This window comes from Coregonus lavaretus (genome assembly GCF_964263955.1).
Source record: "Coregonus lavaretus genome assembly, chromosome: 11".
NCBI classification, from domain to species: Eukaryota; Metazoa; Chordata; class Actinopteri; order Salmoniformes; family Salmonidae; genus Coregonus; species Coregonus lavaretus.
Window position 1 is genome coordinate 20,798,836 of NC_139998.1, and position 72,089 is coordinate 20,870,924.

Genomic DNA, 72,089 nt, shown 5'->3' on the forward strand with positions numbered 1-72,089 from the left:
CCATGTAAAGTAGAAAAGATTGACTATAAATTCCATGAACATAACAGAACAGTATACAGAGTGGTGAGGAGGAGAGGAGTGGTTTCTGTACAGCATGAGTCGGTGTAGGATCGGACCATCAGTTGGTGTAGGGGGGAGATGACATCAGGCTCTAGTGTCAGTTCTGACTCTGTTCCATAGAGAAATCTGATTCTGTACTGTGAATTACAAAACATTAAGTTAAGATTACAACCTTTATGTGTGAAACTGGTACAGCCCAGGACTACACATAGGCTACACAGCTTCTCCAATGTGGTTTCATCATATCAAGGTCTCAGACAGTTTATTCATACTTTCTGACCAGTACACTTAAATGGAATTAAGAGAAAGTTGGTTCCTGTTCTTTTTCTAGATTGTTTTACATCAAATAGACAGATTCCTCCTAATTAGACATAATCCTCCTCTCACACACATTAAATTATTTTTATCCCCAGACACTGCCCTGAAAATCCCCTATTCTAAAAGCAGTATCATTGTCATTTTCAGGCCAAGCATAACAGGTACTGTGTAACTTCAAGGTCACTTTCAGAAAGAACCCGTCCAGAGCTATGGAACACCCCTATCAACACACCAGAAACACATCAAAAACTCTGAAAGAACAAGGTAAGAGGTGACGGTGCCATGCTGTCTCTACTAATTTGAGGCAATTTTCACGGTATTGTGTGGGGCCAAACAAGGATTGTATTCACTAGCGGTGGGCATACACTGCATATAGCACAGTGGTCTGCTGCCATCTTGAGGATATTTGACATAACACATTTTATGAGGACAAAGGCTTTTTAGGGCCCTGTGTTTTGGTTAATCAAGTCACATGACCTGGATTTTAACCTTTATTTTAAACATTTTCCAGAAATGAGAATTAGACCAAAAATGTAAGCAATTGTCTGAAGATGGTTCTGGACCATCTGACATAAAAAGAAAATATGAAAAAGGTTCAAATCCAGGTCATGTGACATGACTAACCAAAAAACAGGGCCTATTGTCATGCCATCTCACAATGCATAATGAACAAAAGCCTTACAATCCAACCTCCATAATCTTATTGTTGCACAAATCTGCTACTTACGCATCCCTGTTCTGCATGTGGTTGTTGTACTCCAGGATAGGTGGAATGCTCTCTTCATCCTCAGGTAACTGAGGGCAGAAATCATCATTATCAAAAGATTTGATTAGAACTTCCAATAGCATGTAAAAGAAGAGGTAAACATATTTTCCACTGCCATATCCTTCCTTAGCCTCTACAAACCAAATACCATTTAGTCATAACAATACGCAAACCTCCTCGGACTTGGGACAAGCTAATAACTAAATATTGGTATTGACCATTCCATGAAGGACAGTATTAGGGTAACACAGTGTTTTAGGTGACAAAAACATACTGCCCTTTAACAATGACACATTCATAAAAACAAAAGGGGTACAATTATTTTTATTCAAATTCTCAACAAAAAAAAGCAAAGAAATCACCTTCAGAAAGATCGCTCAAAAATGGCTTCACAGTCTTTATGCTTTGAGTGCATTTGGACTGTAATGGTTTAGTACAGTATCTCACCTCCCAGTAGAGATCATCATCAAAGCAGTTGTCATCAGGAGCATCCCCCCAGATAGGTAACCTCAGGATACAGCCTAGGGACAAACACACCATCCTCATCTCACCACTGCTGAGTACACCATTAAGTACATGCAGCAATTATTCAAATACACCACCCCAGCCACACAATAATACAATACCACATTAACTTGTCAGCTACCTTATAACCTGTCCTCACGATAACGTGTCACATGTTGCCTCCCTTATATTTTCCCCAAAATGGAGACCAGCCTTTTTCGTCTGAATGTAATATTTATTTTGAGTTTGCAGTGATCTTGCTTTATTTAATATACTTTGTGCGTTTTTTTCAAATTTTGCATGATTTCTATGGTTTGCTGTGTTCTCCCTCCTTTTGTGTTTTCTAATTTATTGATTGTAGACTCCCCCTTGGCTGGTCTCCATGGAGACAGGAGTTGGCCCAGGTATGCCACACCTGGGCCTGATTGACTTAACGAGCTACCACACAACTGAAAAAGGAGCTTTCAGCACCAGTCTGGGCCTGCTGCTGGAGGGAGAAGACCATCACCGCACTGCTGCTGCCTCCACCACTGAAACCCGGAGGGGGACCAGCGTCGACAACGCTCACTACCATGCAGATAAGGAACGGTAGACCCCTAAATGTGTGGGTGAGGTCAAATACTTCTGTTCAGAATGGATGTTTCCTCTCCCTCTGTGCTGCCAGCACTGTTCTGTGGGCTGGGTGCCGCCAGCGGATGATGACCGAAGGGTGGTGGTGGCAGCAGCCAATCTTGAGGACATCCAGCAGCATGGACTGTATTTCTGGGACTGAGCATGTGGATTGTGTGAACCAGATTTTTGTAAATTAAAAACCCTTGACCTTACGGTATATTAGCCTTTTCTGTATGGTGGCCTGGGATCTCAGAACCTGTTTTGAAGAGCGCACACACAACCTAATCGAGAGCCCATTAAGTTGTGTCCAACTCACCAACAATGATTCCTCCTCCAACTCCAAAGCAGAGGGCAACACAGAGCCCTGCTGCCTGGTGTCCTCCCTGCCGGGTCGGCACCATGTCTTTCCAATCCCCCTTGAAGTCAAACGTGTTTATCAACCTATTTAAAAATAAATAAAAACCATTTACTATATCTAAGGAAAATATCACAATTGGAACCAGAAAACTGGGTGGACTTTTCTTTGCCGCAGCATTCTTGTCCAGCTTCTGTGCCACTATTGGATGTGCATAATGATATCACGTGAGTTCATCGCATCAAAGCTGCTACAACTTGAGCAGACTGAAATATCAGGCCATTGGTTGGGCATTTCTGCCGTGACCTGTGAACTCACCCTTCCTTGCCATAGACCCCTTCACTGGCAGCTGCAGCAGTGATGGCGCCCACGATGCCCCCTATGACCCCAGGCATGGCATGGAGGTTGTGGATGCCACACGTGTCCTGGATCTTCAGATACTTCTCCATGAATGGCTGATGGGACAGACGCATACATGCCAACTAATCAAATAGGAGTAGCCTAGTCATTAGTCACTACTATACACTCCTTCAATGCATTCGGTAGGCACATTCTGTGGAATGTTGCAGATAGAAATCTCATGAATAAAGCTAATGTGACTCCATATTCTACATTACCGTGATATAGATGTAGCCCAGGGTGGAGATGATGCCACAGCAGAACCCTATGATCAGAGACCCATAAGGCATTAGCATGAACTCTGCTGCGGTTCCCACAGCAACACCCCCTGCCAGCGTGGAGTTCTGGATGTGAACCTGGAGCACAGTAACAGAAGAGTTGGCCAATAGCTTGAGTGGAGATACATGATAAAAAGGAAATGGGTATGACCATTACTCCAATGACCATAGGAGTTGGCAAGACAGCACAAACAGATCTGGGACCAGGCCAATGTATGTAATGCACACCATATGGGTTCATTACATTACCATGTCCAGCTTGCCAGCCTTCTGGGAGAGACTGGATATGGCGACGGTGGTGAGGACGGTGGAGGCCAGGGCCAGGTAGGTGTTGATGGCCGCTCGATGCTGCCCATCCCCGTGGTTCGTGATGGCCGAGTTAAAACTAGGCCAGAACATCCACAGGAACAGGGTTCCTACAGTGCAGGGGTGGATCCATGGTAGTACTGTTTCATCTATACCAGTATGGAAAATGTGCAAAGTGTCAACCATTGTGACTCAGACTCACCGATCATGGCAAAGACGTCAGAGTGGTAGACAGAGCCATTCAGACGCTTGCTCCGGTCCAGGTTGGGCCGGTACAGCATCCACGAGATGGACAGACCATAATAAGCGCCGAATGTGTGGATCACCATGGAGCCACCAGCATCCCTGGCCTGTAAGGGAGAATGATGTACAGTAAACCAGCCACCTTATTCGTATGTGGATATCAACATCTATTCCATAAAATCCTATTGTAACGGTAAATGAATTCAGAAATCAATCAATGAAGAACAGACCTTGATACAGCATCACTGTGGGACGTTCGTGAGAACCATGTATGCAGGTTTAATGCAGGACTTAATATTAAAGCCTTTATTATTTACTAAAGACTTACATGTATGAGGTTGAGGATAATGAACTCTTCCACAGCATACAGAGTGATTCCAAACAGTGTCATCACCATCAGCTGGACTGGGCTCACCTTGCCTAGCACAGCCCCATACGCTATCAGGCAGCTGGCTACACAGAAGTCTGCATTGATCAGACTGAGAAGGCAAGAACCAGGGCAGGATTACAATGTATAGTGGGTCGGTGTCAGCCTGGTACCATATCTGTTTTTGCTGTCTTGCCAACTCATTTGGTCATTGTCACACAGCAAAAACAGATCTGGGACCAGGCTAGATTGGTACAGTGCATTCGGAAAGTATTCAGACCCCTTGACGTTTTCCACATTTTGTTACGTTAAAGCCTTATTCTAAAATTGATTAAAATGTAGTTTTTCCCCCTCATCAAGCTACACACAATACTCCATAGTGACAGAGCAAAAACAGGTTTAGACATTTTTGCAAATTTATTAAAAATAAAAAACAGAAATACCTTATTTACATAAGTATTCAGACCCTTTGCGATGAGACTCGAAATTGAGGCTGTAACGTAACAATGTGGAAAAAGTCAAGGGGTCTGAATACTTTCCGAATGCCCTGTATATGTTTGAAGTGGGTTTGTCTTTGTTCTAAAAGTGGATACTGTCCATACTGTTGAAAATGGTCACAGAAAAATAATGACAATGACTTCATCTTCAAAGGTCAATAGTTTGTGGTATTGTGAACTGAATAATCATTTAAGAACCTTGTTATTCATTTGTAACAAATATTACTGAAGGATACAAACTGACCAAGTCAATATATCATCATCTTGGACATAATGTTGGACTGGCCATTTAAACCACACACAATATACAGAGCTGGTTCCCTTCTATGCACTTTATTTCGATGATCACAAATAACCATTTAAATGTTGAATGATGGGGCAAAATGTAGATTTTTCCAAAACAGACATACCCAAATGTAATTATTTTTAATGAGATGGGCATAAACAGTGACTGGTAATGTTGTATAGTTTTGGAAAGGTCTGGAAGGTACCTTTCTGGTAGAAATTGTTATACATTGCTGAGGTGTACTCACATTTGACGACACAAGCTCAAGTACGTAGGACAAATATGATGAAAATAGGAAAAATCATATTTTTTTCCTATTCAACAAAAGTGGGGCAAAAGGGCTTGAAATGACTGAAATGCTTTCTAAACATAGTAACAATCAAATTATAAACAACTTACTATCCGATTTCACATTTCTTATAACTGTAAAATAAATATGATCATACTTAGTGACAGTACAATATTGGCACTATTTCATATAACTGCCGACAGAGAATTTTCTCCTAAACGTCCATTGAGCGGCGCAGAAACACCATTCAAATGTGTGCAGACTCGTTGCAACTTCAGCTTTAAGCACAAAGTGATTTCGTCCGTCTGGACTTAATTCGAATTTATGAAATTATTTAGTATTTATTTTCATGTTGAGAGCTTTAAATCCGGCTGAGAATATCACAGCGAAAGGAAACTAGTATCGTTGCATCTGCTAGATTCTCCTGTTTCATAGCGCAGCTGTGAGTTTCACAGAAACAGGAAATTGTTCCTTTGTCTGGATAGGCCAGAAAATGTGACACGTCACTCCCTATGCAAATGTGGGGTCTGAAACCAGACCCTTCAAGTCAGCCATGCCGGGAGAGTGGGAGTGGAGAGCAGAGCTATCGGGCTTTCTTGCACTAAAAGACATGGGACAAAACTACGACGTTCACAGAGTGCTTTGTGCTCCAAAAGTATTGGGACAGTGACAATTTTGGGGTTGTTTTGGCTCTGTACTCCAGCACTTTGGATTTGAAATGATACAATTACTTGGCTCATCGCACTCTAGTGACTCCTTGTGGTGGGCCGGGTGCCTGCAGGCTGACTTCGGTCATCAGTTGAACGGTGTTTCCTCTGACACATTGGTGCGGCTGGCTTCCGGGTTAAGCGGGCTGGTGTTAAGAAACGCGGTTTGGCGGGGCATTTTTCGGAGAACGCATGACTCGACCTTCGCCTCTCCTGAGCCCATTTGGGAGTTGCAGCGATGAAAAAGATCGCAATTGTATATCACGAAAAAATAAAAAATAATAATAATAATACTTTTTAAAGAAAAGTTAAGTATTTGGCCCCATATTCATAGCACGCAATGACTACATCAAGCTTGTGACTCTACAAATTGGTTGGATGCATTTGCTGTTTGTTTTGGTTGTGTTTCAGATTATTTTGTGCCCAATAAAAATGAATGGTAAATAATGTATTGTGTCATTTTGGAGTCACTTTTATTGTAAATAAGAATAGAATATGTTTCCAAACACTTCTACATTGTTGTGGATTCTACCATGATTACAGATAATCATTAATGAATCGTGAGTAATGATGAGTGAGAATGTTACAGACACACATAAGCTCAGAAAAAAAAGAAACTTCCTCTCACTGTCAACTGCGTTTATTTTCAGCAAACCTAACATATGTAAATATTTGTATGAACATAACAAGATTCAACAACAGAGACATAAACTGAACAAGTTCCACAGACATATGACTAACAGAAATTGAATAATGTGTCCCTGAACAAAGGGGTGGTCAAAATAGTAACAGTCAGTATCTGGTGTGGCCACCAGCTGCATTAAGTACTGCAGTGCATCTCCTCCTCATGGACTGCACCAGATTTGCCAGTTCTTGCTGTGAGATGTTACCCCACTCTTCCAACAAGGCACCTGCAAGTTCCCAGACATTTCTGGGGGCAATGGCCCTAGCCCTCACCCTCCGATCCAACCAGTCCCAGATATGCTCAATGGGATTGAGATCCGGGCTCTTCGCTGGCCATGGCAGAACACTGACATTCCTGTCTTGCAGGAATTCACGCACAGAACGAGCAGTATGGCTGGCGGCATTGTCATGCTGGAGGGTCATATCAGGATGAGCCTGCAGGAAGGGTACCACATGAGGGAGAAGGATGTCTTCCCTGTAACGCACAGCGTTGAGATTGCCTGCAATGACAACAAGCTCAGTCCGATGATGCTGTGACACACCGACCCAGACCATGACGGACCCTCCACCTTCAAATCGATCCCGCTCCAGAGTACAGGCCTCGGTGTAACGCTCATTCCTTCAACGATAAACTTGAATCCGACCATCACCCCTGGTGAGACAAAACCGCGACTCGTCAGTGAAGAGCACTTTTTGCCAGTCCTGTCTGGTCCAGCGACGGTAGGTTTGTGCCCATAGGCAACGTTGTTGCCGGTGATGTCTGGTGAGCCCTCAGGCCAGCCCTCAGTCCAGCCTCTCTCAGCCTATTCAGACAGTCTGAGCACTGATGGAGGGATTGTGCATTTCCTGGTGTAACTCGGGCATTTGTTGTTGCCATCCTTTACCTGTCCCACAGGTGTGATGTTCGGATGTACCGATCCTGTGCAGGTGTTGTTACACGTGGTCTGCCACTGCGAGGACGATCAGCTGTCCGTCCTGTCTCCCTGTAGCGCTGTCATAGGCGTCTCACAGTACGGACATTGCAATTTATTGCCCTGGCCAAATCTGCAGTCCTCATGCCTCCTTGCAGCATGCCTAAGGCACGTTCACGCAGATGAGCAGGGACCCTGGGCATCTTTCTTTTGGTGTTTTTCAGAGTCAGTAGAAAGGCATCTTTAGTGTCCTAAGTTTTCATAACTGTGACTTTAATTGCCTTAATTGTAAGCTGTTAGTGTCTTAACGACCGTTCCACAGGTGCATGTTCATTAATTGTTTATGGTTCATTGAACAAGCATGGGAAACAGTGTTTAAACCCCCAAGACATGCTAACCTCTCACCATTACAATAACAGGGGAGGTTAGCATTTTTTGGGGGGTATGATATTTGTGTGTCTGTAACTATGTTCAAAACGTGCTGTAATTTCTAAACGGTTCACCTGATATGGATTTTTTTTAAATACCCTAAAACAGTCTGCACTTTAACATAGTCATCATTGTATCATTTCAAATCCAAAGTGCTTGAGTACAGAGCCAAAACAACAAAAAATGTGTCACTGTCCCAATACTTTTGGAGCTCACTGTAACTCTGTACACCTCACAACACAGAGTACCCCTTTCCTGCAGTGAAATTACCTAGTGGTCTCATGGGTGGAATGTTATATTTCTCATACATTTTTTTTTTTTTGCCGAACATCCAGTGTTTCTATGTCAAACAGTTTTGTTATATTTCAGTCTTCTGTGATGTATATACAGTTGAAGTCGGAAGTTTACATACACTTAGGTTGGAGTCATTAAAACTAGTTTTTCAACCACTCCAAAAATGTCTTGTTAACAAACTATAGTTTTGGCAAGTCAGTTAGGACATCTACTTTGTGCATGACACAAGTAATTTTTCAAACAATTGTTTACAGACAGATTATTTCACTTATAATTCACTGTATCACAATTCCAGTGGGTCAGAAGTTTACATACACTAAGTCGACTGTGCCTTTAAACAGCTTGGAAAATTCCAGAAAATGATGTCATGGCTTTAGAAGCTTCTGATAGGCTAATTGACATCATTTGAGTCAATTGGAGGTGTACCTGTGGATGTATTTCAAGGCCTACCTTCAAACTCAGTGCCTCTTTGCTTGACATTTGGGGAAATGAAAAGAAATCAGCCAAGACCTCAGAAAAAAATGTGTACACCTCCACAAGTCTGGTTCATCCTTGGGAGCAATTTCCAAACGCCTGAAGGTACCACGTTCATCTGTACAAACAATAGTACGCAAGTATAAACACCATGGGACCACGCAGCTATCATACCGCTCAGGAAGGAGACGCGTTCTGTCTCCTAGAGATGAACATACTTTGGTGCGAAAAGTGCAAATCAATCCCAGAACAACAGCAAAGGACCTTGTGAAGATGCTAGAGGAAACAGGTACAAAAGTATCTATATCCACAGTAAAATGAGTCCTATATCGACATAACCTGAAAGGCCGCTCAGCAAGGAAGAAGCCACTGCTCCAAAAACGCCATAAAAAAGCCAGACTACGGTTTGCAACTGCACATGGGGACAAAGATCGTACTTTTTGGAGAAATGTCCTCTGGTCTGATGAAACAAAAATAGAACTTTTTGGCCTTAATGACCATTGTTATGTTTGGAGGAAAAAGGGGGTGGCTTGCAAGCCGGAGAACACCATCCCAACCGTGTAGCACGGGGGTGGCAGCATCATGCTGTGGGGGTGCTTTGCTGCAGGAGGGACTGGTGCACTTTACAAAATAGATTGCATCATGAGGAAGGAAAATTATGTGGATATATTGAAGCAACATCTCAAGACATCAGTCAGGAAGTTAAAGCTTGTGGGAGCAAGGATGCCTACAAACCTGACTCAATTACACCAGCTCTGTCAGGAGGAATGGGCCAAAATTCACCCAAATTATTGTGGGTAGCTTGTGGAAGGCTACCCGAAACGTTTGACCCAAGTTAAACAATTTAAAGGCAATGGTACCAAATACTAATTGCATGTATGTAAACTTCTGACCCACTGGGAATGTGATGAAAGAAATAAAAGCTGAAATAAAAATTCTCTCTACTATTATTCAGACATTTCACATTCTTAAAATAAAGTGGTGATCCTAACTGACCTAAGACAGGGAATTTTTACTAGGATTAAATGCCAGGAATTGTGAAAAACAGAGTTTAAATGTATTTGGCTAAGGTGTATGTAAACTTCCGACTTCAACTGTAAAGTGTAATATTGGGATGCAAACTCAAAATGGAATATATTTAAACTCAATATCTGACATGGTACAGGTGTCTTCTATTTTTAAGCCCATAACCATGTGTGTGAGGTGTATCCTTTTGTTTCAAAGTAGATTTGTTTAAGACTACCAATAAACACTCTTTGTGACCCTGATTTAGCCCACTGCAGTAAAAGGTTTTAAGGGCACGATTCAATCCGTAGCGCTGAAGTTCGGCGTTACAGCATGATAAAAATGTAAAGGCAATGTTCCTGCGTTCGCGGAAACTGCATTCGCGGTAACCACTGCACATGTAGGCTCAATCGTAACTTACCTTTACATTTCAACTCTTCAGTACTGCGGATTGAATAGAGCCCTTAATTTACATCCTACTTTATAACTGTCCGTTCTGCTTGGATACGAACTGCTATTATGGTATTAGTGTGTGAATTATTATGATATTAGCGTGCTCAGTGAAAAGGGCACCCTCACCTCCTGAAACAACAGTTGACTTAAAATTGTTACATTCATAGTTAATTATCTAATGCTCCTGTAGTCAAATTTCAACATATATTTTTTAGCATAGGCCTTTAATTTCTGCAAAATCAAACTCCTCCCAGCAAGTTAACAGCCTACAGCTCAAAGAGAGGGCAAAGAGGGGTGGGCTATCAGCTGATCATAGCAAATGTAGATTATGTAAATCAGCTAGTTAGCTAGTTAGCTATGCCGTTGAAACAATCTAACTAGTCTTTAACTGTGATTAGTGTTTGTTCTGCTTCCCTATTCCTAACCGTGAGATGACACATGCAATTTATAAGGTAGCCCCTACTACACTACCTTTCGGCGCCTGTAGCTTCTGCCTGCAGGACGAGTGCAGTCAGTGTGGGCTCGAGTGGGGGCAGAGGAGCAGGAATTTTCCAAGATTCAATAATGAGAAATTAGCTAGTTTGATGGGCAATTCATTTAAATAACAAGAGAGAAAACAGACTAAAAGTGAAATAAAAATGTAATAATAAAAAAACGCCACCTCTCTGAAAGGGCACTTTTCTCATAGGAGGGCAAAAGGGCAGGTGTTCAGGCACCCTTAGACCTCTATCTGTTCACGTGCCTGCACAGACACACAGAGGCACACACGGGCACATACAGGTACACGTTTGCTTACACACACACACACGTCACACAGACATGCACCCACACATATCATATCTGTATCCACAAGGTCGGAGAAACTTCAGCAGTATCATAAATGCGTGATTAGCACTAATGTGTTTTTGTTTGCCCTCCCATTACTGTGTACAGACTGTACATCTCACAAGCCAGGAGGATCAACAGTAACAGGTGATACATACAGTGCCTGTAGAAAGTATTCACACACCTTGACTTTTTCCACATTTAGTTGTGTTACAGCCTGAATTAAAAATGTATTCAATTGAGTTTTTTTTTATCACTGGCCTACACACAATACCCCATAAGGTCAAACTGGAATTCTGTGTTTAGAATGTATAAAAAATAAAAACCTGAAATGTCTTGAGTCAATAAGTATTAATTCCCTTTGTTATGGCAAGTCTAAATACATTCAGGAGAAACATTTTGCTTAACAAGTCACATAATAGGTTGCATGGACTGCAATAATAGTGTTTAACATGATTTTTGAATGACTACCTCATCTCTGTACCCCATAAATACAATTATCTGTAAGGTCCCTCAGTCGAGCAGTGAATTTCAAACACATATTCAACCACAAAGACCAGAAAGGTTTTCCAATGCCTGGCAAAGAAGGGCACCTATTGGTAGATGGGTAAAAATAAAAAAGGCAGACATTGAATGTCCCTTTGAGCATGTTGAAGTTATTAATTACACTTTGGATGGTGTATCAATACACCCAGTCACTACAAATATACAGGCGTCCTTCCTAACTCAGTTGACGGAGAGGAAGGAAACTGCTCAGGGATTTCACCATGAGGCCAATGGTGACTTTAAAACAGTTGAATGGCTGTGATAGGAGAAAACTGAGGATGGGTCAACAACATTGTAATTACTCCACAATACTAACGTAATTGACAAAGTGAAAAGAAGGAAGCCTGTACAGAATAACAAATATTCCAAAACATGCATCCTGTTTGCAACAAGGCATTAAGTAATACTGCAAAAACATGTTATGTTTGGGGCAAATCCAATACAACACATTACTGAGTACCACTCTCCATATTTTAAAGCATATTGGTGGCTGCATCATGTTATGGGTATGCTTGTAATCATTAAGGACTGGGGAGATTTTCAGGATAAAAAATAAACGGAATGGAGCTAAACACAGGCAAAATCCTAGAGAAAAACCTAGTTCAGTCTGCTACTGGGAGATTCATTCACCTTTCAGCAGGACAATAACCTAAAACACAATAACCTAAATCTACACTGGAGTTGCTTACCAAGACAGTCAATGTTCTCCAGAGTGGCCAAGTTACAGTTTTGACTTAAATCTACTTGAAAAACTATGGCAAGACCTGAAAATGGTTGACTAGCAATGATCAGCAACCAATTTGACAGTTTGAAGAATTTTTAAAAGAATAATTGGCAAATGTTGCACAATCCAGGTGTGGAAAGCTCTTAGAGACGTACGCAGAAAGACTCACAGTTGTAATAATCACTGGCGAAGGTGCTTCTACAAAGTATTTGCTCAGGGGTGTGAATGCTTATGTCAATAAGATATTTCTGTATTTCATTTTCAATACATTTGCAAAAATGTCAAAAAACATGTTTTCACTTTGTCATAATGTGTTATTGTGTGTAGATTGGTGTGGCAAATAAATCAATTTAATACATTTTGAATTCAGGCTGTAACACCACAAAATGTGGAATAAGTCAAGGGGTATGAATACTTTCTGAAGGCACTGAATGATGGATTTTTTCACATGCAGACCGGTTCCTCCACTTCTCCTCCATCACAATAGGTTCTCTCTGGCACTCACACTCACATGATCCTTTTCCATAAACATATGTTATTCTATGGATTGATTTCAATGACGTAGGCCTAGGTTCTGCATGACTGACTCTTTCACATATGACTCATTCATGCAAAAGTTATACATACTATAGTCAGTGAATGGTCAGCCAGAAGGGCTCTATACATTGATGTTGAATGGGGTGAGTTTGTTAAATAATTATATAAATCCATACAATATTCACTGTTGTCTTTCCAAGAGACCACTGCGCTGAAAAAAGTGGATGCTTTAACTAGGTCTATATCACTTTTTTAAAAACCCACATCACTTTCACTTATCAAATCCGATACCAGCATTCACTGATCTCAATAGTTCAAGAAAACTAGTTTAACACTGTTAGACCAAAGCCGCCAAACTTTAACCTCTCCATGCCGATCTTGATCTTGCCGTCCATGGGGTCCAGAGATTGGAACCAGCCCTGCATCAGCAGAGCCCACTGAAGGCCGAAGGCGGCGATGAGGAAGTTGAAGCCCACGGCACTAAAGCTGTAGCGCTTCAGGAAGGTCATGAGGAAACCGAAGCCCACAAAGATCATCACATGGACGTCCTGGAAACCTGAGGGAGACAGACGGACGGACGGACGGGGGGTGGGGGATGAGGGAGAGAGGTAGAAAGGGGTAAGAAGTGCAGATCAACACTGTCATGTAAATGAGAGGGTCAGTTGGGGTCAGTTCCATATCAATCAAAGTTCAACCAAGGCGATTAATGGAATTAGAGATGGAAATTAATTTGATGTGTCTTTGATCAAACATATCCATCCTCTGATAAAATCTAACTATATTGACAAAATGTCTGATGAATAAATTTACCCTGTCAGTGACTCATCTCAAATTCTGGAACTATTTCAGAAGAATATGTACATCCTGCCCATTATCTGACTCACAGCCATAATCTGGTGGTGATGGATGTAGGTACATGGTTATCCTCTTCTATCACAACACAGAGCAGAAGATACACATGCAAACAGGTCCTATCTCCATTGCAAACACCCAAATTGAAGTAGCTAAAGTAGTGCAGGTGATTGTGATTGCGATCAAATGCTTTCATCAGTGTTAATCTGCTCTGCCCCTATAGGATTGAAACTCCCGCTAGTCTGGGCCAACACAACAGTCTGTCTGGGCCCCTAAGTGTTTTTTATATGGCAACAAATAGTCCTGCCAGTACATTCATGGCTCATGTCCGCAAACAAGTTTAATTGATCAGGGTATTGGATGTAAAAAGTAAAAAGACACATCCTTAAAGTCATAATGTCTGTCAGGTACATACAGGTAAATAACACTTAAGTACAGTAAAGGCCAACGATCGGACGATCACGTGCAGAGAGGAGCGGTGTAAAGTACTCAAGAAAAAATACTTTAAAGTACTACTTAAGTCGTTTTTGGGGGGTATCTGTACTTTACTTTACTATTTATATTTTTGACAACTTGTACTTTCACTCTACTACATTCCTAAAGAAAATCTGTACTTTTTACCCTCATACATTTCCCTGACACCAAAAAGTACTCATTACATTTCGAATGCTCAGGCAGGACAGAATTATGGTCCAATTTATGCACCTATCAATATAATGTGTTGTCATCCCAACTGCCTCCAATCTGGCGGACTCACTAAACACAAATACTGCATTTGTAAATGATGTTGGAGTGTGCCCCTGGTTGTCCGTAAAAACATTTTTTTATATAACAAAAAAGGAAATTGTGCCATCTGGTTTGCTTAATATAAGGAATTTGATGTATAGCATTTACTTTTACTTTTTACTTTTACTCAAGTATGACAATTTAGTACTTTTTCCACCCCTGTACTTAAGTACATTTAAAACCAGATACTTTTAGCCTTTTACTCAAGTAGCATTTTACTGGGGGGGGAATAACTTAATATACTTTAAAATGACTAAAACCAAATCGAAATTGTGTAGATTTGATAATGGACCTACATTCATACAGTTTCTTGATTTTTTTGTCACTGGCCTACACACAATAGCCCATAATGTCAAAATTGAATTATGTTTTTAGATTTTAAATTTTCACAAATGAATAAGAAATGAAAAAGTGAAATTTCTTGAGTCAATAAGCTGTAATCGCTGCTAAAGGTGCTTCTACAAAGTATTGACTCACAGGTGTGAATTAGATGTTTCTGTATTTTATTTTCAATACATTTGCAAACATTTCTAAAAACATGTTTTCATTTCGTCATTATGGGGTATTGTAGATGTGTAGATGGGTGAGAAAAAAATATATTTAATCAGTTTTGAATTCAGGCAGTAACACAACAAAATATGGAATAAGTCAAGGGGTATGAATACTTTCTGAAGGCACTGTAAATAAATACAAGCATCAACCCGCCAGTATCATTTTCAAGATGAGCAGCCATGACTGTCTGGTGCATTCCAGAGGACAATAGGTAGCCTTCGCACTGTGAAACATTACTGTTACTAAGAAAAGGACACAAAGCAACAGCCTAAAGTACTACTAGAGATGGGCAGTATTTCTGTTACATGTATTTGAAATAGGAATTTTAATTACTTCTGAGTATTTTGTGATTTTAATTACACTGGGCTGAACTACACTCCAACGTATTTTGTATTTTCCAAATACAGTAATTTGTATTTTCAAAATACAAAAAACTTTTCTATACCATTTTTTTTATAGCGGTTCACATTTTATGGCTCCCCTTTCACCCTGTATTGGGATCAGAAGCCTGATAGCACTATGGTGTGATAAAATTATCTGCTAAATGAACTAAATAAACACTAAATATACAAAACATTAACAACACTTGCTCTTTCCATGACATAGACTGACCAGGTGAATCCAGGTGAAAGCTATGATCTCTTATTGATGTCACTTGTTAAATCCACTTCAATCAGTGTAGATGAAGGGGAGGAGACAGGTTAAAGAATGATTTTTAAGCCTTGAGACAATTGAGAAATGGATTGTGTATGTGTGCCATTCAGAGGGTGAATGGGCAAGACAAAAGATTGAAGTGCCTTTGAACGGGGTATGGTAGTAGGTGCCAGGCGCACCGGTTTGTGTCAAGAACTACAATGCTGCTGGGTATTTCACGCTCAACAGTTTCCCGTTTGTATCAAGAATGGTCCACCACCCAAAGGACATCCAGCCAACTTGACACAACTGTGGGAAGCATTGGAGTCAACATGGGCCAGCAACCCTGTGGAACGCTTTCGACACCTTGCAGAGTCTATGCCCCGACGAATTGAGGCTGTTCTGAGGGCAAAAGGTTCCTCATGTTTGGTATACTGAGTGTAAATGTAAAAATTAACAATTGCAAAGCATGGTGAGTATTATTCTAATGAGCTCTGCCCCGAAACAATACACAGTGTGCTTTGCAGTTCATTTTGGTATGTTCATTTTCACATACACATTTACATTTTGGCCATTTAGCAGACACGATTATCCAGAGTGACTTGTTCAACTAAAGGTAAATAAACAACAACATATCACAGCCATACCTAGTAAAACTTTTTTTGTAACCGTTACTGAGAATGTTGTTGCTGTTCGTGCGGCTACTTGCGAATGTATTTTTGTTTAAAAAAATACAAAATATATGTATTTTAATGAAATACATGACAAAATACAAGTATTTTGTAGTTTATTTTGATACATTGATCTTTATGGTATTTTGTATCTTTATTTTGTTATTGTATTTTGTAATTTTTGCCCATAACTGTGTACTACTACATGTTACCCACTCTTATATCACATCAGGTGAACAAATACTGCATCTATTTGTACCAGACTGGGGCGTGATACATTAAAAACAATATGGCCCTTGAAGAAAACTCACCTCCTAGTTCAGATTGCCCCCATGCTGACTTCAGAGATAAATGACCTACGTAGTCCTCAATCTCATGCTTGACTGGTCTCTAGACAACTGTGACAGCAAAATCATTATCACCTGACATCCAACACCCCATAAGAGATGGTCCTGTTTTTAGGACTGACACCCACACCACAGGTTGCTGCTGTATTAAGCTCAATTCATCCACACCCTAAGAATTCTATAATAGGTGAAATGAGCTACTATACAACTCATTCAACTGAAGCTGAACAACACACACACACACACACACCTACACCTACACACACAGGCAACACACACACACACAAACCGCCTTGATGTCTATTGTTAATCTTGTAATTCTAGTTAGCCATTTCAGATTATATACGCATCAGTGAGTCTGCAGATGTACCTGTTGGGACAGGGTGGGGGTATGAATAATTTGAGGAGGGACAAAGCCCACTGATAGTAGCACACCGACGTTATGGGCGGGGCCTTGCTCTCCCTACCATATCTCCTTACCCATCCAAATAAAATATTGAAATATTGATAATTTATTTGATCGACATAGGTGGTGGGCCGTAGCCATATATCTGCTTTCATTTTCAAAATACATACTTTTATGTTCACTAGCAGGACAGGCAAATGCTGCCGAGCACTAAACTGTAAACCAATCAAAACTCTGCTGATCACATTTGCCAATCGCGTTACCCGTATCTAAGGTGTTAGACAGCTGGTGACATCAGGTAAAGTATATATATATATATTTTTTGTAATCTAACTATTTAGTTATAGAAATGTGATACCATCAATGCAAGCAGTAAAATTACTCCCAACTTAGAACACAGCAACCTTTGTAATGTAGCTAACGTTAGCTTGCTAGATAGCTAGCTAGTTACAACAAGTAGATATGTTGCTAGCTAGCAGGAGCAGATGCTTTACCACTAGCTAGCATGTAATTCCAGGACAAGGAGCATTTTAGCTATCTATTTATTCCAAGTAATAATTTAAGACTACAAAAATCTATAGGACAAGTAGTGTAAATCTAATACAATCATCAAGGCAGGACCCACTACTTTCATTCATAATGACAAAAAATAAATGCTGCATTATCCTTGTCAATGGTTCGATTCCCACGGGGGGCCAGTATAAAAAAATATGTATTCACTAACTGTAAGTCGCTCTGGATAAGAGCGTCTGCTAAATGACTAAAATGTAAAATGTAAATGTAAATGTCAATAGTTGGAGTAGGATGATTGCAGAGCCCCCTGCCTCAGACTGTCGGGATATTCATTTTCTAGCTCACAAACTAAATTCCTTTGCTGTGATGATATATTTGATTCATTCTTGTCTCTCACTTTTGTCTCACATTATCTATTCAACTCTCCAGTTTCCTGCTCACAGAGATCAACCTAGTGCTATTCACCAAGCATGGGCTGATTCACTCACCTGTGAGGAGAACCATCCTATTGCAGTTTGAACTAGCCCTGCCATCACTATTTACACATTGGGACCACATACAGTGCATTCGGAAGATAGAGATACACGTGCTTGTTTGAACATCTTTATTCATTATTGTCTCTCACTTTGTCTCCCATGATCTATTCACCAAGTCCTGCAGCTTGAACAAGCCCTGCCGTCACTATTTAGACATTGAGACCACATACAGTGCATTCGGAAGGTATTCAGACCCCTTCACTTTTTCCACATTTTGTTCCGTTAGTCTTATTCTAAAATGGATTGGGAAAAAATTTCCCTCATCAATCTACACACAAAACCCCATAATGACAAAGCAAAACAGGTTTTTAGAAATGTTTGCAAATGTATGAAAAATAAAAAACTGAAATACCTTATTTACATAAGTATTCAGACCCTTTGCTATGAGACTCAGGTGCATCCTGTTTTCATTGATCATCCTTGAGATATTTCTACAACTTGATTGGAGTCCACCTGTGGTAAATTCAATTGATTGGACATGATTTGGAAAGGCACACACCTGTCTATATAAGGTCCCACAGTTGACAGTGCATGTCAGAGCAAAAACCAAGCCATGAGGTCGAAGGAATTGTCAGTAGAGCTCCGAGACAGGATTGTGTCGAGGCACAGATCTGGGGAAGGGTACCAAAGAATTTCTGCAGCATTGAAGGTCCCCAAGAACACAGCGGCCTCCATCATTCTTAAATGAAAGAAGTTTGGAACCACCAAGACTCTTACTAGAGCTGGCCGCCCAGCCAAACTGAGCAATCAGGGGAGGGACTTGGTGAGGGAGGTGACCAAGAACCCGATGGTCACACTGACAAAGCTTCAGAGTTCCTCTGTGGAGATGGGAGAACCTTCCAGAAGGACAACCATCTCTGCAGCACTTCACCAATCAGGCCTTTATGGTAGAGTTGCCAGACAGAAGCCACTCCTCAGTAAAAGGCACATGACAGCATGCTTGGAGTTTGCCAAAAGGCACCTACAGTGGGGGAAAAAAGTATTTAGTCAGCCACCAATTGAGCAAGTTCTCCCACTTAAAAAGATGAGAGAGGCCTGTAATTTTCACCATAGGTACACGTCAACTATGACAGACAAATTGAGAAAAAAAAATCCAGAAAATCACATTGTAGGATTTTTAATGAATTTATTTGCAAATTATGGTGGAAAATAAGTATTTGGTCACCTACAAACAAGCAAGATTTCTGGCTCTCACAGACCTGTAACTTCTTCTTTAAGAGGCTCCTCTGTCCTCCACTCGTTACCTGTATTAATGGCACCTGTTTGAACTTGTTATCAGTATAAAAGACACCTGTCCACAACCTCAAACAGTCACACTCCAAACTCCACTATGGCCAAGACCAAAGAGCTGTCAAAGGACACCAGAAACAAAATTGTAGACCTGCACCAGGCTGGGAAGACTGAATCTGCAATAGGTAAGCAGCTTGGTTTGAAGAAATCAACTGTGGGAGCAATTATTAGGAAATGGAAGACATACAAGACCACTGATAATCTCCCTCGATCTGGGGCTCCACGCAAGATCTCACCCCGTGGGGTCAAAATGATCACAAGAACGGTGAGCAAAAATCCCAGAACCACACGGGGGGACCTAGTGAATGACCTGCAGAGAGCTGGGACCAAAGTAACAAAGCCTACCATCAGTAACACACTACGCCGCCAGGGACTCAAATCCTGCAGTGCCAGACGTGTCCCCCTGCTTAAGCCAGTACATGTCCAGGCCCGTCTGAAGTTTGCTAGAGTGCATTTGGATGATCCAGAAGAGGATTGGGAGAATGTCATATGGTCAGATGAAACCAAAATATAACTTTTTGGTAAAAACTCAACTCGTCGTGTTTGGAGGACAAAGAATGCTGAGTTGCATCCAAAGAACACCATACCTACTGTGAAGCATGGGGGTGGAAACATCATGCTTTGGGGCTGTTTTTCTGCTAAGGGACCAGGACGACTGATCCGTGTAAAGGAAAGAATGAATGGGGCCATGTATCGTGAGATTTTGAGTGAAAACCAGCAAGGGCATTGAAGATGAAACGTGGCTGGGTCTTGATCCCAAACACACCGCCCGGGCAACGAAGGAGTGGCTTCGTAAGAAGCATTTCAAGGTCCTGGAGTGGCCTAGCCAGTCTCCAGATCTCAACCCCATTGAAAGTCTTTGGAGGGAGTTGAAAGTCCGTGTTGCCCAGCGACAGCCCCAAAACATCACTGCTCTAGAGGAGATCTGCATGGAGGAATGGGCCAAAATACCAGCAACAGTGTGTGAAAACCTTGTGAAGACTTACAGAAAACATTTGACCTGTGTCATTGCCAACAAAGGGTATATAACAAAGTATTGAGAAACTTTTGTTATTGACCAAATACTTATTTTCCACCATAATTTGCAAATAAATTCATTAAAAATCCTACAATGTGATTTTCTGGATTTTTTTTTCTCATTTTGTCTGTCATAGTTGACGTGTACCTATGATGAAAATTACAGGCCTCTCTCATCTTTTTAAGTGGGAGAACTTGCACAATTGGTGGCTGACTAAATACTTTTTTTCCCCACTGTAAATGACTCAGACCATGAGAAACATGATGAAACCAAGATTGAACGCTTTGGCCTGAATGCCACATCTGGAGGAAACCAGGCACCACTCATCACCTGGCCAATACCATCCCTTCGGTGAAGCATGGTGGTGGCAGCATCATACTGGGAGACTAGTCAGGATTGAGGGAAAGATGAATGGAGCAAAGTACAGTGATATCCTTGATGAAAACCTGCTCCAGAGTGCTCAGGACCTCAGACTGGGGTGAAGGTTCACCTTCCAACAGGACAACGACCCTAAGCACACAGCCAAGACAACGCAGGAGTGGCTTCGAGACCAGTCTCTGAATGTCCTTGAATGGCCCAGCCAGAGCCCGGCCTTGAACCCGATCGAACATCTCTGGAGAGACCTGAAAACAGCTGTGCAGCGACGCTCCCCATCCAACCTGACAGAGCTTAAGAGGATCTGCAGAGATCCTTTACTGAGTAAAGGGTCTGAATAATTATGTAAATGTTATATTTCAGTTTATATATATATATATATATATATATATATATATATATATTTGCAAAAATGTCTAAAAACCTGTTTTTGCTTTGTCATTATGGGATATTGTGTGTAGATTGATGAGGGGGGAAAACAATGTAATCCATTTTAGAATAAGGCTGTACGTAACAAAATGTTGAAAAAGTGTAGGGGTCTGAATACTTTCCAAATGCACTGTATGCATTTGCCTGTTGTATTTTCTTTGTGGGTTTTGGCCTACACAGTCTAGTGCATTGTTCTATAATCCTACAGTCTCTTTATCATTCTCCATCTCTTATATTCCAATGCATCCAACATTATTCATGCCCACCATGGCATTGGGCAGCTGCTGTTTGAGAACTCATCTGGTTTAGAAATCAAACTCTGGGTTATCTTATCGCAGAGAACATTGTACAACTGTTTTTAGTGCAGATAGTATTGCAAGGTATGCTATATGTATTGGCTAATATGCATATGCAGCTGTCATTTGTAAAAATAAAAAATAAAAAAAAATAATGTAATGTGGGTTTCTATGCAAAGTATATGATTGAATGTTTCTTTAAGCTTGTAGCTAGCTACTTGAAAGAGACATACAATAATGCGAAAACATTATAAAAATGTCAATTCACTGACAGAGAGATAGATAATGAAGCACATATTGACATTTACAGTAGCTGGCTAGGCTAGTCAAACTGTAACATTGGCTAGCTTTAAATACATTTAATAAATGGTCAACGGAGTTACCTCTTCATACGAGCAAGACAATTCGTATTGCATGCTGTATATTCCAAGTGCACTCGAAAACAGATATTTATCTTATTTCCGTTTTGGGAGCTAGCTATCTGTTCCTCTTCATTAGACATCATCTTGCGTTATCACAAGAGTCTGTGTTTACATCGTAGATAGAAGCAGGCCATTGGCTGCCTTCATCATATGAGGGATATGTACGGGAGTTCTGATTGGTTCCAAATTTAGCAGTTTGGCAAATTTGCCTGAGAAGACAGATTGTTGAAATATAATTTTTATGAGAACATTTGCAAGAATTGAAGGTGACAACTAATGTTATAGTCATCATAAGAATGTTTTACTGTCATATACAAAAAATCAGCTCCTCCCTCAACGGGAACAATTCAACTTCACGTTTTCCGGCTTCGGCACACCACACTAAGATGCACGCCAACAGAAAGACGCATCAAGCTCAGATAAAGCATCCGACCGAGTGAAACAGTGCCCTTCTGTCTCAGCATGTGTAGACCATGTATCTGATGCTGTCTGAACAAAAAGAGTATGGCTTGTCATACGCTTTTTGGCCAGACAGCATCGGATACATTGGCGCTGTTTTGCTCACTCTGATGCTTTCTCCGGTGAGATAGTTTCCGCAGAGGGGAAGAAGCGAAGCTAAAATCTGTCTTGAATAATCCCAATGCGTTTCTATGGGTTTAATATGCAGACCTAAACTCGTTGCCTCCCTTTCCGCCTTTGGGACAATGACTCCCATTGTTAGGGCGGAGACATGAGCATCTCGTCATTACATATACAGATCTCTGGTTTCAGCCACTTGCGAATTGGAAAGGAAAGTTAGTGGGTGCAGTGCACTGTTCGTATGCTGGCTTCCCCTAAAGTAAATTTATGTTTTGCCAAAATTATATAATTACTCCTGTCTAAATGAAATCAGGACTAGCTGAATATTGAGTTGACACTGTCAGTGAAAAGTATCTAAAATATCTGTGAAGATAATATGTTTCCAGTGTAATTTTAAATTTTGAGACAAGAAGAAGGGGAGGGTCGAAGATATGGGGCATCTCTCTCCAGAATGCATGCATTCAGCTCTCCTGAATGTGCTCAGCTGTCTCCCGCCAGTTCTTGCGCATCCATTGTTTCATTGTGTGAATTGTTACATACATTGCATATGTCACCAGTAGTAAATGTACCGTTAATACCCATCATTTGGTTATATTAATATCTGAGATTTTCTCAATCATTTTTTCTAAACCTCACACAGTAAGTCAACTAAGTCTGTTTTTTAAACTTCCGTTGCGAATGATAATAGTTCCTCACAGTATTTGAAACATCTTTCCAACACTCTCCTGACCTTGACAATCACCAAGCCTTGGCATAAAAGAGCAAAATATAATATCTGATGACCCCATATATCCAGAGGAAACGTCATAAAATGTCTGAAGACTTTTCCCTTGCGCAAAAACAGCTGTCTGTCCCGAGCTCACTGGCACTGGAAAGAGGGTCGAATAGGCTAGTTGATACATTGTTGCAAGTTCGCTAGTGACAGCTTCAGGGCAAACCCAGTTAATTGATTTAATATAATGTTGCACTTCACTAGCAATAGCTCAAGTCATGACACATAGGCCCCGTGTAGCTCAGTTGGTAGCGCATGGCGCTTGCAACGCAAGGGTTGTGGGTTCGATTCCCACGGGGGGCCAGTACGATTAAAAAAAATATATATATATATATATATGTATATGCACTCACTAACTGTAAGTCGCTCTGGATAAGAGCGTCTGCTAAATGACAGATCGTAAGGCAGGCGGGGTAGGGATATTTTCTACTGTTTTTATTTTGTCGGCTTCAAGCGTATGTATTTTATTTAGTTAACGATGGAAGTTATGGGCTTACTGCTGCATTGGCTATCTCCCATGTACTCATTTATTTAAATGCCAATGTATCATGGCGTATCAATGTGTCCATATGGCAGAGACTGGTGCTCTTGCATTAGTTTAATTTCAACCTTTCGATTTTTATCGGTTTAATTCCGATATGTATGATTAACCACATGACAATGATTATTGAAATGTAACTGTTCCACAAAAATGCACATATGAAAATCATAACTGGCATGCAGATGTTAGAAATGGTAGGATAAATTGTGAACTTCCCCAAACTTCAAACTCACCTGCCGCCTATGGTCTTTACTATAACATCCAGGGCGGCAGGTAGCTTAGTGGGTAAGAGCGTTGTGCCAGTAACCGAAAGGTCGCTGGTTCTAATCCCCGAGCCGACTAGGTGAAAAATCTGTCGATGTGCCCTTAAGCAAGGCACTTAACCCTAATTGCTCCTGTAAGTCGCTCTGGATAAGAGCATCTGCTAAATGACTAAAATGTAAATGTAAATATGGAAATCAAATGCCCATCGAACTGATTCGTTCTGGCCCCAGCCCTGGACAGTAGGTGTGTCATCACCTAAACATGACATGTTATTTCTGAACAAATTAAATGTAAAATTTAATAATTATATGCAATGTTCAACTATTCAACTATAAGTTCAAGTTCAGGTCATTGTAGTAGACATCTGGAATTGCGCAGCATGATAGCTCAATAACTAGGCTATGCGTTGAAAAAAATACATTAACATGACAATAAAAAGTGAATAATACGACCAAATTGGCAAAGATTTGTTAGGAATATATATATTACTATCTTGTTTCACAACTAGTTGGTTGTTGAAATAAAATTTAAATAAAAAAAACAATTTAAAAAGAAAACATAGATTATGATAATGTCAAAGCAACAGAGCAGATCATTTTGGGTCACTTACTTGGGTATCTGAAATAGAAGTCGTTCTCAATGTCACTGGATATGTTTTGAGATTTTCTATACTCAATCCAATGTGCGTCGGATTGCTGGTCATAACGGATAAAAATGCCGAATAAGATGATCATGGCAATTTGCCATACGAAACACACTGCTGGAAGACTAATTCGGACATTTGTATTTTTCGGCCGGTCACAGCATTGCCTAAAGCTTTGTATACAACCCATTGTGGTATCGCCACAATGGTCCAGTTGCCTTTGGTGCCTTATGGAGAAAGACGGGTAAATATGTTGTACAGTATCCTAGTGTGTAAGCGATAATGACAGCAGTTCTAGGGGGCCCTCAGCATCTCAGGCGTGGGAGCAGGGAGGAGGGCTGAGTGTGTGTGTGTGTGGGGGGGGGGGGGGGGGGGGGGGTTGGCTTGGAATCTTCTGAGTCCACATCTCCGCGCTTATTTTCAGGACTACCCGAGATACTGCATCAAATGTATACATACTAAGATTCGTGTCCGAGTCTCCTTTCCTACATAATCACTAAGGAAAATATTGGACAGTTATGTAGAATATAATAAAATAGAATAGAATAGGGTCCACTGCACACTTTATGTTTCCCCCTTTGCATTGGATGACCAGGTAATATTTGTTTGCTGTCATTAAACTTATGGGGAAGATGGGGGCAATGACAGCGGGGCAGTCAGACAGTCTATTTTTTATTTACATTTGGTTAAGTTGTCAACTAATGTGAATTCAAACATTTCACAATTTCATTGGATTTAGGTTAAAACCTAAGTGAAAAAAAGAAGAAATTCCCAGTTTTAAACGTTGATTCAAAGTCATCACATTGAATGTTTTGGTTGAAATGAAGTGGAAACAATGTTGATTTAACCAGTTTTGGGCAGATCATTGCTGTAAATGAGAATGTGTTCTCAGTTAACTTACCTGGCAAAATAAGGTAAAAAAATGGAATCTATGTGTAAAATACATTGGATTTGCAAAGAGTCATCAACTGTTGTTTTGAGGGTGAAATCTCAACCACAGGATTATGTCATCATGGTAACCAAATTTCAACATAGGAAAACCAATTCAGATTTTCAATGTTATATCCACTATCAAAAAACAAACAATAGGCTGTGCAGCACCTCCTACTGGAGTTCTGTGGAGATCTTCACAATTGCTGTAATAATCTGCACAGAATCTCCAGAAGGCATTGATCACTTGCATCATGTACTTTTAATGTAATCTGCAATCCAGGTCATTTGGTTTAGCTATTCGATGACGCCCAGTGATATCACATTAATATGTTGTATAAATAAACAAAATATCTGACATTGTATTCCCATTTGAACTTTTCTGTGCTTTTAAATGGTTGAAAGCACAGTGATAGACATTACATTTTGGGTGACAATTTAACCAAAAATCTGACATTGTTTTTTCATTGGAATTTGGTTTTGCTTTTAGATGATTGAAAGCATAGTGATAACAAATAGGAAATTCAACTAACTTTTGGCTGTCTTTTTGAGTGGATGAATATAGGTTGTAATCTTATTGATCTCAAAGCCTATTCCCCCTCAGGATACTGAAAATATTTGAAATGGGTCCTCAGATCCTCAAAAAGTTATACAGCTGCACCATTGAGAGCATCCTGACTGGTTGCATCACTGCCTGGTATGGCAACTGCTCGGCGTCTGACCGCAAGGCACTACAGAGGGTAGTGCATACAGCCCAGTACATCACTGGGGCCAAGCTTCCTGCCATCCAGGACCTCTATACCAGGCGGTGTCAGAGGAAGGCCCTAAAAATTGTCAAAGACTCCAGCCACCCTAGTCATAGACTGTTCTCTCTGCTACCACACAGCAAGCGGTACCGGAGCGCCAAGTCTAGGTCCAAAAGGCTTCTTAACAGCTTCTACCCCAAAGCCATAAGACTCCTGAATAGCTAATCAAATGGCTACCCGGACTATTTGCATTGTCCCCCCTCTCTTTTACGCTGCTGCTACTCTCCATTTATTATCTATGCATAGTCACTTTAGCTATACCCACATGTACATATTACCTCAATTACCTCGACAAACCTGTGCCCCCGCACATTGACTCTGTACCGGTTTTACTGCTATTTTACCTATTTTTTACTTATCTATTTTTTACTTAACACTTATTTTTCTTAAAACTGCATTGTTGGTTAAGGGCTTGTAAGTAAGCATTTCACTGTAAGGTCTACACCTGTTGTATTCGGCACATGTGACAAATAAGATTTGATTTGATTTGATCACCATCTCAACCAAATATTACCCTATTTTCCACATTGAAATGAGTAGTCGGACAGTCCTGAACTCCCTGAGTATAATCTTTGAATTTAAGTCTTAATAATTACATTACACAGCTTTAATACTGTTCAACTAATTTTTAGAAACATTTCCTTGAAACACAGAAGCATGTATAAACTGAGAGCAAACCTCACCTCACACACTGATGAAGTGTTAGAGGAAACTGAAATGGGAGAAATGTGATGTTCACATGGACATACATTAAACTCTGTAATCATACAGTAACACAGTGCTCATAGTTTAAATAAATAAATCCTTTGTTTCAAGCATGATTGAGCAAGCTGTAAGATTCCTCTATATGTCAAAGCCTGTCAACTATTATTATGTCTCATATTGTATACATAGGCCTTTAGGTGTTCGATTTTTAGGTTACATCAAGTAAAAAGAGATTGTAATGTCAGCACCAAAAAACAATCAACTGCACCCTTGACATGCAATCTACATGTACTGTATGTAAGAAGAACACCTATACAGTGCATTCGGAAAGTTCACCTTCCAACAGGACAACGACCCTAAGCACACAGGCAAGACAACGCAGGAGTGTCTTCGGGACAGGTCTCTGAATGTCCTTGAGAGCCCAGACTTGAACCCGATCGAACATCTCTGGAGAGACCTGAAAATAGCTGTGCTGCGACGCTCCCTATCCAACCTGACAGAGCTTGAGAGGATCTGCAGAGAAGAAACTCCCCAAATACAGGTGTGCCAAGCCTGTAGCCTCATACCAAAGAAGACTCAAGGCTGTAATCGCTGCCAAAGGTGCTTCAATAAAGTACTGAGTAAAGGGTCTGAATACTTATGTAAATGTGATATTTCATTATTATTTTTATTTTAATTAGCAAACATTTCTATTAAGCTGTTTTTGCTTTCTCATTATGGGGAATTGTGTGTAGCTTGATGAAGGGAAAAAACAATTTAATCAATTTTAAAATAAGGCTGTAAAATAACAAAATGTAGAAAAAGTCAAGGGGTCTGAATACTTTCCGAATGCACTGTAGTATAAAGGAACAAAGATAAACCTATATTTCAGCATATGTACCTAAGCACGGTACATCAAAATACATTGTCTTCTATTTGCGATGATAGATGACGCATCTCGCTCTCCCACGTCTACAGTGCCTTCAGAAAGTATTCACACCCCTTGACTTTTTCCACATTTTGTTGTCTTACAGCCTGAATTTAAAATCAGTTAAATTGAGATTTTGTGTCACTGATCTAACACAATACCCCATAATGTTGCAGTGGAATTTTGTTTATAGAACATGTCAAAGCTGAAATGTCTTGAGTCAATAACTATTCACCCCCTTTGTTATGGCAAGCCTAAATAAGTTCAGGAGTAGAAATGTGCTTAACAAATCACATAATAAGTTGCATGGACTCAATCTGTGTTCAATAATAGTGGTTAACATGATTTTGAATGACTACCCCATCTCTGTACCCCACACATATAATTATATGTAAGGTCCCTCAATCCAGTAGTGAATTTCAAGCACAGATTCAACCATAAAGACCAGGAATGTTTTTCAATGCCCCGCAAAGAAGGGCACCGATTGGTAGATGTGTAAAAAAAAAAGCAGACGCTAAATATCCCTTTGAGCATGGTGAAGTTATTAATTAGGCTTTGGATGGTGTATCAATACACCAAGCCACTACAAAAGATACAGGCTTCCTTCCTAACTCAGTTGCCGGAAAGGAAGGAAACTGCTCAGGGATTTTACCATGAGGCCTATAGTGATTGTAAAACAGTTACAGAGTTTAATTTAGGTTTGTATTGTGGAGTAACATTGTAGTTACTCCACAATACTAACCTAAATTACAGAGTGAAAAGAAGGAAGCTTGTACAGGATACAAATATTCTAAAACATGCATTCTGTTTGCAACAAGGCACTTAAGTAATACTGCAAGAAATTTGGCAAAGAAATTCACTTTTTGTCCTGAATACAAAGCGTTATGTTTGGGGCAAATCCAACACAACACATCACTTCATATTTTCAAGCATGGTGGTGGCTGCATCATGTTATGGGTATGCTTGTCATCGGCAAGGACTGTTAAAAAAAAAACTAAAATACAAGGCCAAATCTACACTGGAGTTGCTTACCAACATGACATTGAATGTTCCTGAGTGGCCTAGTTAAAGTTTTGACTTAAATCGACTTGAAAATCTATGACAAGACTTGAAAATGGCTTTCTAGCAATGATCAACAACCAACTTGACAGAGCTTGAATAATTTAAAAAATAATAAATGGGCAAATCCAGGTGTGGAAAGCTCTTAGAGACTAATCCAACAATATTCAAAGCTGTAATCGCTGCCAAAGGTGTTTATAACATGTAATGTCTCAGGGGTGTGAATACTAATCTAATCAAGATAGTGTATTCGTTTTTTATTTTTCATAGATTTTTCATGAATGTTAGAATTTTTCTTCCACTTTGACATTACAGAGTATTTGAATGACAATTCAATCCATTTTAATCCTACTTTGTAACACAACAAAATGTGGAAAAGGTCAAGGCGTGTGAATACTTTCTGAATGTGCTGTATGTTCTGTTTATCCTGTCATGCATTGTGTAAATCTGCTTACAGGACCCCTGAGGTATTAGAAAGATGCAAGACAGGTTTTACTTAGTCAACCATCCTGGAGGCAGAGTATATTACATGGCCGCGGTCATAACCACATACACAGAAGAACTGTGGGAGGAATACTATAACTTACATCTGTAAACATCAACCCATGTGACTTGAACTTCAGTGACACAGATTACTTTGTTGTGAGGATTGTGTGGATGTTTATTAGGCACAGGGGAGGGTAGTGTGTTTTTTCCCTGGTTTACATTCGCCATTTTGCAGGTTTTTCTATATAATTATTCCATCATAGCCAACTTTCCCCATCTGCTTTCATGTTCCTCGACTATCAAGCGGTTTTGGTTCTTTCTTTATACACTAGCCTACGTCGTCGGCTAAGGGTTCATGTTAAATATTTTCTGCGGTCGAGCCTCTGTCTGGGGTGAAAAGTAATTTTTTGAAAGTAGACTCCGATGCTTAGAATCATATGACGTCTCAGATTTAATTATTTCTAAACAGCGACGGCTTTGTTGCAAACAAGACACACTTTTTTTGCATCGGAGAAAGGTGGTGAGGTGAACGCATATCTCTTCCCTGAAACTTATATTTTCTTAATCTGGCTTTCTTTTGGGACTTTTTGAGAGTGACATTTTCTCTTGCAAGCGAACTGATTGTTTTGAGCTAATAAAAAGAAGTGTGGGCTACCTGTTTTCCCCAATCAACGCATAGAGAAAGAAGACATAGGCTACAAAACTAATTTACTAGAGACATTGGTGATTTTATCTAAATTATTATGTTATTGTCATTGAAATGATTATGTACTAAACAGATGTGTTAAAAATTGTGTTTAAAATAGTGTAGGTCTATGAATTTGGCTGCTATTATATTATGTTCTGGCCCGCCGACTATTAGCTCAAAAAAATGGTGGTATTAAAAAAGACATTCTGCTAATGTCTTCAGTCATGTAAAACGACTAGAATTGCATTAAATAGATTTATAAAAGGCCTTTTTTCCGGAACCCGCAAATACGATGATAGATGCATGCAATGCTCTATTATAAAGGTGATTTATTTTCACCCCATGATTGTAGTACTGAGGTAAGCATACTTTGTCACTGTTACTGTGGTCGTAATCATTCTTTTGAGTTAATTCAATGTACAAAGGGAGGGTCATGTGAAAATATTTTTCACATTGGGTAGGGGGGTGCATTTTCTTTTATAAATAGTCCCGTCCGAATAGGGCTTAAGGGGTGTGTGTTTGTAGGGTGAGGCTGTTGTTCTTGCTTAACAAAGCCCCATAAGCTACTTCCAAACTATGTATTCATGAAAAATGTCCAGCCCAACCAGGCTTAGATAGTCTTTTATATATGGACAACAAAACTGAACACAACCTGTCAGCCTGTCATCTAGTTAGTGCACAAAGAGCTCAGTGAGTCTACAGAGAACAGTGCCCCTGCAGCTCCACACTGGAATCCCTGTGAATCATCCCTCACAGCCCCAGGCAGGGCAGTAAGCACAACCAGCTTGTGGAGTGTACAGTATCAATACTGTACATGGGTCGTTCCGTGAAATAAGTGCCTTTTGCATTCCTTTGATATTTTGAGGGGGAAGAGGCATGGTTGTGCCCTCTTCACAACTGTGTTGGTGTATGTGGACCATGGTAGATCTTTAGTGATGTGGACACTGAGGAACTTGAAGCTCTCGACCCGCACCGCTACAGTCCCGTCGATGTGAATGGGGGCGTGCTCGGCCCTCCGTTTCCTGTAGTCCATGATCAGCTCCTTTGTCATGCTGACGTTGAGGGAGAGGTTGTTGTCCTGGCACCACACTGCCAGGTCTCTGACCTCCCTATAGACTGTCTCATCGTCGTCGGTGATCAGGCCTACCACCGTCGTGTCGTCGGGAAACTTAATGATGGTGTTGGAGTCATGCGCGGCCACGCAGTCGTGGTTGAACAGGGAGTACAGGAGGGGACTAAACACGCACCCCTGAAGGGCCCCCGTGTTGAGGGTCAGTGTGGCGGATGTGTTGTTGCCTACCCTCACCACCTGGGGGCGGACCGTCAGGAAGTCCAGGATCCAGTTTCAGAGGGAAGTGTTCAGTCCCAGGCTCCTTAGCTTAGTGATGAGCTTGGAGGGCACTGTGGTGTTGAACACTGAGCTTTAGTTTATAAACAGCAATCTCACATAAGTGTTCCTCTTGTCCAGGTGGGAAAGGCCAGTATGGAGTGCAATAGAGATAGCATTTCATGGCTACAGATGTGAGTGCTATGGGGCGATAGTCATTTAGACATGTTACCTTGGCATTCATGGGCACAGGTGGTCTGCTTGAAACATGTACAGTAAGTATACAGACTGGGTCAGGGAGAGGTTTAAAATGTCAGTGAAGACACTTGCCAGCTGGTCGGCACAAGCTCTGAGGACGCGTCCTGGTAATCCGTCTGTGAATATCCAGACGAATGTTAACTCACACCGGCTATGGAGAGCGTGATCACACAGTCATTCAGAACAGCTGCATGGTTCAGCGCTGCTTGCCTCAAAGTGAGCATAGAAGGCATTTAGTCACTGGGCAGCTCGCCGCTGGGTTTCCCTTTGTAATCTGTGATAGCTTGCAAACCCTGCCACATCCGACAAGTGTCAGAGCTGAGGTGTAGTAGGATTCGATCTTAGTCCTGTATTGACGCTTTGCCTGTTTGATGGATCATCGGAGGGCATAGCGGGATTTCTTATAAGCGTCCGGATTAGTGTCCCGCTCCTTGAAAGTGGCAGCTCTAGCCTTTAGCTCAGTGCGGATGTTACTTGTAATTCATTGCTTCTGGTTAGGATATGTACGTACGGTCACTGTGAGGAATGACGTCGTCAATGCACTTATTAATGAAGCTGTGGTAAACTCCTCAATGCCATCGGATGAAGCCCGGAACATATTCTAGTCTGTGCTAGCGAAACAGTCTTGTAGCTTAGCATTGGCTTTATCGGACCACTTCCATATTGAGCGCTTCACTGGTACTTCCTGTTTAAGTTTTTGATTGTAAGCAGGAATCAGGAGGATAGAGTTATGGTCAGGTTTGCCAAATGGAGGGCGAGGGAGAGCTTTGTATGCACTTCTGGTGTGGAGTAAAGGTGATCTAGAGTTTATTTGCCTCTAGTTGCACAGGTGAAATGTTGGTAGAAATTAGGTACAGATGTAGGATCTTAATTTGATCAACATGTTGCAGGATAACTTTACAACATGTAGTGTATTTGAAAAAAGGAAAAAAGGTTTCTGAAGTTTGTAATTTCCACTTTGAAATTCAGACTTGATTTTCCCTTATGAACAATGTAACAATCCCTACAAAAATGTCCATTAATTATAATCCACATAATAACTTATGTTCCTGCTGTAGCAAACTGGCTCAAATTAAGATCCTACATCTGTAAAACAGATTTCAGTTTCCCTGCATTACAATCACTGGCCACTAGGTGCACCGCCTCTGGATGAGCATTTTCTTGCTCATTGAGTGTGGTCTTATCTTAATGCCAGCATTGGTTTGTGGTGGTAAATATACAGCTATGAAAAATATAGATGAAAACTCTCTTGGTAAACAGTATGGTCTACAGCTTATCGTGAGGTATTCTAACTCAGGAGAGCATGCTGCTCCCCCTATGGTCATTCCCCCCCACCGCCTCAACAGTCTTTACTCTGCCTCCACCCCAATGGACATGTATTTATTCATCACTGCCACAGTTGTTATTATGTATATAGTGCTATTTCTATTTCTATTGTTGTTTTTTATTACCATTTTCATTATTTTATGTCACTTAGTCCTGCATGTTGGAGCTCGAAGCCTAAGATTTTCACTGTACCCTTGAATCACACCTGCAACCCTGTACATGTGACTATTAAACACTCTTAATCTGAATCAGAACCTCGAGACTTCCTTAATATTAGAGATCACTCTGATGTCCAGAAGTTATTTTCTGTCTTTTGGAGCTTCGTTCCATGTGTGCAGGCAGGTCTAGTTTGATCGCCCATACAGACAGTAATATGGCCTTGGGGCCTTTGGTCCAGCGTGGGGGCCTGTGGTAGGGTTTAGTGTAGCCACACAGCACTGCCTCCTGCCTGGCTGAGTGGGTGAGGGAGAGCCCTCCGAACAGGGGCTGGAGGTGGCCTTATTTACCAGCTAGGCCCAGAGAAGGGGAGGCCAGCACTGGCTTCTAATGTGATGGGACAGCTTTCTGACCAGAGATTCCTTGAGGAAAAGCACAATACGGTCATTTTGTTGATATCTTTATCCAAAGCGACTCACAGTTCATACATATACAGTTGAAGTCGGAAGTTTACATACACTTAGGTTGGAGTCATTAAAACTTGTTTTTCAAACACTCCACACATTTCTTGTTAACAAACTATAATTTTGGCAAGTCGGTTAGGACATCTACTTTGTGCATGACACAAGTAATTTTTCCAACAATTGTTTACAGACAGATTATTTCACTTATAATTCACTGTATCACAATTCCAGTTGGTCAGAAGTTTACATACACTAAGTTGACTGTGCCTTTAAACAGCATGGAAAATTCCAGAAAATTATGTCATGGCTTTAGAAGCTTCTGATAGGCTAATTTACATCATTTGAGGCAATTGGAAGTGTACCTGTGGATGTATTTTAAGGCCTACCTTCAAACTCAGTGCCTCTTTGCTTGACATCATGGGAAAATCAAAATAAATCAGCCAAGACCTCAGCAAAAAAATTGTAGACCTCCACAAGTCTGGTTCATCCTTGGGAGCAATTTTCAAACGCAAATAGTACGCAAGTATAAACACCATGGGACCACGCAGCCGTCATACCGCTCAGGAAGGAGACGCGTTCTGTGTCCTAGAGAGGAACGTACTTTGGTGCGAAAAGTGCAAATCAATCCCAGAACAACAGCAAAGGACCTTGTGAAGATGCTGGAGGAAACAGGTACAAAGTATCTATATCCACAGTAAAAGAGTCCTATATCGACAAAACCTGAAAGGTCGCTCAGCAAGGAAGAAGCCACTGCTCCAAAACGGCCATAAAAAAGCCAGACTACGGTTTGCAACTGCACATGGGGACAAAGATCGTACTTTTTGGAGAAATGTCCTCTGGTCTGATGAAACAAAAATAGAACTGTTTGGCCTTAATGACCATTGTTATGTTTGGAGGAAAAAGGGGGTGGCTTGCAAGCCGGAGAACACCATCCCAACCGTGTAGCACGGGGGTGGCAGCATCATGCTGTGGGGGTGCTTTGCTGCAGGAGGGACTGGTGCACTTTACAAAATAGATTGCATCATGAGGAAGGAAAATTATGTGGATATATTGAAGCAACATCTCAAGACATCAGTCAGGAAGTTAAAGCTTGGACGCAAATGGGTCTTCCAAATTGACAATGACCCCAAGCATACTTCCAACGTTGTGGCAAAATGGCTTAAGGACAACAAAGTCAAGGTATTTGAGTGGCCGTCACAAGGCCCTGACCTCAATCCTATAGAAAATGTGTGGGTAGAGCTGAAAAAGCGTGTGCGAGCAAGGATGCCTACAAACCTGACTCAGTTACACCAGCTCTGTCAGGAGGAATGGGCCAAAATTCACCCAACTTATTGTGGGAAGTTTGTGGAAGGCTACCCAAAACGTTTGACCCAAGTTAAACAATTTAAAGGCAATTCTACCAAATACTAATTGAGTGTATGTAAACTTCTAACCCACTGAGAATGTGATGAAAGAAATGTCACATTCTTAAAATAAAGTGGTGATCCTAACTGACCTAAAACAGGGAATTTTTACTAGGATTAAATGTCAGGAATTGTGAAAAACTGAGTTTAAATGTATTTGGCTAAGGTGTATGTAAACTTCCGACTGTATATTCAATAGTATCTGAATTTGATAACTAATTCTACTTGCATTCCATGTATTGACTTCCTAAGTAGCACAAAGATGACAGAAGGTCATATCTGATCAGGACTCAAATCAATACACTCAGGTTTGAATCACATTCTGCACTGACTCCAGTATCTTTGGTACATGGACTTGTCCATACATACCCCTCCATGGGCGTGAGGGAAGGGGACCCTTTTGAGCCAGCTGTGGCTGTGGGTGACCAGGGGCTGCAGGAGGCTGTAGACGATGTCCACCACCCCTAGGGCTATGAGCAGGCTCTCCCTCTGCCCCATTCCCCGCTGACACTCCAGCTCCTCATCCTCCATGATTAGCCCTTTTCGGCTCGAGTCCCACTCCTGTGGAACAAAGGAAAAGACTATTACAAATAATTAATGAACAGCTAATGCTAAGCTCCTCCTTCGTGTGCATCTCCTTCAGCATCTTCCTGAGAGAGAGAGAGAGAGAGAGAGAGAGAGAGCAAGAGAGAGAGAGAGAGAGAGAGAGAGAGAGATAGAGCGCGAGAGAGAGAGAGAGAGAGAGACAGACAGACAGACATACATACATACATACATACATACATACATACATACAGTACATTAGAGTACAAATAGTCTAGGTGTCGTTCTACTTCTCTGTTGAAGTACCAGTACAATGCCTACATTTCTGTGTCCTTCCTCTCTCTACGTTGGTGTGTCACTTTACTCAGAGGCATACCTAGCCAGGGCCACTGGAAGAGATGTGGCGAAGCGGCATTGCAACAGCACTTTTCAATCAGGTGTGGCAGCGCCACAACACTTTTAATGAACATGTAGTTTAATAAAATACATTGACACAGTGTTAAAAAGAGGGTCAAATTGCTGTTTTTTAAAACAGGTTAACCTCATGCTTTGTCAACTCGAGCATAATTTCTCTGTCCTTCACATCAGAGGGATGTTGCGTCTTAACCAATCAGATTCATGGAAATTGCAGGATGCGCGGGCCAGGGACAATGCACAAAAAGCCCAAGGTGCGCTCCCTATTTTCCTCCAGTATTTTTTTTAGCAAGCGTAATAACACATCACTCCTGACAGACACAAACAAAAACTCTCATAAATGTAGCAGCCTATACATTAGCAATCTGACATGCTGTATTGCATGGAAACGAGACAATTTTTTCGTCTGATCAACTGTAGGCTACTAACAACAGCAGCTGCATAGTCTAGCCTACTATGCGCCTTGTCCCTCTGGCAAGGGTAAACAAAGCTGTAATGGGTTGTATTTATAGCCCATTTGTTTACATTTACATTTTAGCCATTTAGCAGACGCTCTTATCCAGAGCGACTTACAGGAGAAATTAGGGTTAAGTGCCTTGCTCAAGGGCACATCGTCAGATTTTCACCTAGTCGGCTCGGGGATTAGAACCAGTGACCTTTCGGTTACTGGCACAACACTCTTAACCACTAAGCTACCTGCCGCTTTATTCATGAGATAATGTGAATGGGATCAAACTTGGTTTGTATTCAAACATGGGCTGACTAGGCTAATTAGACTTTTTCAATTCAAAACTATTAACTGGAATTAATCAATAAACACATTAGCTGACATAGACTGTGAGTACATTTATAATTAGGCCTACAGTTGCATAGGGCAGGACTACAAGATGCAAACCTGCATAAAGCAAGCTCAGCCCTCTGAGTTTTATTGTCCAATCATGTTGCTTTCTCTGTGTCTGTGTATAGGAAACCCCCCTAATCCACCTTTAAAATATAATTCATATGAACAAGTACTGCAGTTTGACAGGGTTTTCATCCTCCCCAAGGCCAGGTGTTTTTCCAGGAGTAAAAAACAAAAACATGATTAGAATAACTCTGGTCCCATCATAGCCCATATTAAACCTTTTTACAACAGATTAATCACATCATACCATACAAGGTCCTGGTTAGGTTACCAGTTTAGGAAAAACTATGGGCCCCAGAATCTTTTTGCCACCACACCACTCTGGGAACTGTGATGCCACCTCTGTACCTGGCACACTCCCTGGCTTTGGAGGCAAGGTTCTCCTGGCAGAGTGGCTCAGACTGCTGGGGGAACTTGTCATGCTTGTTGGAGTCGTCTCTGGGGTAGATTCTGAGGAAGTAGCCACTGTGCTCCTGCTCATACCTCTCCAGCTCAGCCATCCATTAACCCTGGTTGCTGAGCAACTGCTCCCTCCTGTGGGATTAATGATGCTTACAACAGTTCAACCTAGGGGAGAACGACTGCCCCCTCTGATTGAAGACATGGAAGTTCAAGGCCGACCGCCGTACTGCAGGCATTGTTTGCAGAAAACATATCCCCCATTATAGTGAATGGGGAAATGGCAATCTTCGTGGGCAATCTTTGTGTAAATAAAAACAGGTTTCGAAGACAATCATGGTAATAATTGCTTCTAATGCACCAGAGGTGCATTCAATAAGGGAAATAGTTTGCGAACGTTGGCTAACGTTAGCTGACAGTCTGAGAAGGTAGTGTGCGGCGAAGGTAAGTGTCTGTTTCAGGTCTAAAACTGTCTTTAACTGACGCTAAAAATAAAAAGGTGGCCATGTAGACTTTCTACTATATTTAGTAGGAATAGCTAAGCCATTTTCATTTTGAATATTGATGATAAAAAGCCACAGTAATCCTTACAAAAAGTAGCTGTTTGATGTTTCACCGTAACATTTTGGAATGTTCATTGGTATTGGTATTTTGTATTTTATTAGGATCCCCATTAGCTGTTTCTTTTTTTTTTCTTTTTTTTTAAGGGGGTAGATCAGCTTAATATTGCAGATAGATTGTAACTTCCATCAATGTAATTGTCTGCATCACTTCCAATCCCTCATGTTTAAAAAAATAATAATAATAATATATATATATATATATATATATATATATATATATATATATATATATACATACATACATACATACATACATACATACATACATACATACACATACATATCCTTAAAAAATATATATATTCCCCTTTATTACTTTCCAACCCCACCACCCTTTCCCTACTTGGAGTAAACTAGTGAACAACAATGCTTAGGCCTCTACTTCCAGCTTATACTTACTATCTACATTTTATGGACACAGTCAATTTTACAATAATTATATTTTGTTTGTTTTTTCTCCTGAACTTCTTCTACTCTCAACCTCTCCGATCATTTTCATGATGTCCATCCGGTTTGCTTCTATATGCATATCTTTCTAACTGCTCTTTCACAAAAGCTCCCAAAAGTATTTAGTCAGCCACCAATTGTGCAAGTTCTCCCACTTAAAAAGATGAGAGAGGCCTGTAATTTTTATCATAGGTACACGTCAACTATGACAGACAAATTGAGAAAAAAAATTCCAGAAATTCACATTGTAGGATTTTTTATGAATTTATTTGCAAATTATGTTGGAAAATAAGTATTTGGTCACCTACAAACAAGCAAGATTTCTGGCTCTCACAGACCTATAACTTCTTCTTTAAGAGGCTCCTCTGTCCTCCACTCGTTACCTGTATTAATGGCACCTGTTTGAACTTGTTATCAGTATAAAAGACACCTGTCCACAACCTCAAACAGTCACACTCCAAACTCCACTATGGCCAAGACCAAAGAGCTGTCAAAGGACACCAGAAACAAAATTGTAGACCTGCACCAGGCTGGGAAGACTGAATCTGCAATAGGTAAGCAGCTTGGTTTGAAGAAATCAACTGTGGGAGCAATTATTAGGAAATGGAAGACATACAAGACCACTGATAATCTCCCTCGATCTGGGGCTCCACGCAAGATCTCACCCTGTGGGGTCAAAATGATCACAAGAACGGTGAGCAAAAATCCCAGAACCACACGGGGGCCCTAGTGAATGACCTGCAGAGAGCTGGGACCAAAGTAACAAAGCCTACCATCAGTAACACACTACGCCGCCAGGGACTCAAATCCTGCAGTGCCAGACGTGTCCCCCTGCTTAAGCCAGTACATGTCCAGGCCCGTCTGAAGTTTGCTAGAGTGCATTTGGATGATCCAGAAGAGGATTGGGAGAATGTCATATGGTCAGATGAAACCAAAATATAACTTTTTGGTCAAAACTAAACTCGACGTGTTTGGAGGACAAAGAATGCTGAGTTGCATCCAAAGAACACCATACCTACTGTGAAGCATGGGGGTGGAAACATAATGCTTTGGGGCTGTTTTTCTGCAAAGGGACCAGGACGACTGATCCGTGTAAAGGAAAGAATGAATGGGGCCATGTATCGTGAGATTTTGAGTGAAAACCTCCTTCCATCAGCAAGGGCATTGAAGATGAAACGTGGCTGGGTCTTTCAGCATGACAATGATCCCAAACACACCGCCCGGGGAACAAAGGAGTGGCTTCGTAAGAAGCATTTCAAGGTCCCCCATATAAATAACATTCTATTGGTAGCAAGAATTTTATATAATAATTTAAATTGAAAGAGTTTTGAATCCCCAATAGCTGTTGCAAAAGCAGCAGCTACTCTTCCTGGGGTCCACACAAGGCATGAAACATGACATAATTGTCACGACATCCGTCGAGGCTGCCTCCCCTCTTTGTTCGGGCAGGTTTCGACGTTCGGCGTCACCGGCTTACTAGCTACTGCCGATCCATTTATCATCACTCCATTTGTCTTGTCTTCAATCACACACACCTGGTCCTTATTCCCTCATTAGTCATGTATAAGTGTTCCCTCTGCTTCCTTGTCTGTGTGGGTGATTGTTTATTGTGGAGGTTAGTGGAGCTCGTGTATTGTGTATTGACGGGAGTATTTCCCCGTGTACCTTGTATTTTCCAGCGCGCCTGTTTTGTGCCCTGGAGTATGAAAATGTATGCACTCACTAACTGTAAGTCGCTCTGGATAAGAGCGTCTGCTAAATGACTAAAATGTAAAATGTAAAATGAGTGTGTTTGACGCATTTCTGCGTAATCCTGTATTTTGCGGATTAAAGCCTATTATTCTGTGATTTACCCTCCTGTGCCTGACTCCTTCAACACCACCTCATCACAATGATACAGAACATTAATAGACAAGAACAGTTCAAGGACAAAATTACATCAATTTTAAAAAAAGGCATCACGTAGCCTACATATCAATACATACACACAAACTATCTAGGTCAAATAGGTCAAATTTGTTTACAGAGAAATAGCATTGCATTTGGTCAAATACAATTTTTTCCAACAGGTTGCTAAGAGCTGGCAGCAAGCTGATAGGTCTACTGTTAGAATCAGTAAAGCCCGCTTTACCACTCTTGGGTAGTGGAATTACTTTTGCTTCCCTCCAGGCCTGAGGACAAAGACTTTCCTCTAGGCTCAGATTAAAGATAAGACAGATAGGAGTGGCTATAGAGTCAGCTACCATCCTCAGTAGCTTTCCATCTACAGTGGTTCTTCCTTTAAAAGTTGCGTCATGCTGCAGCACAGCTTGCAGGATGCTTCGGTATGGTACAGCATGTTACAGTGCATGACGTCATAGTGTTTTACTGTCAGCCATTGTTGCCGTTAATGCTGTTAATGCTTGTTGAAACCACCAGAGGGCATCTTTGAGGGCGTCTTTATGAAGCTTGCTTACTTTATGAAGCTTGCTTACTTTCCCAAATAATAATACAGAGATCCATGCAGGCCAGACGTTTTGATTGCTATACCCTGTCTGAAAGAGCATAACAAATTAATTAATTTAGTTGACATGAAGCAACCATAGCCTCACCTACTATAGCACAGAGAAATACATCTTAAAACATGCTATTCTGTACTTTTGAAATAAATTGTCTTACAGTGAGGGAAAAAAGTATTTGATCCCCTGCTGATTTTGTATGTTTGCCCACTGACAAAGAAATGATCAGTCTATAAATTTAATGGTAGGTTTATTTGAACAGTGAGAGACAGAATAACAACAAAAAAATCCAGAAAAACGCATGTAACAAATGTTATAAATTGATTTCCATTTTAATGAGGGAAATAAGTATTTGACCCCCTCTCAATCAGAAAGATTTCTGGCTCCCAGGTGTCTTTTATACAGGTAACGAGCTGAGATTAGGAGCACACTCTTAAAGGGAGTGCTTCTAATCTCAGCTTGTTACCTGTATAAAAGACACCTGTCCACAGAAGCAATCAATCAATCAGATTCAAAACTCTCCACCATGGCCAAGACCAAAGAGCTCTCCAAGGATGTCAGGGACAAGACTGTAGACCTACACAAGGCTGGAATGGGCTACAAGACCATCGCCAAGCAGCTTGGTGAGAAGGTGACAACAGTTGGTGCGATTATTCGCAAATGGAAGAAACACAAAATAACTGTCAATCTCCCTCGGCCTGGGTCTCCATGCAAGATCTCACCTCGTGGAGTTGCAATGATCATGAGAACGGTGAGGAATCAGCCCAGAACTACACGGGAGGATCTTGTCAATGATCTCAAGGCAGCTGGGACCATAGTCACCAAGAAAACAATTGGTAACACACTACGGCATGAAGGACTGAAATCCTGCAGCTCCCGCAAGGTCCCCCTGCTCAAGAAAGCACATATACAGGCCCGTCTGAAGTTTGCCAATGAACATCTGAATGATTCAGAGGAGAACTGGGTGAAAGTGTTGTGGTCAGATGAGACCAAAATTGAGCTATTTGGCATCAACTCAACTCGCCGTGTTTGGAGGAGGAGGAATGCTGCCTATGACCCTAAGAACACCATCCCCACCGTCAAACATGGAGGTGGACACATTATGCTTTGGGGGTGTTTTTCTGCTAAGGGGACAGGACAACTTCACCGCATCAAAGGGACGATGGCCGGGGCCATGTACCGTGAAATCTTGGGTGAGAACCTCCTTCCCTCAGCCAGGGCATTGAAAATGGGTCGTGGATGGTATTCCAGCATGACAATGACCCAAAACACACGGCCAAGGCAACAAAGGAGTGGCTCAAGAAGAGGCACATTAAGGTCCTGGAGTGGCCTAGCCAGTCTCCAGACCTTAATCCCATAGAAAATCTGTGGAGGGAGCTGAAGGTTCGAGTTGCCATACGTCAGCCTCGAAACCTTAATGACTTGGAGAAGATCTGCAAAGAGGAGTGGGACAAAATCCCTCCTGAAATGTGTGCAAACCTGGTGGCCAACTACAAGAAACGTCTGACCTCTGTGATTGCCAACAAGGGTTTTGCCACCAAGTACTAAGTCATGTTTTGCAGAGGGGTCAAATAATTATTCCCCTCAATAAAATGCAAATCCATTTATAAAAATGTTGACATGCGTTTTTCTGAATTTTTTTGTTGTTATTCTGTCTCTCACTGTTCAAATAAACCTACCATTAAAATGATAGACTGATCATTTCTTTGTCAGTGGGCAAACGTACAAAATCAGCAGGGGATCAAACTACTTCTGTAGTATCATGTTTTTTTCATGACCTTACTAAACATAATATTAATGGATTTCTTTGTGATTGTGTATATTCAATTGATTTATTAGACTGGCAGCTATTGGTAGGCTACTCGTTGAGTCCCAGCTATTCTACTGTTAATATGCATACCGCGCAGCAGACCATGGCGCTTTGAGGATGAAATGCTCAGTAGGTTTTTGACTTTTATGGTATTTATCTTAATGTAGGCCTACTGCTAGAGTGTATACATGATACATCGGGCTGATGTAGTATGGAGAGCGTTTGCACATTGGCAAGATGTCGCCGAGACGTTGGCATTAGATCTCATTTCCCTTCAGCGGCTGTTTGGATGATGCATGTCAAAGCTGCTAAATTATACTGGCAATAATAAAAAACAAGAATGTAATTTGTCAATGCCAGGATGTTTGTCATTATTGATCGATAACAATACTTTTTCCATCTCTCCCACACTAATATTACAAAATTCTAACTTGCAATGCTTTTCTTTCATTATTAGTTTTTTATTCATGAATACAATGGCTCACTGTTCGTTGTTGGCATTTCCTGCCTAGGTTTGCCCACTTTGCCAATGAAGTAATCATTAAAATAATTGGCAACATCAAATGGTTTTGTGATGAATAAGTCATCTGATTCAATGAAAAATGGCGTTGAATTTTGTCTTTCTGCCCATAATTTCATTTAAAGTACCCAAAACTTTTTTTCCCATCATTCCTTATATTTACATTTACATTTACATTTTCGTCATTTAGCAGACGCTCTTATCCAGAGCGACTTACAAATTGGTGCATTCACCTTATGATAGCTAGTGGAACAACCACTTTACAATATGTTTTTTAAATTTTTATATCATCGCTTTTGGCTTCATAATACAGTTTATTCTTCTTTTTGTTGAGTTTAGTCACATAATTTCTCAATTTGCAGTAAGTCAGCCAGTCAGATGTCCAGCCAGACTTATTAGACACTGCTTTTGCCCCATCTCTTTCAACCATACAGTTTTTCAATTCCTCATCAATCCATGGAGCCTTAACAGTTCTAACAGTCAGTTTCTAAACAGGTACATGTTTATCAATAATTAGCAATTTCATAAATTCATCAGGTGCAGCGTCTGGATGCTCCTTATTAATCACATCAGACCAACAAATATTTTTTATCATCCACATAAGAGTCACAGCAAAATCTTTTGTATGATCTCTTATACACTATTCTAGGCCCAGCTTTTGGAACTTTGGCTTTCCTGGATATAGCAACTATATTGTGATCACTGCATCTAATGGGTATGGATACAGCTTTAGAACAAAGTTCTACAGTATTAGTAAAAATGTGATCGATACGTGTGGATGATCTTGTTCCTGTAGTGTTTGTAAACACCCTGGTAGGTTGATTAATAACCTGAACCAGATTACAGGCACTGGTTACAATGAGAAGCTTCCTCTTAAGCGGACAGCTTGATGAAAACCAGTCAATATTCAGGTCCCCAAGAAAGTAGACCTCTCTGTTTACATCACATACACAATCAAGCATTTCACACATTATTTAGATACTGACTGTTAGCACTTGGTGGCCTATAGCAACACCCCATATGAAAAGGCTTTAGATGTGAACCTGCAACCACAACACTTCAATAATACTTGACATAAAATCTTCTCTGAGCACTAAAGAGATATGGCTCTGAATATATACAGCAACACCTCCCCCATAAGCATTTCTGTCTCTTCTATAGATGTTATATCCTTGTATTGCTACTGCTGTATCATCAAATGAATTATCTAAGTGAGTCTCAGAAATTGCTAATATATAAAAATTGTTCAACTGAAATTGTTACTCTGGCAACATGTTCGCCGCAAATAGAAGCCTTTTTGAACTCGCCTCAGATGTATGTCAGATGTATGTATGCCGTGCTTCTACACCTGCATTACTAGCTGTTTGGGGTTTTAGGCTGGGTTTCTGTACAGCACTTCGAGATATTAGCTGATGTAAGAAGGGCTATATAAAATAAAATTGATTGATTGATTGAACCGATTATTTAAATGCGCACACAGAGGAAGATAATGATTAATTATCTGTTAACTGTTAACTGTTACTGTAGTCGTAGTCATTATTTTGAGTTCATTCAATGAAGGGGGACGGTATTTATATTTTTTTCAAGTACAAGGGGATGGTGATGTGAAAATATTTGTGTCATTGGGGAGGGTTTTTTTTTTTCTTTATGACATCTCGAGTTTTTGAGGCTGGTAACTCTAATGAACTTATCCTCTGCAGCAGAGGTAACTCTGGGTCTTCCATTCCTGTGGTGGTTCTCATGAGAGCCAGTTTCATAATAGCGCTTGATGGTTTTTGCGACTGCACTTGAAGAAACTTTAAAAGGTATTGACATTTTCCGTATTGACTGACCTTCATGTCTTAAAGTAATGATGGACTGTCATTTCTCTTTGATTCCATATGTGTTATTTCATAGTTTTGATGTCTTCACTATTATTCTACAACGTAAAAAATAGTAAAAATAAAGAAAAGCCCTTGAATGAGTAGGTGTGTCCAAACTTTTGACTGGTAGTGTACTTCCATTCATTTTTTAAACTGGTACCCGGCTACCTTCAGACTAGTCTTGTGAGGCTTATGGGCGTCCTAGAGCAAAACAACCGACATGTACGTTTGAGAGAAACTAACCTTTCCATGTAGCCCAAACTGTTTGGACGCTACAGACAGAAGTTGGCAGATCGGCCGGGAGCAGTTTGGAAAAAATAATCCTGTGCAAATCTTCCTCGTGAATAACACACATGCTGGGGTAATAATTACATAACCAACATTTCTAGTAATACTAGTCCCATCCAAATAGGGTGTGTGTTTGTAGGGTGAGGCTGTTGATCTTGCTTCCAAATGATGAATTCATGACTAATTACCAGCCTAACCAGGCTTAGATAGTCTTTTATATATGGACAACAAAACTGAACACACCTGTCAGCCTGTCATCTAGTAAGTGCACAAAGAGTTCAGTGAGGGGAAGGGTACCTTTTGAATTGGCCCTCCAGTTCTTACAACCCTGGCCCCAGGTAAGGGAGGGTCTACAGAGAACAGTGCCCCTGCAGCTTCACACAGGAACCCTTGTGCATCATGCCTCTCACAGCCCCAGGCAGTGCAGTCCAGTTGTGCCAGCTTCCAGCACAACCAGCTGAGGGAGTGAAAAGACTTAGTAAATGTCACCAAATTTTGTTTCATTCCAACTGTATTCAATACATGGGTCGTTACATGAAATGTGAGCCTTTTGCATACCTTTGATATTTTAAGTAAATTGTGCACCAATATTTAATTTTAAAAGCCTGTTATATTAAATGATGAGCCATTTGATATAAACCACATCGGGAATTCAATACATCTGATTTTTATATGAATAAAGGCTTGCTAAAGTGCCAATATTCAGCATTTTGACATGTCCCTCCATCAACCAAGTTTCACCATCATTGTAAAGCCCTAGTTATTTTGTTCCTTTAACAAATTCATTTCTATAGATTATCATTTATTTCATGTGATTAGTGATTAATTAACGTCTGTCCCTCATTTTAAGGTCAACCCTGTTACGTGAACTGAACTTTCATTTTAATATGGTGAAGCTACAGTGGGGGAAAAAAGTATTTAGTCAGCCACCAATTGTGCAAGTTCTCCCACTTAAAAAGATGAGAGAGGCCTGTAATTTTCATCATAGGTACACGTCAACTATGACAGACAAAATGAGAAAAAAAAATCCAGAAAATCACATTGTAGGATTTTTAATGAATTTATTTGCAAATTATGGTGGAAAATAAGTATTTGGTCAATAACAAAAGTTTCTCAATACTTTGTTATATACCCTTTGTTGGCAATGACACAGGTCAAACGTTTTCTGTAAGTCTTCACAAGGTTTTCACACACTGTTGCTGGTATTTTGGCCCATTCCTCCATGCAGATCTCCTCTAGAGCCGTGATGTTTTGGGGCTGTCGCTGGGCAACACGGACATTCAACTCCCTCCAAAGATTTTCTATGGGGTTGAGATCTGGAGACTGGCTAGGCCACTCCAGGACCTTGAAATGCTTCTTACGAAGCCACTCCTTCGTTGCCTGGGCGGTGTGTTTGGGATCATTGTCATGCTGAAAGATCCAGCCACGTTTCATCTTCAATGCCCTTGCTGATGGAAGGAGGTTTTCACTCAAAATCTCACGATACATGGCCCCATTCATTCTTTCCTTTACACGGATCAGTCGTCCTGGTCCCTTTGCAGAAAAACAGCCCCAAAGCATTATGTTTCCACCCCCATGCTTCACAGTAGGTATGGTGTTCTTTGGATGCAACTCAGCATTCTTTGTCCTCCAAACACGACGAGTTGAGTTTTTACCAAAAAGTTATATTTTGGTTTCATCTGACCATATGACATTCTCCCAATCCTCTTCTGGATCATCCAAATGCACTCTAGCAAACTTCAGACGGGCCTGGACATGTACTGGCTTAAGCAGGGGGACACGTCTGACACTGCAGGATTTGAGTCCCTGGCGGCGTAGTGTGTTACTGATGGTAGGCTTTGTTACTTTGGTCCCAGCTCTCTGCAGGTCATTCACTAGGTCCCCCCATGTGGTTCTGGGATTTTTGCTCACCGTTCTTGTGATCATTTTGACCCCACGGGGTGAGATCTTGCGTGGAGCCCCAGATCAAGGAAGATTATCAGTGGTCTTGTATGTCTTCCATTTCCTAATAATTGCTCCCACAGTTGATTTCTTCAAACCAAGCTGCTTACCTATTGCAGATTCAGTCTTCCCAGCCTGGTGCAGGTCTACAATTTTGTTTCTGGTGTCCTTTGACAGCTCTTTGGTCTTGGCCATAGTGGAGTTTGGAGTGTGACTGTTTGAGGTTGTGGACAGGTGTCTTTTATACTGATAACAAGTTCAAACAGGTGCCATTAATACAGGTAACGAGTGGAGGACAGAGGAGCCTCTTAAAGAAGAAGTTACAGGTCTGTGAGAGCCAGAAATCTTGCTTGTTTGTAGGTGACCAAATACTTATTTTCCACCATATAATTTGCAAATAAATTCATTAAAAATCCTACAATGTGATTTTCTGGAGAAAAAAAATCTCATTTTGTCTGTCATAGTTGACGTGTACCTATGATGAAAATTACAGGCCTCTCTCATCTTTTTAAGTGGGAGAACTTGCACAATTGGTGGCTGACTAAATACTTTTTTCCCCCACTGTATATAGATTTCTTTCTCCAGAAGAAACATTGAACATCTAATAGTCAGATCATAGGGTAAAAGCAGGTGAGCTGGTTCTACTCTTTGGCCATATTCTGGTGTTTTGTGGTGGAAAACTGAGCGGGTCAAGCATAACACGTCAACCGTGTTAGATAGATAGACTAGACATTTTTGTGAAGTTTGCATTCAATTGCTACTCCCTGTTGCACACACCAAACTTCCATTCCCCCTGTCACAAGGGGATTTATGGCTGATTTAAGAAGAAATCGTCAACCCTGTTATGGTCAAACCTGTTATGTCAACCCTGTTACGGTCAACCCTGTTACTTTATTTGGCACTTTATAGGCACTTATTATATTATAATTTTTTTATGTACCCTTTCAGGTGGTAAAACATGTTTTTTATGAAGTTGAACATGTGATCTTTATGACAGAATGTACACATTTGGTGAAATCATTTTTATTTTATTTTTTTACCAAGTTACACTTCTCAAAAGGCACCAAATTGGTGGAACAATTCACATAGTCATACACTTTATGTTTCATTTCTATCAAATTATTTGTCCAAAAATGACAGAGTAAAATTCACCAACCAAACCACTCCCACCAAACAATGTCTCACTAATAGGTGTACACTGCAGGTCTCTTTGGGTAAGATAGCATGCTAAATTACCATATTATTATTATGGAAGTAATCTTACGCCGCAGTTCACGGCTGCGGCAGCCTCTCTCCATTTGTGCGGGCAGGCCCAGTTTGATCACCCGTACAGACAGTAATCTCAGTAATCTGGCCTTGGCCTTTGGTCCGGCATGGGGGCCAGTGGTAGGGCTTAGCGTAGCCACACAGCACTGCCTCCTGCCTGGCTGATTGGGGGAGTGAGAACCCCCCTAACAGGGGCTGGAGTTGGCCTGATTTACCAGCTAGGCCCAGAGGAGGGGAGGCCAGCACCGGCTTCTGACATGATGGGACAGCTTTCTGACCAGAGATTCCTTGAGGAAAAGCACAATACGGTCATTTTGTTGATATTTTATCCAAAGCAACTTACAGTTCACACATATATTCAATAATATGTGGATTTGATAACTAATTCTACTTGCATTCCATATATTGACTTCCTAAGTAGCACAAAGATGACAGAAGGTAATATCTGATCAAAACTCAAATCAATACACTCAGGTTTGAATCACAGTCTGCACTGACTCCAGTATCTCTGGTACATACAGTACATACCCCTCCATGGCGGTGGGGGAAGGGGACCCTTTTGAGCCCGCTGTTGCTGTGTGTGACCAGGGGCTGCAGGAAGCAGTAGACCATGTCCACCACCCCTAGGGCTATGAGCAGGCTCACCCTCTGCTCCAGACCACACTGACACTCCAGCTCCTCATCCTCCAAGATTAGCCCTGGCCAGCTCGAGTCCCACACCTGTGGGACCTAGGAAAAAGCTATTACACACCATTCATTAACTGCTAATGCTAACTAATTCTAGCAAATTAATGCTAGTGCTAAATAATGCTAACTCAAAGGGAGTTTCTTCATCCTACTCCCGGACCCACCTCATGTTTGGTGACTGCTCTGTGACTGCTGCCTCTCTCACCCAGCAACAACCCCCCTGCCTGCCTCCACCCTCAGTGCAGCTCCACCGTTTCCCTTGCAACCACATGCTCCCACCCAGCTCCTCCTTCATTTAATCTCCTGTAGCATCCTTCTGAGGGACAGACAGACAGACTGACATTAGAGTACAAATAGTCTACGTTTCAATATGCTTTGTGTTGTAGTCACGACAGACAAAGATATATAGTTACGCAAACTTTACTATGCATGTTGTTAACCATCACATCAAGTACATGAAGACGGTAAGTAACAATTGGTTTCTGTTTCCTGTGTAATATCAATATGAGTAACATCAATATTGCTACATGTTCTCTCTTTCTTTTTTTAACAAAGGCAGACGCCACCTAACTTTGGCTTGTAGTCCTTGTCTGCAATAAACTTGAATGTGAACTGAATGTTTGTTTAATGTCTCTGACTGTCCATTACATTATTTTATTTTTTTACATTATTACATTTAAATTCACACAAAGGTCTTCGGATGGCCCTACCAGACCTTGTGTGAGGAGTGTTGATTACATCTGGAGGTGCTTGACCTGAGATGTCTGGATCTTCTTGTTGAGGTGCAGCATCCACCTCTTGTGTTCTGCACCCTGCTGGGCGTCAGCTGGTGTACTGTTGACTGGCTCTGTGCCAGGCTCCTCAACAGTGGGGAAATCCTCCTCTATTTCTCTGCTCTTCCTCAGGTGTCTCCTGTTCCTCCTGAAGACTTGTCTCTGTTCTGTCTTCACCTCGTAGGACCTTTGCTCCACAGGTCTGACTAATGTGGCCCTCTGCCACCACTGTTTCTGTCCTGTGAGTGGCTGAACTCTCACCCTGTCATCTCGTTGCAGCTCTGTGAGATCCTTGGCAGAGTTATCGTATTACTTTGCCTGTCTCTGCTGTCTTTCTTTGAACTTCTCCTGCTGACAGTTTGTCATCACCGGTCTCAGCAGATTCTCACTCATTAGCAGTAGTGTCTTTGCATGTCTTCCCATGAGCGCCATTGCAGGGCTGCTGTCTGTTCCTTGTGACGGGGTATTTCTGTGATACAGCGTGGCCAGGTATGGGTTAGCACCTGCTCTCTTTGCTTTTGCCATAAGTATTTTAGTTGTTTTCACTGCCAATTCCACGTTCCCATTACTTTGCGGGTATCCTGGAGTTCATGTTTTGTGTTTAAAGTCCCAAGCCTTGTTGAAACTTGGAAACTCATCTGAAGAGTACTGGGGGCCATTGTCTAAGTAACGGATGTCAGGTATCCCATAATGTGCAAAGTGTGTATTCAGTTTTCGAATGACCGTTTTCGACTGTGTGTTTTCCAAATGGTCCACTTTCCAGAAGTTTGAGAGATAATCAACTGTGACCATGTAGTCTCTGACGTTGAACTGGAACAGGTCAGTCCCTATTTTTTCCCAGGGACGCTTTGGTGCTTTGTGTGGCCTCAGCATCTCTTTCTGCTGCTTCACACCCCATGCAGTGCAGGTGCTACATTGTTCCATGTATGTTCTCAGCTGTGCATTCATGCCCAGCCAGTAGACACACTCGCAGCTCTTCTCAGACGTCCCTCGATTCCTATGTGTGAGAAATGGATTCTCTGCATTATCGCTGACCTGAGGGCAGCAGGCACAAAGACTCGCTCACCTCTGAAGATAACTCAATTTTGCACACTCAGCTCATCTCTGTTGTGAAAATACATGGCTACTTCCAAGGGTACATGTTCTTTCACTTCAGGCCACCCCTTCAGGATCACATTTTTCAGTGTCTGGAGCTCCAGTCCAGCTCAGTGGCTCTCTGGATGGCCTTTAGTCTCTCGCTTGACAGGCAGGTAGTGTATCATGTTGATTGATTCCACTTCGACCTACACAGGGCCTCTGTTTTCTTGTTCTGTGAGGTACGCCCTGCTCAGGGTGTCGGCCAGCACCACGTTTTCCAGGAACGTATCGGAGACTGACCTTGTAGTTTTGGAGTCTCATGAGCATGTGTTGTAGTCTTTTTGGTGGGCTGAGAAGAGGCTTTGTCATGATGCTCTCTAGAGGTTTGTGATCTGACTGCACTTCGACAGTTCGTCCATATGTGAATTGGTGGAACCTCTCCATGCCAAACAACACTGCAAGCAGCTCCTTCTCTATCTGTGCATACCCTTTTTCAGTCTCTGTCAGGGATCTACTGGCGTATGCAATCGGTATCCTCCCTGCATCAAGGCTGCTCCTAACCCACTTTCTGAAGCATCACATAGTACAAGCTGATTGTTGTATTTCAGCATAGGGGTCTGTGCAATGGTATCCCTGATTTTCTTGAAAGCCAGCTCATGCCTCTCTGACCACTCCCACATTGAGTCCTTATGTGTTAGCTGTCGCAGTGGCTCGCAGAGCTCTGTGGCGTGGCTGCAGAACTTGGTTAGGTAGTGTACCATGCCCAGGAAGCTGTCTGATGGCTGTCACTTTTCCTGGGTCCACTTTCAACCCCTGTGATGTTAGCAGGTGGCCAATGTAGGGCACTTCCTTCAGCCTGAGCTGCAGCTTCTCTGGATTCAGCTTGATATTGAGCTTCCTGCATCTGTCCAGGAGCATTCTCAGGTTCTTGTCATGGTCCAGAGTCGCTGCTTCATCGTTGTCTCCTTCTCCCACAATCAGGATGTCATCCTGGAAGACCTTCCATTACCTGGTTCAACTTCCTTTGAAAGATCTCTGGGGCTGGACTGATTCCCATTGGCATGCGCAGCCACCTGTAGCGTCCCATGGGAGTAGAGAACGTGGTGAGATATCTGGATTCCTCATCCAGTTCCACAAGCCAAAATCTGTTTTTTACATCACAAACAGAGAACACACGTGCTCTGTTCAGGTCTGGCAGCACGTCTTCAGTAGTGGGAAGTGGGTAATGGCTCCTCTTGAGCGCCTTGTTGAGAGGTTTTGGATCAATACACACTCATAGTTTTCCAGATGGTTTCTGCACTACGATCAGGCTGCTAATCCAATCTGTGCTTTTTTCCACTAATTTTATCATTCTTCTTTTCTCTAGACCACCGAGCTCCTCTTTGAGTGGTTTATAAAGTGCTACTGGCCCTCTTCTCTTTGGCAGCTGCACAGGCTCCAGTCACTCATACACTTCCAGCTTCATTTTGCCAGTAGCACTTTGTCTCCCTGGAATACATCAGCGTACCAGTGGAGGCTCCTTAGAGGAGGAAGGGGAGAACCATCCTCCTCAGTGAATTTCATAAAAATTAAAATAGTAAAACCTTTAGAAAGTTATCCTTTTTAGATAAAACTATACTAAATATAATCACGTCACCAAATAACTGATTAAAACCCACTATTATGCAAAGAAGGTCTACAGTAGCCTCAACAGCACTCTGTAGGGTAGCACCATGGTGTAGCTGGAGGACAGCTAGCTCCCGTCCTCCTCTGGGTACACTGACTTCAATACAAAACCTAGGAGGCTCATGGTTCTCACCCCCTTCCATAGACTTACACAGTGATTATGACAACTTCCGAAGGACGTCCTCCAGCCTATCAGAGCTCTTGCAGCATGAACTGACATGTTGTCCACCCAATCAAAGGATCAGAGAATGAATCTAGTACTGAAAGCATAAGCTACAGCTAGCCAGCACTGTAGTGTATAAAATGTGGTGAGTAGTTGACTCAAAGAGAGAGAAAGACAATAGTTGGACAGTTTTTAACAAATTAATTTCTTCCAAAATGAAGGAGAAGGAAGAGAGAAATAGAGAGAGAGAGAAATTTCCTCATTTCTTTTCACTTTCAGTTTCACTTACTTAGCTAGCAAATGCAGCTAGCTAGTTTAGCCTAATGAAACACCCTGCTCAAACAGAGGGATGCTATGTTAGCTAGCTAGCTATGACTTTCCAACACAACACTGGAACTCTTCCAAGTCAAGGTAAGCTTTTGGTATTACTTATTTATTGCCACCGGGGCCCGCCGGTATAACTGCTTACTGACTGTACACTAACGTTACTGCATGATTGTAGTGGGTTTACTAATGCGTTAGTTCTATTAGCTATGCTGACTATGACAATACTTTAGCTAATATGGTGACAACGATGTAGGCTGTGTGTAGTGATTTGGTTTAGAAAGGTTATTTCGCCTGGTCACATACAGCTGATGTTTTGTGCATTGAAGTCCACAAGCGAAGGGAAGAGGTGAGAGGAGGAGAGCGCATGGATGCGAGAAGTGGCTGCTATGAAATTGAACTGTATTTACGCGTGATCAGGGGTTTATTCATTCTGCCGATTCTGTTGAAAAGTTTCTTAAACGGAAGCAAACGTAACAAAAAGGGGATAAACATACCTGAATTTGTCCACTGTTGGACTAATGATTACACCCTATATCAGATAGATGCAGGCAAGAGTGTGCAAGGCGGTACTGAAAGTCACTGTCTGTCCATGTGTTACTGTCTGTCACCTCAAATTTTTCTCTCGACCTGTATGCACCTACGCTGTAAACTTTCATTCATAGGCTAGGTTGTAGCAACCTCATGATGGGTATAGGGAAAATTAGATTATCATGTAGTAGCCTAAACCTATCGCTGTTACATTGAACTGGGTGAATGGAATATGAATGAGAGTCAACCAGTATGCTGTAATAGAAATAAGGCCATGCTCATGAAAACATTTTTTGTCCTTGCTCTTTTTAAACGGCGCTGACCGCCACTGCAGCGTACTCCTGTTTTTTCTTCTTCTCTTTAGTCCAGGATCCTGTTGTTTTCTCGATGGCCAGGATGTTGTGATGCTGCACAGTAATCTGCTGTGGTAGGTAGCTTAGTGGTTAAGAGCGTTGTGCCAGTAACCTTAAAGGTTGCTGGTTCTAATCCCCGAGCCAACTAGGTGAAAAATCTGTCAATGTGCCCTTGAGCAAGGCACTTAACCCTAATTGCTCCTGTAAGTCACTCTGGATAAGAGCATATGGTAAAAATGTAATCAACTCCACTGCCTAGAATGGGCCTGTTCTTGTTGACTACAATGAACTCAACTCTGTAGGTTTTCTTATTGTGTGGATTGATCACTTTATGTTTGCACTTCCCCAGTGGCGTCAGAGTACTCTTGTTATACATCACCAATACCTAACTGCAGGGCTCTAGGTGACTGTCTTTTGTGTGGTTTGCAGGGATAACATTACAACTAGCACCACAATCTAGCTGAAATTTGACTGACTTTTTGTTGACCAGCATGGTTGCAAAGAGAGCTGCATTGGGGTCTGTGGTTTTCTCCTGTACCACATTGATTCTCTCTGACTTTGACACTAGTGTGATGCAGAGAACATCCTCAACACTCTCTGAGTCAGCTGACGCATTTTCCATTGCCAGGACTCTGTTTCTCTTGCTGGTCCCTGCACTTTTGCAAACCATAGAGAAGTGATCGTTTTTTCCATAGGATTTACATTTTTGTCCATATCCAGCACATTTTTTTTTTTTCTCTCTCATGTGTCCATCCACAGTATCTGCATTGTATAATGCTCTGTCCCTCTGTAGGGTCTCCTTTCCCTCTCGGTCTCTCTTTCTGTGTTACTGCATGCACTGCTACAGGGCCCTGACTTTAGCTCTCTGTCTGGACAGTTCTGCAGCTCTTCCAATCTGTATGCATTTCTCTAAACTGAGATCAGTCTCTCTGAGTAAGCGCTCTCTTAAGTGTGGGTCACACGTGCCACACACAATCCTGTCCCTGATAAGAGAATCTGTGATTACTCCAAAGTTGCAGGTGGCCACTAGAGTCCTCAATTCAGTGGGATATTTGTCTAAACTCTCATATTGGCCCTGACTGCGCATGAAAAAATTATATATTTCAATTGTTTCATTTTTCTTGGGATCACAAAATGCATCCAGTTGAATTCCTCTTTCCATCTTTTCCAGGTAAGTGCTAAATTACAATCATCAGTCATCATTAGTTTTTAGCATAGAGTCACTCACGATAGCCAGCGTTGATGTTTGGCGCGATGACTAGCTTGTAAACGCGGCACTTTTACATCAATGAGATCCAGGTTCTTTTGAGTACCGCTGCCACCATGTTTCGTGTTGTAGTCACGACAGACAAAGATATATAGTTAAGCAAACTTTACTATGCATGTTGTTAACCACCACATCAAGTGCATAAAGACGGTAAGTAACAATTGGTTTCCGTTTCCTGTGTAACATCAATACGAGTAACATCAATATTGCTACAGTCTAGGTGTCTTTCTAATTCTCAAAGAAGTTGGCAAAAAAGATATGGAACTAATCAGGCTAAAGAACAAAACTCAACAACAAAAATAAAGGGATGGTGCATCAGGAGAGAGTCACCATGCAAATACATGTGTTTATTTTCCTTATTGTCTTCGCTCACTCCAAGAATACCAGTACAATGCCTACATTTTGATGTGCACTTGCTCTCTCTACAGTGGGGAAAAAAAGTATTTAGTCAGCCACCAATTGTGCAAGTTCTCCCACTTAAAAAGATGAGAGAGGCCTGTAATTTTCATCATAGGTACACGTCAACTATGACAGACAAATTGAGGGAAAAAAATCCAGAAAATCACATTGTAGGATTTTTAATGAATTTATTTGCAAATTATGGTGGAAAATAAGTATTTGGTCACCTACAAACAAGCAAGATTTCTGGCTCTCACAGACCTGTAACTTCTTCTTTAAGAGGCTCCTCTGTCCTCCACTCGTTACCTGTATTAATGGCACCTGTTTGAACTTGTTATCAATATAAAAGACACCTGTCCACAACCTCAAACAGTCACACTCCAAACTCCATTATGGCCAAGACCAAAGAGCTGTCAAAGGACACCAGAAACAAAATTGTAGACCTGCACCAGGCTGGGAAGACTGAATCTGCAATAGGTAAGCAGCTTGGTTTGAAGAAATCAACTGTGGGAGCAATTATTAGGAAATGGAAGACATACAAGACCACTGATAATCTCCCTCGATCTGGGGCTCCACGCAAGATCTCACCCCGTGGGGTCAAAATGATCACAAGAACGGTGAGCAAAAATCCCTGAACCACACGGGGGGGACCTAGTGAATGACCTGCAGAGAGCTGGGACCAAAGTAACAAAGCCTACCATCAGTAACACACTACGCCGCCAGGGACTCAAATCCTGCAGTGCCAGACGTGTCCCCCTGCTTAAGCCAGTACATGTCCAGGCCCGTCTGAAGTTTGCTAGAGTGCATTTGGATGATCCAGAAGAGGATTGGGAGAATGTCATATGGTCAGATGAAACCAAAATATAACTTTTTTGGTAAAAACTCAACTCGTCGTGTTTGGAGGACAAAGAATGCTGAGTTGCATCCAAAGAACACCATACCTACTGTGAAGCATGGGGGTGGAAACATAATGCTTTGGGGCTGTTTTTCTGCAAAGGGACCAGGACGACTGATCCGTGTAAAGGAAAGAATGAATGGGGCCATGTATCGTGAGATTTTGAGTGAAAACCTCCTTCCATCAGCAAGGGCATTGAAGATGAAACGTGGCTGGGTCTTTCAGCATGACAATGATCCCAAACACACCGCCCGGGCAACGAAGGAGTGGCTTCGTAAGAAGCATTTCAAGGTCCTGGAGTGGCCTAGCCAGTCTCCAGATCTCAACCCCATTGAAAGTCTTTGGAGGGAGTTGAAAGTCCGTGTTGCCCAGCAACAGCCCCAAAATATCACTGCTCTAGAGGAGATCTGCATGGAGGAATGGGCCAAAATACCAGCAACAGTGTGTGAAAACCTTGTGAAGACTTACAGAAAACGTTTGACCTGTGTCATTGCCAACAAAGGGTATATAACAAAGTATTGAGAAACTTTTGTTATTGACCAAATACTTATTTTCCACCATAATTTGCAAATAAATGTTTTAAAAATCCTACAATGTGATTTTCTGGATTTTTTTTTCTCATTTTGTCTGTCATAGTTGACGTGTACCTATGATGAAAATTACAGGCCTCTCTCATCTTTTTAAGTGGGAGAACTTGCACAATTGGTGGCTGACTAAATACTTTTTTTCCCCACTGTATGTTGGTGGGTCCATTTACTCAGAGGCCTACCTGGCCAGGGCCACCGGAAAACGTGTGGCGAGGCGGCATTTGCCACAGCACTTTTCAATTACTTTTGATTTACATGTAGATTAATAAAATATATTGACGGGCCAAAGTGCTGTTTTTTAAAATTCGATATGCCTCATATGATTTGTCAACTCGCACACAATTTCTATGTCATTTTCATCGAGTGCTGCTCCAGGCTCTTTGCATGCCTTGACCAATCAAATTCACGGAAATCACAAGTCTCGCGGGCCGGGCACAAAGCGCAAGGCGCGCTCTCCACTTTCCGCTGATATTTATTTAGCAAGTGTGATAATTCATCACTCCCGACAGACACATCAAAATCTCTTACATAAATGTAGCAGCCTATACACATAAACATTAGCGATCTGACATGCTGTATTGCATGGAAACTAGAACACATTTCAGTCTGATCAACTGTAGGCTACTAACAACAGCAGCTGCATAGTCTAGCCTACTATGCGCCTTGTCCCTCTGGCAAGGGTAAACGAAGCTGTAATGGGTTGTATTTATAGCCCATTTGTTCATGAGATAATGTGAATGGGATCAAACTTGGTTTGTATTCAAACATGGGCTGACTAGGCTAATTAGACTTATTCAATCCAAAATGATTAACTGGAATTAATCAATAAACACAATAGCTGACATAGACTGTGAGTTCATTTATAATTAGGCCTACAGTTGCATAGGGCAGGACTACAAGATGCAAACCTGCATAAAGCAAGCTCATTGCTTATTGTCCAATCATGTCGCTTTCTATGTGTCTGTGTATAGGAAAGCCCCTAGTCCTTATTTCAAATATAATTCCAGTAGGCTACAAGGTTGCTGCAGTTTGACAGGGTTTTCATCCTTCCCAAGGCCAAGTGTTTTTCCAGGAGTTTTTTTAAAACCATGTGACCCGCCACATCACTCTGGGTCCTGTTGTGCCACCTCTGTACCTGGCACACTCCCTGGCTTTGGAGGCAAGGGTCTCCTGGCAGAGGGGCCCAGACTGTTGGGGGAACTTGTCATGCTTGTTGGAGTCGTCTCTGGGGTAGATTCTGAGGAAGTCGCCACTGTGCTCCTGCTCATACCTCTCCAGCTCAGCCATTCATTAAGCCTGGTTGCTGAGCAACTGCTCCCTCCTGTGGGATTAATGATACTTGCAATTTTTCAACCTAGGGGAGAATGACTGCCCCTCTTATTGAAGCCATGGAAGTTCAAGGCCGACCACGGTACTGCAGGCATTGTTTGCAGGAAACATATCCCCTCATAGTGAATGGGGAAATTGCAATCTTTTTGGTCAATCTTCATGTAAATAAATAAAATGTTTGAAGACAATCATGGTACCAATAATTGCTCCTAATACTTCAAATGTATGTCTTGAACCGATTATTTAAAAATTGCACATAGAAGAGGTTATAAGTTGCTAATTGCAGCCTGCAGTACCCTGGTCGGCCTTCAACTTGAGTTACTCAATGAGACTTTTTACATTTTAGTCATTTAGCAGACGGTCTTATCCAGAGCGAGTGCATACATTTTCATACCAGCCCCCCCGTGGGAATCGAACCCACAACCCTGGAGATGCAAACGCCATGCTCTACCAACTGAGCTACAGAGGACTGTGAGGGGGGCAGCACTGAGCTAGACTGCTATGTCACCTCCTCTAGTAGCTCAAATTTAACTGACTTAATTTGGCTTCAATGTGCTATTGAGTCTTCACATAGAAATGCATGGTGTCACATGGTGTCTGCTAAATGACTAAAATGTAAATAGTATAATGGTCTGGTCTAGGGTAAAGAAATTGCAGTAACTTTCCCAAGATTCCCTGCTTTTCCAGAAGTCCAAGTTGGAATATTCCAGATTTCCTTGCTTATACCCTCACAATTCTGTGAATATTCCAACCAGGATTTTAGGAAAACCTGGGATTTTTTTCGGAAATTTACCAGATTTGCAACCCTAGTCTGGTCCCAGTTGAATATATGATACATGGCTGCCCTCTTTTGGTGAAAATATCAAATAAATAATATACATTTTATTAAGCAGAATTCTAAACTGAGATTTACATTTACATTTTAGTCATTTAGCAGACGCTCTTATCCAGAGCGACTTACAGTTTTAGTGAGTGCATACATTTTTCATACTACATGACCAAAAGTATGTGGACACCTGCTCGTCGAACATCTCATTCCAAAATCATGGGCATTAATATGGAGTTGGTGCCCCCTTTGCTGCTATAATTGCCTCCACTCTTCTGGGAAGTCTTTTCACTAGATGTTGGAACATTGCTGCAGGGACTTCATCCATTCATTCAGCTGCAAGAGCATTAGTGAGGTCGGGCACGGATGTTGGGCGATTAGGCCTGGCTCACAGTCGGCGTTCCAATTCATCCCGAAGGTGTTCGATGGGGTTGAGGTCAGGGCTCTGTGCAGGCCAGTCAAGTTCTTCCACACAACTTGTTCCACACATTTGCTTTTTCAATGCATTTACACAAAAGTTTGAATCGCTCTTACACATTAGGATTCATAATATTAATAAAAAACATAACTTCATTCATACGGGTTGAATTATGAGGCTGTGAACTGACCGTCTGCAGGAAGCGTTCTTTGGTCATCCGTTTATCCTCATCCAGGATCCTCCTGCGATCGCTGGCCCCAAGGTTTAGCAGGGCCAGAACATCGGTCAGCAGACCCTCTTTCACCTCCCAGTGCAGCTGGGAGTCTGTGGCGAAGCTGGGAGAGTGGTTCACCTGCAGGGGTGGGGTGTGTTGGGGCAGCATTGGAGTAGTGATTTGAACAAGTTTAGAAGAAGCAGAGTTGGGCAAAAAAAATTACTGAGTCAATTCATTGATTAGAAATGGAGATTGATCTTGAAATAGTGCACAGTAATTCACCTTAGCACAAGCACGATTTATCTTCATGAAGCCTGACAGATGGCTAAACTTCACTGATTAATCATGTGTGTTCCCCAACAAACCTACTGGTGTCATAAGTGGGATCCACGCGTCACACCACCCACCTCCAGGAGCCAGGGCTTGAGCTTGGCATCCAGCAGGATGTCAAAGCCCAGGATCTCGAAGCAGGAGCTGGGCCCCAGCTGGCTGGGGAAGCCTGTGAGGTATTTCTGCCTCAGAGTCAGGTAGGCCGCGATCAGGGTCTTAATGACCACATCCTCCATGTCTGAAAAAGAGTGCCACCATGTGGTGGCCTCCGATAGAGGTGCAGGTTTCGATTATAGGTGCAACTGTCCCAGAGTCCCAGTAAGAGGACTGATAATGACCAGTAGGAGACAGGGATACAATTCACACTTTATTGCCACACCAAAAAGACAGGTACACACACAGCAAACAAGAAGAGGAGACTAGTAGTAGGGTAAGTGTAATGGGTTGTAGTAGTTTTCTGTAATCGGACAGAATGTACTGAGTGTGCTAAACATTAGGAACTCTTTCCATGACATAGACTGACCAGGTGAATCCAGGTGAAAGATATGATCCCTTATTGATATCACCTGTTAAATCCACTTCAATCAGTGTAGATGAAGGGGAGGAGACAGGTTAAAGAAGGTTTAAGCCTTGAGACAATTGAGAAATGGATTGTGTATGCATGCCATTCAGAGGGTAAATGGGCAAGACAAAGTATTTAAGTGCCTTTGAACGGGGTATGGTAGTAGGTGTCAGGCACACCGGTTTGAGTGTGTCAAGAACTGCAACGCTGCTGGGTTTTTCACGCTCAACAGTTTCTGTGTGTATCAAGAATGGTCCATTCAGCCAACTTGACACAACTATGGGAAGCATTGGAGTCAACATGGGCCAGCATCCCTCTGGAACGCTTTCGACACCTTGTAGAGTCCATGCCCCGACGAATTGAGGCTGTTCTGAGGTGAAAGGGGGGTGCAACTCAATATTAGGAAGGTGGATCCCCACCTATTTTGAGCCCCGCCTGTTTAGCAAAAAAAATAAGATTGTACTTAATTATTACTTTTTCCTAATGTTTTGTACACACTTTCCTACACATCAACCACCATCATTGCGGGTAGAGTAATCGCATCACACTCAACTGACTGCCCAATCAGCAGGGCAGTTCATATGGATGAGCAGGTAGCCATGCCTTGCATGTCTTAGAATGGTTCCCTTGGAGATGTAGTTCTGGCAGATGATGTGCTCCTCAGGGTTGATATCCCGGGGCTGACGGGTGATATGATTCCCTTTGCCCTGGCAACCATTGTCGAGTTTGCAGATAAAGGTATTTTGCTTCCACACCCTTGCAGTAACCTTGGAATTCAATGTACCTGCAATGCAAGGGGTGTTGTGTGGTTTCACATTATTACATTTTATAGCTTACTGGTATTTAAGACTTTAGTTCCTTCATAATTGTATCTTTAACCCTTGCACCCACAGAGTGTTGTGAACTTTGGTGCCTATGAAAGATGTGTGTGTGTGTTTGCGTGTGTGTGCGATTTACACAGTAGGCCAACATGCAGCTGTTCCCCAGTCTCCCATGGTGAGCTCTTACTCTGCAGGGAGGTACCAGGTTTTGGGGAAGATGTTGTACTCTTTAGGGAAGAGTCGAAGCATCTTGTTCATGTCCCTGGCCAGTAGATCCTTCCTGCAGATCTCATTCATCCCTGGACAACCTGGACTCGGGTGTAGATGTACCATAGTAAATCACTTAATTAGTATGACATGTTACGTTTCTTATGGTATGTACATGTATTAATTTGTGGATGTTCATCATCCATTTCGTATGATATGTTACGAATTACAATTGGTATGATATGTTACGGATTGCAATTTTTACAATATGTTACGAATTAGCTTTTTTTTTACCTTTATTTAACTAGGCAAGTCAATTGAGAACAAATTCTTATTTACAATGACGGCCTACCAAGAGGCAAAGGGCCTCCTGCGGGGACGGGGGCTGGGGAAAAAAAAAAGTAGGACAAAACATACACCCCAACAAGAGAGACACCCCAACACTACATAAAGAGAGACCTAAAACAACAACACAGTATGGCAGCAACACGGTAGCAACACAACATGGCAGCAGCACAACATGGTTAGGCTAGGGGTTAGGGTTAGGGTTAAGTTTAGGGTTAGGGGAAGGGTTTGCTAACTTGCTAAGTAGTTGCAAAGTAGCTAAAAAGTAGTAAGTAGTTGCAAAATGTAACTAATCATTGTTAATTATATTTTTGAAAGAATAAAAACAAAAGTTTAATGAACTGAATAAGAAATGTGTGAAAATGTATTGTTGTGTTTTTAGCATAATACATTATCTTACCACATTTACACTTGCAGTTTATGAGGTGTATTAAAGGTGGCCTGAAAATTGAAATAAACCGGTAAAGTGGCATTTGTGAATACTGTACCTTTCAGATGAATTAGTATATAGACAATCAATCACATTTATTCATGAAGCCCTTTTTACATCAGCAGATGTCACAAAGTGCTTTTACAGAAACCCAGCCTAAAACTCCAAACAGCAAGCAATGCAGATGTAAAAAGGCAGGAACCTGTGGCCAGAACTCTTCTGGCTGTGCCGGGTGGAGAGTATAAGAGTACATAGCCTTTAAGGCCAGATTGTTCTTCAAGATGTTCAAACGTTCATAGATGACCAGCAGGGTCAAATAATAATCATGGTTGTAGAGGATGCAACAGGTCAGTACCTCAGGAGTAAATGTCAGTTGCGAGAGAGAGAGAGAGAGAGTGAGAGAGTGAGAGAGTGAGAGAGTGAGAGAGTGAGAGAGCGAGAGAGCGAGAGAGAGAGAGAGAGAGAGAGAGAGAGAGAGAGAGTCGAAAACAGCAGATCAGAACAAGGTAGCACGTCCGGTGAACAGGTCAGGGTTCCATAGCCGCAGGCAGCAGCAGCACGACCAGGTGGACTGGGGACAGCCAAGAGTCATCAGGCCAGGTAGTCCTGAGGCATGGTCCTAGGGCTCAGGTCCTCTGGGAGGGGAGGGAGAGAGGGAGAGAGAGAGAATTAGAGGGAGCATACTTAAATTCACACAGGACCAGCGGCGACTCGTCATTCAGGGCAGGTGGGGCAGATCCCAACCTATTTTGAGCCCCACCTGTTTATTTTTTATTATGTTTGTTGCCTGTTTTGCATGTTATTTTTGCATTAATATGTGTCACATATCAGTTTGCAAACAATGTAAAAAAAAAAAAAAATTGAGTTAATAAAGCCGCATACAAACATGGTCTCTTTTTTGCTTTCTTGAGTAACGCAGCTCCAAAATGCAGGTGTTTCAGCCTAGCTCAATGCTTTCTGTGGTGGTGGGGCAGCCAGTGGAAAATACGGAGCGTAGGGGTTGATAATGTTCTCTAGTTGCGCCGTGACTGCCTCAGTGTTCTGTCACTCATGGGGACACTACGTCACCGCAAAATCTACGGGTAGAGCTCGAAAATTGCAGCCCCTTGGGTGCTGTCATAGAGTTACATTAGAAGTGCCCATCCAAGAAGGCTCAAGGTCATTGGCCATCAAAAATGACGTCAAATCACGTTATATCTACCGTAGCTTTGATTGGACCAATCATGTCAACATCATACTTTCAAAATATTAGCTAGCAAGCTAGCAGTCATCATCATGAATCAAGTTGACAATCTACTGAGAGAGATGGCGCTGGAGAAGATGGCTGCCGTTTTACAGCCCTCTAACCAATTCTACTATTATGTGTGTTTTTTGGCGTTATTTGTAATTTATTCTGTACATAATGTTTCTGCCACCGTCTGTTATGACCAAAAAGAGCTTCTGGATATCAGGACAGTGATTACTCACCTTGTATTGGACAAAGATTTTTCTTCAACGAGTCGGACGCGAAGGATATACTACAGACACCCGACAAGGCCCAAATCCCCGTCATTCGCATGAGAAAGAGACAGAGATATCGTGGACGTAGGTCGGGGTGCCTTGTAAGGATCCGACGGCGAGCGAGTAAACTGCCTCTTCCATCAATCCTATTAGCCAATGTTCAATCATTTGAAAATAAGGTAGATTACCTAAGATTACGGTTATCCTACCAACGGGACATTAAAAACTGTAATATCTTATGTTTCACGAAGTCGTGGCTGAACGACGACATTGATAACATACAGCTGGCGGGATATACGCTACATCGTCAGGATAGAACGGCTGACTCCGGTAAGACAAGGGGTGGCGGTCTGTGTATATTTGTAAACAACAGCTGGTGCAAAAAATCTAATACTAAGGAAGTCTCAAGGTTTTGCTCGCCTGAGGTAGAGTATCTCATGATAAGCTGTAGACCACACTATTTACCAAGAGAGTTTTCTTCTATATTTTTCGTAGCTGTCTATATACCACCACAAACCAATGCTGGCACTAAGACTGCACTCAATTAGCTGTATAAGGCCATAAGTAAACAGGAAAACGCTCATCCAGAGCCAGCGCTCCTAGTGGCCAGGGACTTTAATGCAGGGAAACTTAAATCCGTTCTACCTCATTTCTACCAGCATGTTAAATGTGCAACTAGAGGAAAAAAAACTCTAGACCACCTTTACTCCACACACAGAGACGCATACAAAGCTCTCCCTCGCCCTCCATTTGGCTAATCTGACCATAACTCTATCCTCCTGATTCCTGCTTATAAGCAAAAACTAAAGCAGGAAGCACCAGTGACTCGGTTAATAAAAAAGTGGTCAGATGACGCAGATGCTAAGCTACAGGACTGTTTTGCTAGCACAGACTGGAATATGTTTGCATTGAGGAGTACGCCACATCAGTCACTGCCTTCATCAATAAGTGCATCGATGACATCATCCCCACAGTGACCGTACGTACATACCCCAACCAGAAGCAATGGATTACAGGCTACATCCACACTGAGCAATAGGCTAGAGCTGCCGCTTTCAAGGAGCCCGGACGCTTATAAGAAATCCCGCTATGCCCTCCGACGAACCATCAAACAGGCAAAGCGTCAATACAGGACTATGATTGAATCGTACTACACCGTCTCTGACGCTCGTCGGATGTGGCAGGGCTTGAAAACTATTACAGACTACAAAGGGAAGCACAGCCGCGAGCTGCCCAATGACACAAGCCTACCAGATGAGCTAAATCACTTCTATGCTCACTTCGAGGCAAGCAACACTGAAGCATGCATGAGAGCACCAGCTGTTCCGGATGACTATGTAATCACGCTCTCCGTAGCCGATGTGAGTAAGACTTTTAAGCAGGTCAACATTCACAAGGCCGCAGGGCCAGACGGATTACCAGGACGTGTACTCCAAGCATGTGCTGACCAACTGGCAAGTGTCTTCACTGACATTTTCAACATGTCCCTGACTGAGTCTGTAATACCAACATGTTTCAAGCAGACCACCATAGTCCCTGTGCCCAAGGACACTAAGATAACCTGCCTAAATGACTACCGATCCATAGCACTCACGTCTGTAGCCATGAAGTGCTTTGAAAGGCTGGTCATGGCTCACATCAACATCATTATCCTAGAAACCCTAGACCCACTCCAATTTGCATACCGCCCCATCAGATCCACAGATGATGCAATATTTATTGCACTCCACACTGCCCTTTCCCACCTGGACAAGAGGAACACCTACGTGAGAATGCTATTCATTGACTACAGCTCAGCGTTCAACACCATAGTGCCCTCAAAGCTCATCACTAAGCTAAGGATCCTGGGACTAAACACCTCCCTCTGCAACTGGATCCTGGACTTCCTGACGGGCCGCCCCCAGGTGGTAAGGGTAGGTAACAACACATCTGCCACACTGATCCTCAACACGGGGGCCCCTCAGGGGTGCGTGCTCAGTCCCCTCCTGTACTCCCTGTTCACCCATGACTGCATGGCCAGGCACGACTCCAACACCATCATTAAGTTTGCCGACGACACAACAGTGGTAGGCCTGATCACCGACAATGATGAGACAGCCTATAGGGAGGAGGTCAGAGACCTGCCGTGTGGTGACAGGATAACAACATCTCCCTCAACGTGATCAAGACAAAGGAGATGATTGTGGACTACAGGAAAAAAAAGAGGACTGAGCACGCCCCCATTCTTATCGACAGGGCTGTAGTGGAACAGGTTGAGAGCTTCAAGTTCCTTGGTGTCCACATCACCTACGAACTATCATGGTCCAAACGCACCAAGACAATCGTGAAGAGCGCATGACAAAGCCAATTCCCCCTCAGGAGACTGAAAACATTTGGCATGGGTCCTCAGCTCCTCAAAAAGTTCTACAGCTGCACCATCGAGAGCATCCTAACTGGTTGCATCACCGCCTGGCATGGCAACTGCTCGGCCTCTGAACGCAAGGCACTACAGAGGGTAGTGCGTACGGCCCAGTACATCACTGGCACCAAGCTTCATGCCATCCAGGACCTCTATACCAGGCGGTGTCAGAGGAAGGCCCTCAAAATTGTCAAAGACTCCAGCCACCCTAGTCATAGACTGTTCTCTCTGCTACCGCACGGCAAGCAGTACCGGAGCGCCAAGTCTAGGTCCAAAAGGCTTCTCAACAGCTTCTACCCCCAAGCCATAAGACTCCTGAACAGCTAATCATGGCTACCCAGACTATTTGCACTGCCCCCCCACCCCCACCCCATATTTTTACGCTGCTGTTACTCTGTTAATTATTTATGCATAGTCACTTGAACTCTACCCACATGTACATATTACCTCAACTACCTCAACTACCTAAACTAGCCGGTGCCCCCGCACATTGACTCTGCACCGGTACCCCCCTGTATATAGCCTCCGTACTGTTATTTTATTTTACTTCTGCTCTTTTTTTCTTAACGCTTTTTTGTTATCACTAGCCTGCTATTCAGTGGAGTGGGTGTCTGGGTTTAAGGGCCAAGTCTGGGTTTAAGGGTCTCTTTTCCAAGTTTAAAAGGATAAACATTCAACATTGGCCATGCTGTTCAAAACAACTGGAATCTCGGAACTGGGAAATCTCAGACTTCAGTGACTTCAAGACAACTGGGAACTCTGAAAAAAACGAGCTCCGACTGGGAAAATACGTTTTGAACGGTCATCCAACTCGGAATTCTAAGTTGGGTACTTGGGCCTTATTCTAGAGCTCCGACCTGAAGATCACTGACGTCATGATTCGACCTTGTATTTTTCAGAGTTCCCAGTTGTCTTGAAAGCACCATAAATCCAGAGAATGTCAGACTTTGATGACAAAGTTCGATGACACAATTTGCCCACGAAGGACCGCCGCACAGCACAACAAGGTGAGTCCAAAAATGTATTGTATGCTTCTGCATAAATGATGTAATATGCCAGGAAGAGATGTATACCGTAGCTAAGAGTCCTAGTGGTCGGAGACTTAAATGCAGGGAAACATAAATCAGTTTTACCTCATTTCTACCAGCATGTTAAATGTGCAACCAGTGGGGAAAAACTCTACATTTTACATTTACATTTTAGTCATTTAGCAGACGCTCTTATCCAGAGCGACTTACAGTTGGTGAGTGCATACATCATATTTATTTATTTATTTTTATTTATTTTTATTTTATTTATACTGGCCCCCCATGGGAATCGAACCCACAACCCTGGCGTTGCAAACGCCATGCTCTACCAACTGAGCTACATCCCTGCCGGTCATTCCCTCCCCTACCCTGGACGACGCTGAGCCAATTGTGCGCCGCCCCATGGGTCTCCCGGTCGCGGCCGGCTACGACAGAGCCTGGATTCGAACCAGGTTCTCTAGTGGCACAGCTAGCACTGCGATGCAGTGACCATAATTAGATCCTCCTGATTCCTGCTCGGTCAATAAAGAAGTGGTCAGATGACGCAGATGCTAAGCTACATGACTGTTTTGCTAGCACAGACTGGAATATGTTCCGGGATTCTTCCGATGGCATTGAGGAGTACACCACATCAGTCACTGGCTTCATCAATAAGTGCATCAATGACCGGTGGAAATTTGTTATTTGGTTCCAACCGCCATGTCTTTGTGAGACGCGGTGTGGGTGAATGGATGATCTCCGCATGTGTATTTCCCACAGTAAAGAATGGAGGAGGAGGTGTTATGGTGTGGGGGTGCTTTGCTGGTGACACTGTGATTTATTTAGAATTCAAGGCACACTTAACCAGCATGGCTACCACAGCATTCTGCAGCGATACACCATCCCATCTGGTTTGAGCTTAGTGGGACTATCATTTGTTTTTCAATAGGACAATGACCGAACACACCTCCAGGCTGTGTTATGGCTATTTTACCAAGAAGGAGAGTGATGGAGTGCTGCATCAGATGACCTGGACTCCACAATCCCCCAACCTCAACCAAATTGAGATGGTTTTGGATGAGTCGGACCGCAGAGTGAAGGAAAAGCAGCCAACAAGTGCTCAGCATATGTGGGAACTCCTGCAAGACTGTTGGAAAAGCATTCCAGGTGAAGCTGGTTGAGAGAATGCCAAGAGTGCGCAAAGCTGTCATTTTACATTTTTAGTCATTTTGCAGACGCTCTTATCCAGAGCGATTTCGATTTGTTTAACACTTTTTGGGTTACTACATGATTCCATATGTGTTATTTCATAGTTTTGATGTCTTCACTATTATTCTACAATGTAAAAAATTGTAAAACTTAAGAAAAACCCTTGAATGAGTAGGTGTGTCCAAACTTTTGACTGGTACCGCATGTTTCAACATCAATGCCCTCAGAAGATGATATCCCAACAATGCTACCAAGGTAACCCCTGATACTACTAACACTGCCCATGATGCATACATCAAGATACCCCTCATTTGCTCCGTAGTACAGTTCCATGCAGTTACTATAGCATCCTTCACCACTACTACCGCTCCTTCAGTTACTGTCCCTACAGCGACTGCTATGAGAATAGCTGTTGCATTGAATCTGTCTCCTGCTCCTGATCTCCTATGGCTTTTGTGGTTCACTGATAGATCTAGGACTGAATCTTTCAGATACTCCCTACCTGTCTCCCAACTCATACCCAGTTTCCTAGCCACCAACAATGGCATCCTATGTTCTGCTACAGTCGGTACCTGTGGATAATACCTCCCTGTGCTCAGGTTAGATACATATCTCTCATCCCAAGGCCGATCTACACCCACTCCTTTGTGAACACCCTCGTTACAGTGTAAACTTTGGGTCCCAACGGTTGATAAGCAGCCACCTTCTGACACTTTCTATTTACCGTCACTCGGTCCCAATCTTCTGGGAGATATGTAAAGTGTTTGTTGGCTGTTAGAAATGGGGGAGATATTAGTGGCGGTATCCAACCTTACAAAACTCTGAGTCACATGCTTCTTAATCACACTCTTCAGGAGATGTGATGCTACTAGTACAGCAAACTTCCCTTCCGGTGAGGTGGCCTCCTGTATACAGGGATCTGTGGCTATTCTTTCAAGGGTTGTACCTTCTTCGATGAACCCCTCACTGAAAGTTGACAATAGTGTCTGAAATGACAACACTATCTCTGCTACTCTCACCATGATTTGGTTATGTGTGACGTTCAACTTGTCTTCATAGTAGTCTCTATATTGTGCACAGTTAGCTGTCCTTCCTCTCCAAGAGCTATCCCCTGTATCCCTATACATAGAGGAGTGGTATCGTTCCCCAGAGACTCTATTACCCATTTCCTTAATCTATTAGCCACACAAATCTCTGCCCCAGTCATATTAAATTCCGCTTTTCCCTGTAACGTTAATGCCTTGGTTTTTGGGACTCCACAGAATACACTGATGTTGGTCCTCCAAACTCTGCAATTAACACCCTTATGTAAACATTCTGTCTTAAACACATGCCCCGTATGTACTTAGCCTCTGGCTACAAATACATTTGGACATACATCATTCCATCTAACCCATAACACGTTAGTCACTACTGCTAGTCTACTTATATATTTATAAACATACTAGTACATGCTCACGTCAATTAGTCAATTTCCAACAATCCCTCCTCTGGAACAATGATCACTCACATGTTCTACGACACCTAGGAAACATATTGACTTGAACAGGGAAGAGAGAAAAAACATGTTTAATCATTTCACACCACCCTTGATGTGAATGAGATTGGGCCAAGAACGTCCATCTGTTCTGTTCTATGCCAAAGGGATGCTAGTCTCCTTCAGCCTCATCCTTGGGTGTCAAAGCAAGACACAGACTATGAGCCTTGTACGTAATTAATTGTACTGTATCATCCAGCAAGCCATATGTATTGATGCGCTTTAACATTAGGATTCTGATGACATGGTAAAACGAAACCCCTACTATCAAGTACCCCATCATGGTTAGTCCAAGCTATCATCTAGTGGGTTCTCTAATAACCTCCCTCTCTGGACATGAAAATGTAAGGTTTCCTGGGAGGAAACCCTCACTAGACTCAATAGACTCGAGCAGTGCACCCTCCCCTCACTTTGTGCTCTCTCTCTCTCTCTCTCTCTCTTTCTCTCCTTTCCGAATCATAATCAAGCACTTGATAAATTATCCAACCCAAATTTAGAATGACTGTCCTTAGTGCTTCAGGTTGAGTCTATCACTTGAATTCGAGACCCTCAACTTAGCACACACCGACACTGTTAGTATGTACATTTACAGACAGGGAAAATATATAGACAGTATGCACTACTTATATTACCAGGATTAACTTTTCTCATCACAGCCCCCATTTGTCCCTGTTTTACTGTAGCGAGTGGCATGTTAATGACAGATCGGTATCTCAATGAATCTTTAATCTACAATACATTTCCCAGTGTTCAGACCCCCACAATCAACCTGATACCCCAAATAAACAGTTTCGGGCAACCCTAAATCAATTTACGGGCACAGTTGACCACCCTGAGCTGCCACCACCATTCTGTACAGTTCATTCTGTCTGATCCATTCTGTCTGGTCCATTCTGTCTGGTCCATTTTCCAACCAGTGCATCAGCAGCATGAGAGAAGTATGGACGTGATCTCTCTCCATGCTCGCGCTACATGCACGGTCTCAGGACTCATGCCACTCGTACACAGGTTGCTGGCTTGGACTCAAGTCTCAGTAGAAGTGGTGCAGGGCCATAGTGAACGCCATTACTTCAGCCATAGTGAACGCCATTACCTCACATGGCCTCTCCTATCATTGCTACGCAGACGACACACAATTAATCTTCTCCTTTCCCCCTTCTGATAACCAGGTGGCGAATCGCATCTCTGCATGTCTGGCAGACATATCAGTGTGGATGACGGATAACCACCTCAAGCTGAACCTCGGCAAGACGGAGCTGCTCTTCCTCCCGGGGAAGGACTGCCCGTTCCATGATCTCGCCATCACGGTTGACAACTCCGTTGTGTCCTCCTCCCAGAGTGCAAAGAGCCTTGGCGTGACCCTGGACAACACCCTGTCGTTCTCCGCTAACATCAAGGCGGTGACCCGATC

The 72,089-nt window shown here is 42.1% G+C and overlaps 1 protein-coding gene and 1 pseudogene across 2 annotated transcripts; both read right to left on the reverse strand.

The window, feature by feature from the left end:
- Positions 1-727: 727 nt before the first annotated feature.
- Positions 728-24,984, reverse strand: LOC311137037 (ammonium transporter Rh type C; the record flags this gene model as incomplete). Its single annotated transcript, XM_084171350.1, has 11 exons — positions 728-773; positions 1,106-1,173; positions 1,592-1,665; positions 2,577-2,701; positions 2,934-3,070; positions 3,233-3,370; positions 3,542-3,708; positions 3,801-3,948; positions 4,170-4,320; positions 13,233-13,425; positions 24,762-24,984. The coding sequence occupies 11 exons, from the start codon at positions 24,982-24,984 to the stop codon at positions 728-730; spliced, it is 1,470 nt and encodes a 489-aa protein (XP_084027476.1).
- Positions 24,985-59,429: 34,445 nt separating this feature from the next.
- On the reverse strand, positions 59,430-62,378 carry LOC311137039 (tubulin polyglutamylase ttll6-like; annotated as a pseudogene). Its single transcript has 5 exons — positions 62,233-62,378; positions 61,782-62,008; positions 60,740-60,928; positions 60,309-60,470; positions 59,430-59,438 (listed from the first exon to the last, which is right to left on the reverse strand). The product of its transcript is annotated as a tubulin polyglutamylase ttll6-like (transcript).
- Positions 62,379-72,089: the final 9,711 nt, after the last annotated feature.